At 39.8% G+C, this 72,089-nt stretch overlaps 2 protein-coding genes across 2 annotated transcripts; both read right to left on the bottom strand.

Moving 5' to 3' along the window:
* Positions 1 to 47,762: 47,762 nt before the first annotated feature.
* Positions 47,763 to 56,760, bottom strand: LOC118829574 (interferon-induced protein with tetratricopeptide repeats 1B-like). The gene is given in 3 exon segments (XM_036736539.1): positions 47,763 to 48,352; positions 48,355 to 49,124; positions 56,642 to 56,760. Coding segments are annotated over 3 exon segments (1,479 nt in total).
* LOC118828360 (1-acyl-sn-glycerol-3-phosphate acyltransferase beta-like) lies at positions 53,012 to 53,827 on the bottom strand. The gene has a single exon (XM_036734950.1). It carries the CDS (start codon positions 53,825 to 53,827, stop codon positions 53,012 to 53,014), a length of 816 nt encoding a protein of 271 aa, XP_036590845.1.
* Positions 56,761 to 72,089: the final 15,329 nt, after the last annotated feature.

Below are 72,089 nucleotides of genomic sequence, written 5' to 3'. Positions count from 1 at the left end.
GCACACCACCACCACCACCACCACCCAAGCTAAATTGTCATGGTCTTATATGGACAGCACATGTGGCTCCTTATAAGAAAAACAGATGAGTCCCCTTGTAGATAGTCACACAGAGAAATTGCATGCCCATCACATTCCCAAGCAACAAAAATTGTCTGGGAGAAACACATGATGACAAGGTTGGCAGCCAGCATACAAATTTCACACAGCTTTGATAACAAAGGCTAATGATGTGGCTTTCTGTCAATTACTGCAGAAATACCCAGATCCACAGGAATGTGGGAAGCCCTGTATAGCTCTAAGTCCTGATTTTAGAGGACATCTGGGTCTGTGCATCCCAAATGTTTTTTTTTTTCTTTTCTCTCCCTCAATTTGAGTCTTTCATTTATTACCAATTGGGGTTAACTGGAAGGAAATTCATTTGGGTCTGTTATGCCTTCTGGTAAACTACACAGGCAGTACAGCTCTCAAGCTAGGCCAGAGTCCTAATATGGAAAGTTAGTAGTTTGGGATTTTTCAGAACTCTATCTCTGAAAGCAAAATAACTGTGCATAGCTACCTGTCTCCAGCAAAGATGCAGATAACAGCAGGTTACAGAGAAATAGCACTGGCCTAGCATTGAGAAAGTCTTAGTTCTGGCTACAGTTCAATCACTAATCACCTGTGTGACCTTGCACAAACTACTTCTCTGGGCCTCACTTTTGTCCCTTTATTACCTTTAAAACAAGGTGGTTGGTCTACATCAGAGTTCTTAACTTGTGGTCCATGGACTTCCATATACATGTGTGTGTGTATGTACATATACATATGTGTGTATATATATATACACGCATATACATATATATAATCTGTTTCAATATAATTAATTTTCTTTGTAATTCTATATATTTTATTTTAGGCTTTAATAAATGTTGTTCTGAGAAGAGGCCAAAAGGCTTCACTAGACTGCTACCAAAGGCGTCTGTGACACCTAGAAAAGGTTATGAACCTCCGGACTAGAAGGTCTTTGAGACACCTTCCAGTTCTAGTGCTCTGGAACATTCTATAATAAGTATTTTAAAGACAACAAGCAACTACCCAACACTGATAATGTACTAGTCTTCAAACAGTCTCTGTTATACCTGGGGAGCAAGACTTGAGCAATAGCCTGAGTTCTATCAGGCTTTTAATGATGTTATTCCTCAGTAGTATGTGCTAGGGGAAGGAGATGCACAGTAGGTATGGTCTGACTCAAAGTAAAGGGTGTTCCAAAACGCTTAGTGCAGTTTTAAGGTATTAAAACTACAGTAAGACTCTTGGAACACCCTGTATTTATATATCTGTGCAATATGAATGATGTTATATTCATATTCCAAAGGGAAGAGCATTGTCAGAAGACTTTGTTTTAGATCCATAGAGACTAAAAAACTTATGGCAGCACTCTCTGTGGCAGTAAAAGAAACTGAAAACAAAATAGGTGCCCATAGATTGGAAGAAAAGCACACTAAGGCTGTGGAATATTGCCATGCCATAAGGGACGATGAGTAAGGAGAATTCAGAGAAGCACGGAAGAAGCACAGGAAGACTTTTGTGAACTGAAGTCGGAGGAAGTGAACAGAACCAGGAAGAGGATCTGTACAATGACTACAGTATTTAAATGGAAAGAAAAATAAAACAAAAATGCACTTTTGGGAATTATAATGATCAAGCATGACCCTGGGGAGAGATAGAGCTACCAATTTAATGATAATTTTTAAGATATTCAAATCATTTTGATGGGGGTACAGTCTCTGAGAACCCCCTTGAACTCTCCTTGAATCTTCCCACTAGATCTGGCCTTCACCTGAGGCCATAAGTCTTTCATTATCTAGGCCCAAATCTCTACCTAGGGTAGCCCTCTATTGTCCAGCTGCTTTCCACCCTTGATCTCATCAAAATGCCATTCTCTTGTTTCCTGGAGTCTTGACCTCTAGTCACCCCAGTCCCATCAAGGTCCTCCTTAGACTCCTCCTCAAGACCCTCCCTAAACCCCTCCTCTACTCACCCCAGAATACTCGACCACCCCTCAATCCCTCCCACAATCTTTCTGTATATAAGTCTCATCTTGCCTCCATGAAGGTGCTCAGATTCAATCTAGCTCAGCAGACTGAATCTGGCCTGCTTGTGAAAACAAGCATCACAAAGGGTGGGATTTCTTAAGACAAACCATTATGGTGAATCTTTAAACTTTCTTTTTCTTTGGCTGAGGAGGCTTGAGTCAAACTCATTCGGTAGGACTCGGTGCATCGGTATTTTGGGGTCTCAAGCACCCTCAACCCCAAACCTCATCAATTTGACTATCCACACAGACTCCTAGATGTACATATGCACATATAGATGTGTATATGTATGTATGTGGATGTGGGTGTGTGTGTGTATGTGGAAAGGGGAAGAGAGAGAGAGAGAGAGAGGGAGAGAGAGAGAGAATGACAGAGAGAGAGAGAAGGAGAGAGAGAGAGAATGAGAGAAAGAGAGAATGAGAGAGAGAAGGAGAGAGAGAATGAGAGAGAGAGGAGAGAGAGAATGAGAGAGAGAGGAGAGAGAGAGAGAGAGAGAGAGAGAGAGAGAGAGAGAGAATGAGAGAGAATAAGAGAGAGAAGGAGATAGAGAGAGAATGAGAGAGAGAGAGAATGAGAGAGAGAGAGAGGGAGGGAAGGAAGGAGGGAGGGAGAGGGAGATCCTCACAACAACCTTGCACAGTAGGTACTATACGTATTGCTATTCCCATTTTATAGATCAGGGAAGCAACTTGCCCATGGTCAACAACAGATGATTTGTGATCAGTAGAATCTTCAATAAATCTAGCAATCAGCAAGTATTTATTAAACAACTATTATGTCCCACACACGTGGGAAAAAGAAGACAAAAGTAAAGACAAATTTGAAACAGGCCTTGCCCTCAGGGAACTTACACTCTAGCTGGGAAGACAACATGTATACAAATCTAGAGTTCTACAAAATAAAAAACGAAATAGATACAAAGTGATTTCTGGGAGGAGGACGCTAACATCTAGGAGATTCGGAAATCTCATATAGAAGGGGGTGCTTAAGCTGATTCTTACAGGGTGTTAGAGATTCTTAGAGGCAAAGGTGAAGAAAGGATTCATTTCAGACGTGGAAGAGTCAGTGCAAAGATGTTAAGAAGGGAAATTAAATGTTATGCCTGAAGAACAATAAGAAAGCCAATTTGACTGAACCTTAGAGAGTAAGAAGAGCAGTAATGTATTATAGGCTGGAGTTTACATTTGAATCTAGAGGTGATAGGGAGCCATTGGGATTTGTGAATAAGAGAGTGAAATGGTAAGACTCGCACTTTAGGAAAATCACTTGAATAGCGATGTGGCCCATAGTAGGAGAAGGGAGATGCTTGAGGCAGGGAGACCAAATAAACTATTGCAAGAATCCAGGAGGAAAGCCATGAATCAGGTGGGTGGTTGTTTTGTACATGAGAGATGTTGTTGAGATAGAATCAATAAGATTTGAAAACTGAGAAGGGAGGGAAAGTGAAGAGTTGAGGGTGACATGGAGTTTGTGAACCACGGTGACTAGAAAGATGGTAGTATTGACAATAATGGGGAAGTTTGAAAGAAGATTGGAAGGGAAAAGAATTAGTTTAATTTTCTTTTGATATATTGAATTTGAGGAAACCTTCAGGACATTTAGAATGAAAAGTCCATTAGGAAGTAGGAAATATATCACTGGAGCTCAGGAAAGAGATCTAGGGATCTTTGGCAAATAGATGATAAGCCCATGGGAGCTAATGAGGTAATCAAGAGAAAAGAGAAAAGGACACAGCCCAGAGCCTTGAGGTACTCCCATAGTTCTGGGGAATGCTGCGTATTATCATCTAGCAAAGGGAACTACAGAATGATCAGGTGGGTAGGAAGGTGAAGAGAGAACAATGTCATGCAAACCCCAAGAAGAAAGGATAACTAGGAGATGCCAATGCCAAAAGCTTCAGAAAGGATTGGAAAGATGAGGAGTGAGAAAGGGCTATCAGATCTGACAACTAAGAAATCTTTAGTCGCTCAGAACAAAGCCGGTTCAGTTGAGAAATGAGGTCAGAAACCAGATTTCAAAAGGTTGAGAAATCAGTGAAAGGCTGGCAAGTGGAGGCAGTAAGCATAGACAGCTTTTTTTTTTCTGGGAGCTTGGCTGAAAAAAGAAGGAAAGATAGATTTTGAGAGGTATAGTGAACATGTGCTTTAAGGATAAGGGATACTTGGGCATATATGCAGGCAGTCAGGAACCAAGAGATAGGGAAAAACTGAGAGGTGATTGTGGGGACAGTCTTCTGGAGGAGATGGGATGAGATCAAGGGTACATGTAGAATGGGTGACTTTGGTGAAGAAGAGAAGCAACTTCGCATCAGTGACTGGAATAAGGGAACAGAGAATGGGGATGATTTCAAGGGATTGTGAGATACAGAAAGGGTGAGGTCCTTAACTAAGAGGGTTAGGGGAGGAGAGTATAGGAGACTTGAGGAAAAAAGAGAAATTTGCAGTAGCCTCGATGGGGAATAGGACAGAGGATCAATTAGGAAGGAGTAAAAGCATTGCTTTGCTGTAGCAAGGGACCAGTTGAGATTAGATAACACGGATTTGTAGTGGACCCAATATCAGCAGAGTCACATGATTTCCTCTATCCTCCTTCAGAGTAGAAGCTGAGGAGTCAGATAGAGAGATTCAGGTTTAGGGCTTAGCAAAATGGGAGCATCAATAGGACAAGGAAGAAAGACTCCTAGAAACATCAGTGTTATTAATGGCTTCTTTCAGTATTTTGAAATGTGGGCCTTTTCATTTGCTTTCTATATCCCAGAGAATAATTTTGAAAGGCTACAAGTCACACCCCAGATCACTGAGTTAATAATTCTTAGGGTAACAAATTGACATTCTTCCTCCCTCATTACTTTACAATACAAAAAAAAAAGATTAAATGGTTCAGACAAAGCACACCCGCACTCTCTTGAAACAATCCAGATCTCCTGTTTTCCAAACCAGACTAATGTCCTCGGATCACTCTTCTCATATAGGGAGAGGATAGTAGGAATCAGGGAAGGGAGGACAGGGAGATGTCGTATTATAAAATGACCCAGCACCGTTGTCTTCCTACCATCGCATCCCCTGAGGAATCCCCAGTGCTAACTCCTTATTGCTCTCCTCTCTAACTCATGTTTGGACACCAGGGGGAGCCATGGTGCAAGATTAGCTTTTACATCTTTAAAGAAAACTAATATCAATGCCAGTTTCTTTTAATATCATTACAATGACAGTGATAATGTAGCTTTGCATCAGTAAAGGACTGGCATGTGAAGACTACTCAGACCTTACTATTTTTCTGACACTAGACATGACACCTTTACACAAAGAAAAAATACGAGTTGGTGGGGGAAGAGTGGGCTGGATGAGGGGAGATCAGGCTACTGTGGTTGATATGGACTCATTACTACTTCATGGGAAGTCACAGCAGTAACCAAAGACAGCCCAGAAGATAAATGACTTCTCTTCAGACTGTCATTGACATAATCACTATCTCAGAAACTCTGACTGGAGCCTTTCCTGATTGAATGTTCCAGTTAAGATAAAACGAAGCCAGAAGGAATAAAAGTGTGTGTGTGGGTGTGTAGGTGTATGTGTGGGTGTGTAATGGAGGAACGGAGTGGGGGTAGTTGTTTCTGTCTCTCAAAAATAAAACCAGATATAAAGGAGAAAAAAAATCTCAAATAGGTAGCATAGTGTAATGGGGAGAGTCCTGGCCTTGAAGTCATGAAGATCTGGATTCAAATTCTGCTGGCTGAGTAACCTTGCACAAATCTCTTCACTTAACCTTTCAGAATCTCAGTTTCCTCGTCTGTTAAATGATGGGGATAGGCTTTAAGGTCCCTTCATGCTCTGAAACTGGTTCCATGATTCTAAACACAGTGACACCCCATGTGCTTTAAATATTGACAGAAACCCCAAGAAGCAGGCTGGGAGAGTTCCCAGGCAGCCCAAATAAACCTGGCTTCTCTCCTGCCTCCTGGCTTCCCAGGTTCCTTCAAGTCGCATCTAAAATCCCATTTTTCTGCAAGAAATCTTTCCTGGCCCGGCTTAATGCTAGTGCCTTCTTTCTGAGCATATCTCCAATTTGTCTTGTTTGTACATAATTGTTTGCAGGTTTTCTCTGCCGTTAGACTGTACACTCTCTGAGGGCAGGACTACTTTTGCTCTTCATTGTACTTACCACACTGCCTGGCACATTGTAAGTGCCTAATGAATGCTTGTTGACTGGTAAGCCTAGGACCCACAGCCCTTCCAAAATACACAGACAAGGAAAGCATGTGTGCCTTTGGAGAAAGGGAGGTGAGAAATGGCCTTTGTTTCATCCAAATGGTGATTTCTGATTGAATCCCAGCCACGAGTGTTTATGAAGTGCTGACCACGTGCCTAGCATTGTGTGGAGGGTGAAGAAACAGGAGACATAGTTTCTTTGATAATGACGACTGTCCATTTCTATAGCATTTTAGATGTACCAGGCACTTTCCTCACTGTAACCCCAGTTAGAAGGCAGAAGGCAGGCAAGATAACTATTACTTTGCCCACTTTACAGATGTGGAAGCTGAGGTTCAGAGAAATGAACTAACTTGCACACAATCCAGAAGGAAGAAGTTAGAGCCAGAACTCAAACCCAGGCCTCTGGACTCTAAATCTAGTACCCAAGTAATAACAAAAAAAAAAAAAAACAATCTTTCACATTTTTTTGAAGAGGGGAAGGCAGGGCAATTGGGGTCAAGTGACTTGCCCAAGGTCACACAGCTAGTAAGTGTGTCAAACATCTGAGGTCACATTTGAACTCAGGTCCTCCTGACTCCAAGGCCGCTGCTCTACAATCTCACATTTTTTTTCCACTTAATAGCATTTTATTTTTTCAAATTATAGGTAAAGATAGTTCTCACCATTCATTTTTATAAGATTTTGAGTTTCAAATTTTTCTCCCTCCCTCTCCCCAAGACAGCAAGCAATCTGATATAGGTTATACATGTACAATAATGTTAAACACATTTCCACATTAGTCATTTTGTGAAAGAAGAACCAGAACAAAAAGGAAAAACTACAAGAAAGAAAATAACAAAACAAAAAACAAACACAAAAAAGACATACTGTACTTTTCTCTGAGGTTTTGCTTGCAGATGTTTTATACTCATACTCTTCTGTGTTTGCATCTTGACTTTACCAGCCATCATAATAGCTCATTACAGTATTATTCTTTGTTTTCTTTTTGTGTACCTATTCTTCCAGATTACTTCTTTTTTTTCCTCTTAATGATTATTTTATTATTTAATATTTTAGTTTTCAACATTGATTTCCACAAAATTTTGAGTTACAAATTTTCTCCCCATTTCTACCCTCCCCCCCCCACTCCAAGATGGCATATATTCTGATTGCCCCATTCCCTAGTCAGTCCTCCCTTCTGTCACCCCACTCTCCCCCATCCCCTAGCCCCTTACTTTCTTGTAGGGCAAGATAGATTTCTATGCCCCATTCCCTATATATCTTATTTCTCAGTTACATGCAAAAACAACTTTTTTTTGTGCATCTGCTTTTAAAACTTTGAGTTCCAAATTCTCTCCCCTCTTCCCTTCCCACCCACCCTCCCTAAGAAGGCAAGTAATTCAACATAGGCCACACATGTATCGTTATGTAAAATACTTCCACAATAATCATGTTGTGAAAGAGTCACTACATCTCACTCCATCCTATCCTGGCTCCTTTATTCTGTTTTCTCCCTTGACCCTGTCCCTTTTCAAAAGTGTTTCCTTTTGATAACCTCCTCTCCCTATCTGCCCTCCTTTCTATCATCCACCCTCTTTTATCCCCTTCCCCCTACTTTCCTGAGGGGTAAGATACCGAATTGAGTGTGTATGTTATTCCCTCCTCAGGTCAAATCTGATGAAAGCAAGATTCACTCATTCCCCCTCACCTGCCCCCTCTTCCCTTCCAACAGAACTGCTTTTTCTTGCCATATTTATATGAGATAATTTACCCTATTCTATCTCTCCCTTTCTCCCTCTATCAATATATTCCTCTCTCACCCCTTAATTTTATATTTTTAGATATCATCCCTTCATATTCAACTCATCCTGTGCCCTCTGTCTATGTATATGTGTGTGTATGTATGTGTATATGTATATGTGTATGTAAATATATATATGTATATGCATGTGTGTATATATAGATATGTATGTGTGTGTGTGTATTCCCTTCAACTACCCTAATACTGAGAAAGGTCTCATGAATTACATACATCATCTTTCCATATAGGAATGTAAACAAAACAGTTCAACTTTAGTAAATCCCTTATGATTTCTCTTTCTTGTTTACCTTTTCATGCTTCTCTTGATTCTTGTGTTTGAAAGTCAAATTTTCTATTCAGCTCTGGTCTTTTCACTGAGAAAGCTCTATTTTATTGATAATCCGTATTTTACCTTGGAGCATGATACTCAGTTTTGCGGGGTTGGTGATTCTTGGTTTTAATCCTGGCTCTTTTGACTTCCGGAATATTATATTCCAAGCCCTTTGATCCCTTAATGTAGAAGCTACTAGATCTTGTATTATCCTGATTATGTTTCCACAATACTCAAATTGTTTCTTTCTGGCTGCTTGCAGTATTTTCTCCTTGACCTGGGAACTCTGGAATTTGGTGACAATATTCCTAGGAGTTTTCTTTTCGGATCTTTTTCAAGAGGTGATCGGTGGATTCTTCCAAATTCTATTTTGCCCTCTGGCTCTAGAATATCAGGGCAGCTTTCCTTGATAATTTCTTGAAAGATGATGTCTAGGCTCTTTTTTTGATCACGGCTTTCAGGTAGTCCAATGATTTTTTAATTATCTCTCCTGGATCTATTTTTCAGGTCAGTGGTTTTTCTAATGAGATATTTCACATTGTCTTCCACTTTTTCATTCCTTTGGTTCTGTTTTATAATATCTTGATTTCTCGTAAAGTCACTAGCTTCCACTTGCTCCAATCTAATTTTTAAGGTGGTATTTTCTTCAGTGGTCTTCTGGACCTCCTTTTCCATTTGGCTAATTCTGCCTTTCAAGGCATTCTTCTCCTCATTGGCTTTTTGGAGCTCTTTTGTCATTTGAGTTAGTCTATTTTTAAGGTGTTATTTTCCTCAGTACTTTTGGGGTCTCTTTTAGCAAAGTGTTGACTTGTTTTTCGTGGTTTTCTTGCCTCACTCTCATTTCTCTTCCCAATTTTTCCTCTACTTCTCTTACTTGCTTTTCCAAATCCTTCCATGGCCTGAGACCAATTCATATTTTTCTTGGAGGCTTTTGATGTAGGCTCTTTGACTTTGTTGACTTCTTCTGGCTGTATGTTTTGATCTTCTTTGTCACCACAAAAAGATTCTATAGTCTGAGTCTGAGTCTGAATCTCTGTCCTTTTTTGTTGCCTGGCCATGTTCCCAGCCAACTACTTGACCATTCAGCTTTTTGTCAGGATATTATGACTGCTTGTAGAGTAGAGAGTGCTTTGTCCCAAGCTTTAGGGGCTGTGTTGCTATTTTCAGAGCTACTTCTACTCCACTGTCACTGCAAGCTCTACCACAGCAATGCTCCTCCTCCCCCAAGAATCACCAAGCAGGACCTTGACGCAGATCCAAGCAGGGCAAAGCCCTGTACTCCCGCTCTGGTCCACTGCTTGATTCCTCCCACCATGTGAGCCAGGGACACAAAGCAGCTGACACTGGAGCTCTGGAAGCAGCAACGGGAGCTTCCTACTGCTGCTGCTGCTGCTGCCACCACCACCACTGCACCACCTCCACCACCCCCAGGTCTGGAGCCAGACTGCTCTCTAACCAAATATAGCAGTTTTCCCACTAGCCTGCTCCATGGTCTTTGGAGTTTGTGTGTTGAGAAGTCTGGTAACTGCCACAGCTCAATTATTCATGGCCCTAAGTCCTGTTCCGGCTGGCTAACTCTGGGTCTGGTCTGTCCTGGCGCAGTCCACACTGGGCAACACTCCACTCCCAACACCATGTGATATACCCTTCCCAGTGAACATCCAGGCTCTCCTGGCCTGGAGACCTGCTTCCCTCTGCTATTTTGTGAGTTCTGCAGCTCTAGAATTTGTTCAGAGCCATTTTTACAAGTGTTTGGAGGGATGTGGGGGAGAACTTAAGCAAGTCCTGCTTTCCAGCTGCCATCTTGGCTCTGCCCCCAAATCTTTCACATTTTTAAAGTACTTTATGGTTCACTCTGCTTTTTCCTTCTCTCAATTCTATAAGTAGTACAAAAAACATTATTGGGGCAGCTAGATGGAGCAGTGAATAGAGCACTGGTCCTGGAGTCAGGAGGACCTGAGTACAAATTTAGCCCCAAACACTTGACACACCTACTATCAGTGTGACCTTGGGCAAGTCACTTGACCTCAATTGCCCTGCCTACCCTCCTCCAACAAAAAAAAAATCATTCTCATTTTAAAGATCAGGAAATCAAAGCTCACAAAAGTTAAGGATCCAGTAAGATAATATTTGTGAAGTGCTTTGCAAAGCTTTAGTGCTATCCATGTGTCAGCTATTATTATTGCTGCTATTATTATTCATATAATCAGGGTGAGAACTCAAAACCAGAGCCCCTGACTCCCGGCCTAGTTACAGTTCCTTCCATTACACTATGATCTGGAAACCAACATTACCATCCTCCATCTTTCTGGGACTTTAAAGGTAAACAAAGCGCTTTCTCCACAGCAAATCCATGAGGTAGCAAGTAGGACTATTGTCCCAATCTCCATTTTACAAATGAGGAAACTGAGGGAATTGAGGACACTTTCTCAGAATTTTATAGCTATCAAGTGTCAGGGTCAGGATTGAAATTCTGAATCAAGTTATATCTCCTTTCCTATTGTACCATGTAACCATTTGTGATTACCCACAAACCATCTATGGATATATTGCTTTGTACTAATTGCATTTAAGGTCCCTTCCAACTCTATGTGAGAATCACAAAATTGTGCTGTGGGAGTTAAAGGGAGGAAAAAAACTGCATGAGAAGTGGAACAGTTTGGGAAGGCTTAAAGATTAAGCTGGAACCTGGAAGCATGGGTAAGAAGATTGCAGAGGAGGACATTAAAGGCAAGAAAAATCCTAAGAGCAAAGACAGGGAGGCAGGAAAGAAGGTGGCATATCCTTGAAACAACAAGGAAGTCAGACTGACTGTATAAACCTTTATCTGTGGATATTGGAAATAACTCTCAGATATGCTGTGGTGCTGATACACTAGTACTGTCAGTTTTTTTCATCAGCACATTATTCTTGCTCAGTTGTTTCAGTCATGTCCAACTCTTTGTGACACCATTTGGGGATTTCTTGGAAAAGATACTGGAGTGGCTTGCCATTTCCTTCTCCAGTTCTTTTTACAAATGAGGAAACTGTGGCAAACAGGGTTAAGTGATTTGCCCAGGGTCACACAGCTATTAAGCATCTGAGGTCGGATTTGAACTTGGGAAGCCGAGTCTTCCTGACTCCAGACCTGGCACACTATCCACTATACCACCTAGCTGTCTCAGAACATTGTAGCACAGAAAAAAATAAAATAAAATAAAATAAGAACAACCAGACCATGAAATTCACTGCCCAATCTTTGGACAAGTAACTTGATTTCTCTGGACCTTAGAGTCCTTACCTGTAAAATGGAAAGAAAAGTATAATTCTCTCTAACTCCTAGGGTTTTGTGAATACAAAAAAATGCTTTTAAAAAAGCAAAAAAGATAAGAGTGCTGAAAGACAGTTTTATTTTTAAATTCTTTCAAATAAATTTATGTATCATTTGCATATATTTGTATATTAATCAGAAACCCCAATTCAGGTTATATTATACAAAATTCATGAGTCTAACTTTCTAGAAGAGATAACACCCTAAAGGAGAAGATTATCATGTTTACCCTGTTCCCCTTATCCAGAGACAATTTGAGGGACCCAATAAAGTGACAGACCGAGGAGACACGAACAGGAAGAAAAACCACTGATTTGGAATCAGAGGACCTGGATTCAAATCCTAGGTCTGGTGCTAATTACCCAAGTGATCTTGGGAACATTATAGAGCCTCAGAATGGGATTACACCTCCAGGACTTCTTTTATGCTTGAACAATAATGTCTTCTTAAGCAACTCGGACAAGTGGTCATCCAGTTTTGTTCTGAGGAATTCAAGAAAGAGGAAACCCAATATCTCCCAAGGCAATCTGTTCCATAAGGCAATAGCTATTGTTAGGAAGTATTTTTTTTCTTTTTATCAAGCCTAAATTCCTCTGTGTACAATTTCCTCCTTCTCATCCTAATTCTACCCTCTAGGTCCAAGCAGAACTAAGTCTTATCCCTTTTCCACAATAACCCTTCAGATCTAGAAGCTGAGTTGCCACTATATCCCCATACATTTTCTCTGACCCAGTCTAAACATCTTTAGGTCCTTCTATTTACTCTCACTTGACATGATCTTGAGACCTTTCACTTTCCTGGTCACTCTCCACTGGACATTCTCACTTCATCAAGTATGCTAGAATTGAAAAGTTTATTCCAGATGTGGTCTGAATAGAGCTGAGTATAGAGGGGTTATTGCTTTGCTATTCCCTGACACTACACCCTGCTTAATGTAGCCTAGGATCAAATGAGCTTGGGGTAGGTGGGGTTGGGCTTCTCTATCACACTGTGGACTCAGATTAAGCTTGTAGCTCACTAAAACCCAGGCTTTTCTCTCCACTCAGTTTTCCTTCTATGGATGGGATGATCCTCTGGAGATTTGAGGATTTGGGGAATACCTGGATTACGACATTGCCTCCATCTTTATTTGATTCAAATGATTCATTATCTTCATCTTGGGTCTCCCCAGGATTCTGGTGGCTGGTTAACTCATATGACTCAATGTAAGCATAACAGACATGAAAAGATAAATTACTCCCCAGCGGTGCTTCAGTGTTCCATGTTTCCCCATATGCCAGGTCCTCTAATTGAACCCCTAGCTGTGACATATTATATTTATTTTATTCATCTGTTCACTCATTTGTTTATTCATTTGTTCATTCATCCATCTACTTGTTTATTCATTTGTTTATTCATTCATTTATTTGTTCATTTATTCATTTGTTCCTTCATTATTAAATTCAGCTATACTAAGCTTGAAACTAGTACACTATGTACAGCCTCTTGGGATTGGTACTCAGCAAAAAGGAACAGAGCCTCACACATGGTTTATGCAAATAACATACAGCAGTTTGAGATTAAAATTCTGCTCTGTTAATGAGTTTGAGATGAAATTTCATAAATTCATATATATGTGGGTATATATATGCATATATATTCATATATATATATATGTCCATACAAAAGAAAAAAAACTAAGATTCAACAACAACTAGGCAAGGAACTGTTATTAAGGTTGTACAGCTCAGCCACCTGTTGTTGTTGTTCATCATTCCTTTCTAAAGAGGACCAAAGACATCACGGTTAATGGATAATGTCTTGACTTGTGCATGAATTGCATTTAAGTAAGGCAAAGTTGCAAAAAGTCATCAACCTCACTCTCCCAGAGTTATCAAAGTCCAGTGGCAAGATAAAAGTCAGCACAACTGGCAATGGCCCAGGATGAAGTGGATGACTTCGACGTCTTTGATGCTGCACCAGGCTTTATGTGCTTCACAGTTCCTGCCTTAGTCACCTTCATGGACATCAGAACAAATTGTTCTTATCTGCCCATTCTCCTTCATGAAGTCTTCACATGCTTGGGGCAAACATCCCCCTAATTCACTGACAGGTTTGAGGCCCATTAGTTACCCTCAACCTGATTTAGCCTACCTGACAGGGAGATTTACTGGGGTGTGGCCACCAAGCATGTCACAGCTTCCTGGAGCCTCTAATCCAGCTCTTACTTGACCAAGTATCCTCTCTACAATATTGCCCAAAATATTCATGACCATCTGTATTCTACTTAAAGAGTTCTAATGAGGCAGAACCATCTACCACTCAGCTTCCTTTCATGGGTGGTCTTCCTCCCATTAGAACATAATCTTCTTGAGGATAGGGACTCTTTTTTTTCTTGTATTTGTATTTTCAGCACTTAGCACAATGCTTGGCACTTTGTTGTTGTTTTTCATTCATGTCCGACTCTTCACAACCCCATGGGCCATAGCACACCAGGCCCATCCATCCTCCACTATTTCTCAAAGTTCGTTCAAGTTCATGTTCATCATTTGCACGATACTATTTATCCATCTCATCCTCTGCTGCCCCCTTTTGATTTTGCCTTCAATCTTTCCCAACATCAGGGTCTTTTCCAATGAGTCTTGTCTTCTCATTAAGTGACAAAGTTTTTAAGTTTTAGCTTCAGTATTTGACGTTCCAGTGAATAGTCTGAATTAATTTCTTTAAGTATTGACTGATTTGAACTCCTTGCTGTCCAAGAGACTCTCGAATGTCTTCTCCACCACCACAATTCAAATGTTTTGATTCTGTAGCATTCAGCTTTTCTTAGAGTCCAACTCTCATATCCATATATTGCTACTGGAAAAACCAGAGCTTTGACTATATGGATCTTTGTTGGCAAGGTGATGTCTCTACTTTTTAGCATGCTGTCCAGATTTTCCAAGCTTTCCCTTGGTAACTACTTAATAAATACTTTTTGAATGAATACCTCCCAAAGCTGCCAATTGTACTTTGGGTATATTTTTGGTATATATTTTTGGTATAAAATTGTTAGGAAAGTATTTTGAGAAGGAATGAAGAGGGAAAGGGCTTATAAAAAGAGGGAGAAGAGAAAATGAGAGGAAATGGAAGAAAATGGGGAAAGGGGAAGGAAAAAACAAGTGAAAAAAAGGACAAACTGAAGAAAAAAGGAAAGTGGGGGAAAGAAGGTAGGTGGAAGAGGAATAAGATGGAGGAAAGACGATGGAAAAGAGAGGAAAGAGAAAAAAGGAAGGAGGGAGAGAGATAGAAGAAGAGGAAAGAAAGAAAGAGAGGAAATTAGAAAAGAATGGATGGTACACAATCTAGACTGAGTTCTAACTGGAAAAGGGAGAGGCAGACCTCCACTTTGAGATATATTTCTGGCTTTGTACTTTCTTCCATTACATGCACCTAGAGCTATCTTTATTTAGATGCATTGAAAAATGGGGGTACCCATTGCCATTCTCAAATATTATAGACTGTGAGAGCAATGCTGATCGGAACAAAGGTTCTCTGAAATGGAAGCTGGTTGTAGTGGCCTGACCAATTCAATTCAACAAGCCTTTATTAAATGCTAGTTGATATGCCAGGTTGGGGCAGCCAGGTGATGCAGTGGATGGAGTGCTGGGTCTGGAGAAGTACCTGAGTTTAAATCCAGTCTCAGACACTTACTAGCTGTTTGACCCTGGGCAAGTCACTTTGTTTACCTCAGTTTCCTCAACTGTAAAATGGGGACCCTGGAGAAGTAAATGGAAAACCACTTAAGTATCTTTGCCAAGAAAACCCCATAAAATGGGTCAGACATGACTAGATGACTTAACAACAAAATATGCCAGGCACCCCCCTAGTCATGGGGAAAAATATAAATAAAAAGAAACAGTCCTTATCTTCAAGGTTACATTCTCCTGGAGAAAACAACATGCACATAGACAAATAAATAACAACACACTTAAAGTAAATAGAGAGTATTTTTATGGGGAGAAAATGCAAGGAACTGCATTATCAGGAAAGGGCTTTTGTAAAAGCTAGATAACATGGGTCAGAAAGGCTGAGGATGAGAAGGATGAACTGACACGATGTATTTGAGCTTCCTTGGAGATCATTATGCCAACCTCCTCGTTTTACATATGTGAAAGCAAAGATCACAAAGAGGGACTCCATGTCCAAGGTGACAGTTTAAAATTCCTTCAGCCTTTCCATTGGAGGAATATGGTTATGGAAAGACCTCCATACAGAAAGTGAAGGGAGAAGTCATTTGTCAGGAGACAGCTCTTTCTTCATCACAGTCTGATCAATATTGAATAATCAACTGTTTATCACCACCCAGTTATTTTGCAATCATGAGATGATGCAGTGCTAACAGTGCTTGGGTCCTGCCTCATTCTAGTTCTATTAGCTGAGCAACCTTGAATTCATGCTCAATTTCTTCTGTGTAATAATAGTTATCAAAGGGTGGTGTGATATAATGGATAGAGGACTGACCTTAGAGGCAGGAAGACCAAGGGTTCAAGTCCCTTCTCAGACACATACTAACTACATGACTTCGGTCAAGTCACTTACATTCTCAATGTGCCGGGTGATTCTTTTAAGAATATGTGATTCAAAGTAAACATCTGTCTACATTTTGATAGAGGGAGAACTTTGCTAGGAATTCTCCCCAATGAGGAAATCACAGATATAATAAAAATAATAATTTCATTTTAAAAGACCTTTCTGTAGTACCTGAAAAGTTTTCAAAGTTTTACATACATTCTCTCACTTGCTAGTCACAGTAACTCCTTGAAATCAGTGTAAGTAATATTATCCCAACAAAGATTAGAATGTTTTTCTCCTTTCTTTTTAAAGAAGACATATGAGAATGACCATAATCAAAGAATTACAGAATTTCAGAAGTGAAAGAGACATCAGGAACTCATCAAGCTTAACCCTTTCATATTATAGAAAAGGAAATTGAACTGGAACGAAGATTAGTTGACATGATGCAGAAGTATTATGGAAGTCCTAAATGTTCCTGTAACATCGTCTTAAACAACATGGCCAACCAAGACTGGAATCAGTGTTACCTGGCTATTTATATATATACATATATATATGTACACATATATATATGCTGGGAAGGTATTTTGACAATTTTATTTTTTTATTAACAAAAAAACCCTATTTTTTCTCTAGTTTCCCCTCTCCCTACTGAAAAAAATAAAAAGACAAACAAAACCCTTATGACAAATATATAGTCAAATAAAACAAACTTCTGCACTGGTCATTTTAAATAACTGTCTCACTCTGCACTTCTGCCAGGAGGCGGATACTTCATCATGGGTCCTCAGAAATCACAGTTGGCTATCATATCGATCATAGCTCTTTCATCTTCCAAGGTTGCTTGTCTTTCCAATATTGTTGTTACAGTGTAAATTGGTCTATTGGTTCTGCTCACCTTAATCTGCATCAATCCATGCAAGTGGGAACACATTTTGGCCAGCTAGTTTACTCCATGGGGCAGCTAGGCGGCGCAGTAGAAAGAGTACCAGGCCTGAAGTCAGGGAGACTCATCTTTGTGAGTCCAAATCTGGCCTCAAATACTTACTAGCTGTGTGATTTTAGTCAAGTCACTTAACCCTGTTTGCCTCAGTTTCCTCATCTGTCAAAGGAGCTGGAGAAGGAAATGGCAAAGCACTCCAGTATCTCTGCCAAGAAAACCCCAAATAGGGTCACAAAGAGTCAGAAATGACTGAAATAATTGAACAACAAGTTTGTAGCATCCTTCATTTGTGAATATAAAAAGTTACTATAGCTTGCTCATAGAAAAAAAGACATGTTCAAGACATTCAAAATATACTCTTTATACATAGTATAGTATGTTATGTTGTATCGTATCATTGCATGACATAACAAGATATGACATATGATATGATGTGTAATGTGGTAATATAATACAATATATGGTCAATAATATAACATATAATTTAGTATGTTATACATCATATATAATATACTATAATCATTTATTATATTTATAATCATATATATACATATAGATTTCCTTGAGAATAGTGATTGATTCATCCTTTGGGTCACATCCCCAGCGTCTGCCTAGCCCTATCTAGCACATAGTAGATATGTCATAATTGTTAGGTTGATTGATTGATTCACCTCAATTACTCAACCTTGATTACTTTAGGGTCAATCTGGACTACTCTTAATTTCCCAAACACACTCCATGCTAACCTGCCACAGCACCATTTTTTCTTACTTTTTCCTATGACTAGAATTTCCTAGCATTCCTCTTTCATTTCTGCCTGAGATTCTACCTATACTTACAACTCAAATGCTATGTCTTACAAAAAGCCTTTTCTATTTCCTCTATCTGGAAGCAAATTTCTCCCTACCCAAATTTGATAGCATTTTATGTTTTTGTTACATGCTATTCAAATTCTAATATGCATCATATCTAGATATGGACGTGTTTTAGACCTACCATGCATCTATCTCTTCATTGCTTTTTTGGCTCACTTGAGATTTTGATTTTTTGGGAATTGGGATATACCCTGATTCATAGATTTATAAGATTACCAGGAGGATGCTAATATTAAAAAGAAAGAAGGTTGGAATTCAGAAAATGAATTGCACTATTTCCCAAATGCCAGTCAGCTACCAACTCATTATCCATCTTCGGTATCTGTCCAAGGTCATATGACTAACTTAAGGGACTGTCCATCCAACTGCGTTATTATAGCCTGAGAAATGGGCATTTTTCTTCCATTTATTTTTTTCCTGTATGAATTATTAACCTGATCTCTTTTTAGTGGCTATGAACCCATTGAGAAGGCCATCAATAATAAGTGAACTACTAGATATTTACAATATAGTAATATGTGCAACAAACAGCTGTTGGAGACAGGACCTTTACAAAAGAATTTATTACAGAAAGGCAAGTTGAACAAAGGGTCTCTCCGGATTTCAGGTACATAGTGATATCTGCTTGACCCTCAGCCAGAAGATCTACTTTATTTGAGAATAAGCATTTACATGGCACCTACTATGCTCCAGGCACTATGTTAAGCACTTTTACAAACATTATTTCATTTGACCCTCACAGTAATCCTATGACATAGGTACTATTATTATCCCCATTTTGCAGTTGAAGAAACTGAGGAAAACAGAGATTAAGTGACTTGTCTCACCTCACCAAAGTCAGCTGGAAGGCAGCTCACTGCTCTCACCTTTCCAAAGTTCACATGCAGGCAGTCTTCTGCTCTGTCTGGATCAATATTTTGGCAGCCACCATCTGCTTCTTCTTTCTCCTCACCAGCCGCTCCTGCCAAATCTGCACGAAGGCCATTCTCCAAGTCTCCAAGACCATTCTCCACTTCTGTTTCAAAACTCCATATACAATATAATCTCAAGACATAATTGGGGGAGGTGTAGATGGCCAGAGCAAGGGCTGGAGTTGATAAGCCTGTCTTTAGAGGATTGTGCTGAAAGGGTGAATGTCTTTTCCCCCTGAACTGTGAATGATATTTGTATGTTTGATTAAACTGAGATTGTTAACACCTTGAAGTTGCTTTCCTTGGTAAAGCAGATCAAAGGCAGCTTTCTGGGTGCTGGTTGTTGGTGGATCTTACACCCCCACAGCAGCTGCTAGCAAGATTGTTGATACACTCTCCTACACTAATATCTATGAAGGATGAAAAGATGAAAGGAATAGAAGACCTCCGCAGTATTGGGCATCTTCTCTATGGAAAATTCATAGGAGGACACGGACAAGAATAATCTGAGAAGGCAATGATGGATTGAGATATGAACTGCTTGGAGAAGCACCCGATTTAGTGATGCCACAAATCCTTCAATTCATGGAAGGATATTTTCAAGTCTTATTCTGCTTACTAGTGTGTGGGACACTAAGTCCTTACTGAAATAAGAATCAGAGGTCTCTCAAGGTCAGACAGAGGCTTTATTGGGAAGTCTCACGCAAGAGTTGGGCATCACCTACCCCAGGATGGACTGGTATAGGGAAGCCCCCTTACAAAAAGCAGGCAGGCATTTATATATCAGAAAAACCCCCAATAAAAACAATTCAGAGAAAAATCCCAATAAAAACAATTCAGAGAAAGACCTTTTCCTTAATGCCTGGACCTCCATCTCTATTGGTGGAGACGAATGTCCTCACATTCTAGGAACAAGGAAGGACCCTCATACCCAACCTGAATACATATTTCAGTTAGTTTCCAGTTGCAAAGTTTGTAATTGTGTGTGCATGCAGGATGTGGGTGTATCTGACTATATGGCTTTTCTCTTCAGACAGCCTTCATGTGTGTGCAGGTTTAAGCGGGGCGGGGGGGCAGCTTCAAATCTTTATTATTTAGGGTAACAAGGTTTAAGCTCTATAGAAACCAAAGTATTAGGTGTCTTTCCCCTTAAATGAGAAACTTTCAGCCATTCCACTCACTAGACTTTAGGCTTATACTTAAGGGAAGGGACCACCTCTTTCTCTCTATGCATCTCTCTAGTGTCTAGCACAGTGTATTATATACAATAGCAACTTGTTGAATGTTAAAGAAATCCACCAATCAATTCGTCAACAAGCATTTCTTAAGCACCTACTGTGAGTGAGTCACTATTCTAGGAACTAGGAATACAAATACAAAGAACAAAACAATCTTTGACCACCAGGAGCTTATGTGAATGAACAAAATAATTATGACTTCCTCTTCCCAAAACCATCTCTCTCTATCAAACACAAATTGTGTACCAATGATGTTCTCAAAACTACACATGGCACTGCATGGGACATCAAGTGGCAGATAGTACTTCACCCCAATTGACTTATACAACTTAGTTAAGAATACTGATAGGACTTGGGAACTAAATGGATATGGAGGGTGGCAGTGGAAGGGCAGTGAGAGAAATGGAAGAGTGAAAAATGACCCAGAGGTATTGAACATGGATGACTAGAAGAATGGTGAGACCATCAAAAGACAGAAACTTGTGAAAGATTAAACAATAACACTAGAGCTAAATAGAATGAATGAGAATGAATGAATTAATGAAGTATTTATTAAACACTTACTATATGTGAAGCATTATACTAAGTTCCAGGGACAAAAATAGAAAAGTAAGACTGTCCCTGCTCTCAAGGAGTTTATATTTTAATAGGAGAGACAACCTATGTGGAAGGTTTCAGCTGTAAGTCAGATGGAAGGTCCTATGGTCCTTAGGGTGTAGTCGCAAAGCAGATGTTGATGCCTCTTCTTTTATGTCATTTCCATTGAGTCCTATCAGTTTCTGATGTTGAACCAGCTGACAGTGTGGAGACCTTTGGTGGCAAGAACGTTCGTTTCTGGGTCTTCAGTAGCTACAGCTGCAGCACCTGCAGGAGCAGTTGCCAAGCTACATTTCCACTGGAGTTGCTTCCCAGGATGATAGTTTCCGGCACTGGACTGTAAACATTACTATATTTCAAGGTTTTTGGATCTAGAGTCATACACAATGAAATGTTTAATGTACCCATTTAGCACTTCATACAATAGAGTTGGAGGAATACATTCCAATATAGGATAATTAGCAAGTCCCAGGATGCTCTGGCCATTTGGACCAGCAGTCAAATTATAGAGCTAAAGGGACCAAGGGTGGGAAGTTTTTTCTGAAGCAGAGCTGTGTCCAAGCCAGGAATCCTGGAATGATCTGAGATGAGACTGTTGATGGCTAAGATCCAGGCTTCAGGAATGCCTCCCTCTGAGCAATGCAGTAGCAACAACACAGACTTCCTGATGATAATGTTGAGGTCCATTAGAATAGAAGGACTTCTTAGTGTAAGGGCTAAACAGCCATTTGAAAGCTCCCTATCAGGAATCAGAAACATCTTTAAAGAATGTCTAACCCTTCTCCATCTTCACAACATCTGGCTAAGTGCTGAGTACAGAGAATCATAAACATTTGAACTGGAAGGGATCTATGAATATCACTGTGTTGAACCACAGAAGTTAGTGAAAGAGGGCTTAGCCCAAAGAGAATAACTGAGAAAAATATACTCTATTCTACTCTTTGCAGAGGTAGGGGACTATTAGCACAGAATACTGCATATACAATCAGACACAATCATGTTTATTGCTTTTGCTGAATTTCTTTGTCTAATTTTAATCTTGGTTACAAGGGATAGATCCCTGAGCAGTAGAAGGGAAGGGATAGATTCAGAATTTTCCTGGTTTGACTCATGAGATTATTTAAGATATCAATAAAAATAAGATTTAAAATATTATCAAAAATGACAAAGACAGGAACAGTCAATGCTGGAGAGCACAATAGAAAAATCGGTACACATTTCGGAAGAGCTATGAGTTGGTACAACTATCTTGGGAAGCACTTTGGAGAGACACAAATCAAGTCAGTAAAATGTGCATATCCTTTTCCCAGAGATTCCTCTGCTAAGTTTATATCCCAAAGAGGTCATTAATGACAAGAACTCCACATGCACCAAAATATTTATAGCAGCACTTTTCATCACAGTAAAGAATTGGAAGCAAATTGGATGTCCATTGACTGAGGAATGGTCACACACATTTAAGTACCTGAATATAACGGAATATTGCTATTCTATAAGAACAATGCATATGATGAGTACAGAGAAGCATGGAGAGACTTACATGAACTAATGAAAAGTAGAATAAGGAGAGGGAGAAAAATTATATACAAAATAACTACAATATACATGTGGAAAGAACAACCACAAAACAACTGAAACTCAGTGTTTCAGAAGTATGAAAAAAACAAGTTTGGCTCCAAAGAAAAGATATAAGAAGTTACCTCCCCCCCATTCCTTTTCAGAGGTGGGAAATGGGGTCCATACAGGTGGAACATTGTAGAAAACATCATGTATTAATTAGTTTTGCTGGAAGATATACAGAGGGAAATCTAGGCAATGTACAAACAAGAAAATGTTATTAAAAATATTCATTTGTACCAGTCTACAGTAAATCACCAACAAGGATATCTCAGTTGTCTCCCTTACTTTAGGCTGGAGAGACCTGATTATCCCTACCTTACAGGTGAAACAACTGAGGCCCAAAGAGGTGAAGGGATTTGCTCAAAGTCACATGGGTAGAAGGAGAACTCTAAGAACTAACACCCAGTACTGGGCTCTTTTCACCACCCATGCCGCCTCTTAAAAAAGCAAAAGAGGCAACTTGTCAGTTTTTGCCAACATTGCAAATATTGCTTCTTTTGTATCACCTGCCCCATGCTTTCCTGAATCCATTTCTCTAGAATTTGGGGGGTTTTTTAAACCATCTTCAATGAAACTTCTGATTTGGGGAGAACAAATATACAGTCATCACCAGTATCCTTCAGACTAGAAGAAAATGTCATAAATGTTCTCATCTTATCCCATAGAAACTACCCTTTTGACTTCAGGGAGTTTCCTTCACCTTTCTCCTTTAGATGATGTACTTTCACCAGGACCAAAGCACCTGGTGTTTAGAACAGGAACTCCCCACTTGTCACTCCATTTCTAGCTATCTAATTTTGTGCTTCATCCCATTAATCTCTATCACTTAAAATCAGAGTTTCCCAGTCCCATGACTGGCTTCTTTGAATATCTCTAGAAATACTGAAATTGGAAACTACAGAATCCAGAAGCTGCTCTCCAAGCAACATAATGCCTGGACTCTCAGTTCCACTCCCACTTGGAACTCATAGGTTTGTTATACCCAACCCATTATTCAGTTCCCACCACTCACATCTTTTTGTCATTTAATTTGACTTGTTTTTTAATTTAATTTTATTTTATTAATTAATTATTTTTTTTGTTTACAACACTCAGTTCCACAAATTGTTGAGTTCCAAATTTTCTTCCCCTCCCTCTCCTCCCCCCCCCCAATGGTATGTAATCTGATATAGGTTCTACATATACCTTCACATTACACTTCTTGTCCAATAATCAAACAGTAAAGAATTATAACCAATGAAATGAACCATGAGAAAGATGTAACAAAACCAAAAATAAAATAAAGCAAAAAAGACAGCAAATAGTTTGCTTCAATCTGCATTCAGACTCTATAATTCTTTCTCTGGATGTGGATAGCCTTTTCCATCATGAGTCTTTTGGAGCTGTCTTAGAAGAGCTAGGTCTATCAAAGTTAGTCATCACAGAAGTAAGGTGTCTGTGGTTATGTACAATGTTCTCCTGGTTCTGCTCCCTTCACTCATCATCAAATCCTATAAGATTCTCCAGGTTCTTATGAAGTCCATCGGCTCCTCATTTCTTATAGCGCAATAGTATTCCATTACATTCATACACCACAATTTGTTTAGCCATTCCCCAATTGATAGGCATCCCCTTGATTTCCAATTCTTTGCCATCACAAAAAGGGCTGCTATAAATATTTGTATGCATATGGGTTCCTTTCCCCCTTGTATGATCTCTTTGAGATACAGTCCTAGAAGTGGTATTTCTGGGTCAAAGGGAATGTACATTTTTATAGCCCTTTGGGCATAGTTCCAAATTGCTCTCCAGAACTGTTGGACCAGTTTGCAACTGCAGATTTGTTTTTTTTTTCTTGTTTTTTTTACCTCTCCCCGTATAACTAAAGTGTTCCCTCTCTCCTCTTGACCTAGAGAAGTTAAGAATGAATCACCCAACCTCTGGGCCACAAGATACTAAAAATCTATTCTGCCACACAAGGAATAGTTTCAAGGGGAACTTCCAATACCCTAGAAGCTAGATTTTTCTTCAAGAGCTATTAAGCCATTAGCATAACATATGTGGAAATAGCAGGTGTAATTTTTGTGCTGGGAGAAGGGGGTGGGTCACTCCAGAGCAACAAAATGAATCTGAAAAAAAATTGATCCATTTATGAGGTGCTAATCCAATGTGGAAGCAAATTCTAGGTAGACAGGATAAATGACAACGCCACAGGCCTTCCTCAGGACACCCCCAACAAGTACTCTCCAAGAAGTGAGGAGCTTTGGTTGTCTGAATCTGCCTTACTCTAATCAGAGTTACCTAACTGCAATTGTCTGTTGGCTCTTGCATCAACTACCCAAGCTCTGAGACCATTTCTGGTCAAGCATATATGGTATAAGGCGACCCTTGTCCAAGGAGGCCTAGTATCAATCTTCATTCTCAAGAAGAAAAATCTTAGAGGGAGTGATCACTGTAATCACATGTTTGAAGGATTGTCATACAGACAAAGAATGTGACTTGTGCTGTTTGGCCCCAAAGAGCAGAGGTTAAGAGCAATGAGTGAAAGTTATAAGGAGACAGTATGAAGACTTCCTCAGTAGGAGGAAGCCTCGGAGGAAGACTCTTCTACCAATTAGAGGGATTCACAAGTAAAATGGGCTAATTTGGGAGGTAATGAGTTGTCTCTCCTTGTATGTCTTCAAACAGAGAAGCTGGATGTACTCTATAGCATAGATGTCTCAGAACACTGAGGATTCAACACCGAGTTGAAGTTCCATGGGTAGGACAGAATATCTTATACTATAATCATTAGAATAGGTATTGGGACTCCAGAGGGTGAGGCTGAACAAGACCATAACTATGTGAACAGTGAGAGTTTGAGGGATTTTGCTTTTGGTTTTGTTGAGCAACACATGAAAAGCATGCCATGTTAGAGGAGGAGACAGCAGGCAATCCAGATGGGTGCTTTGAATGGTGATTAAGAGCAGGGTTTCAAGGAGGCTGCTGGGAACAACCATGCTACTCCCTCCTAGTGAAATCCCTGGCTGAGAAGTGACTGAATTGCTTTTCTCTAAGAACCTAAGGAAACCAGTGAAGTTCTTAAATATTTCTCCTTACCACCCCTCCCTTTGCCTTTGTTTCCACTTAAAAAGAGCAGGCATTTACTTCAAAGTTTAAGTCTTTTTATAACTCTTAACTTAGCTCTTTCTTGAAAACATCTTACCTTTGACATAAAACTTTGATAATAACTTCTTTGTGATACACGTCTGTATATTAATTGCATGCAGGGAAAGCAATAGAGAATGTCAACCAGAATAAATAGAATTGAAAATCAGTCAGTAGATTAGACCTCTCTGTCCATATAGCCAGCATTTCATCTTTTCTGGGGGGGATGTGAGCATGATGGAGAATCTTAAGATTTTGATTATTAATAATTTCATAAGTTCCTAGATAGCATGGAGAGATGGCCCATTTAAACCAGGACTGATAAAATGGGTGGGGTAGATGTCTGGACCTATGGGATATCACACCCCATGGGACCACACAATGGGAAGAAGAAAGTATGGTCTGGAAAGGATCCGTCTTTCCCATCTATCCTTTGGGAAGGGAGAGTAAGAAAGAATGAATGCCTTAGATTTTTGATTTCTCTTACACAGCCGGACTTTGCCCACAGCGACACCTGCTGGTTCTATCACTTTTATGGGATATTTGTGCTTCAGTAGATGATAAATGATATCCCTTTTAGTCTGAGATACTGAGATTTTTTGCTACTAATGCCCTAGGCTTGTTAACCAGGTTGCCTGCCTAGACACTGACAACAGATTTTTTTTAAACCAATTTTACTGACATCATGTTTCACATCGAGTGCATTTCCTGCATCTCTCCCTCTCTTAGAGAGCCATCCATTATAACAAAGAATAAAAAGAAGGGGGAAAAATTTCAGCAAAAATAACTAATCTATGGAAAAGTTTGAAATGACATGCTATGTTCCACATCCCTAGTTCCTCATCTAATTGTAATTTCACAGCATTTGATAATAAATTATACATAAGTTCTGCCTAGGTTTTTAACCTTCTTTTCTTTATTTTCCTTCCTTTCTTTCCTTCCTTCTTTTTTCTTCCTTAAATTCTCCTTTCTTCACCTCTTCTTTTCTTTTTCCTTTATTTTTTCTTTCCTTTTTTTTCTTTTGCTTCCTTCCCTCCTGTCTTAAAGTTTTATGATGTTTGAAATTCCTTTAGCAGGGAAAGGATACATGTAGAGATGATATTCCTTCTCCTGGGAAACAGAGTGCAATGACTGATATTCACATTAAAAGACAAATAGCTCCTTTCCTGAGAGATGGTTTTGATAGATGAAGAACACAGAGTGCCTAGAATGGACAAGAAATTGGATGCCCCACCTCCATCGCTTAAAAGTTTATCTTTACCTACTTCCATTATACCCAGGACCACTCCTGCTGTGTATTGTTGATAGGTGAGGCCTAAATTTCAACCAAAAGGTGAATGGATGCTCATGACTTAGTTTACTGAGTCTCTCAGAGAAGTTTGTGTAATATAGACTCTGGACCTTAGGAACTCTGTCACACACACACACACACACACACACACACACACACACACACACACACACACTGCTTTCTTGGTTGTCATCATAAAGGCTGGTGAAGGTTATAGGAGCAGTAGTGGGAGGGCTTTTGATTAATGTTAATTCTAGAACACTGCTTTTTTAGTTCCTTGGAGGCATAAGAGCAGGCCAGGTAATGGTAGGATTTTGCAGAAGGCCCAAGTTGTGAGGAAAGGGTTCATATTAACCACCCTAGTTTTAAACACTCACCTACCCACCCACTTATTTCAGCGTCACCATCTCTGCCAGCAGAGCAAAATTTTTTGTAGTTTCCAAAGATTCAGAAGCACAAAAATCTTGCAATGGCTTCACAAAGTCAGCCTTTTTCTCCTTTGAGATTTTGCTGCCTTTATGATGGACTACCCTGTAATTGGGGCATAACAGACACCTCCCACCTGAAGGGCCTCAGCTTTCTGGGAAGGCTTCTTAGGGATACAGCCCCAAGAACACAGGGAGGTCACAAAGACCTAGCCTAGGGAGAAAAAAGAACTGATGGGAAAGTGGAGAGGTACAACTCTTCTGGAGGCTTATAGTTCAGACTTAGCATTTCCCCAATTTCCATTTTTTCTGTAGGTATCAAAAATACACATTAAAAATAGCTCATATTTGCCTAGAACTTTAGGATTTCCCCAAAATGCTTTGCTTGGGAAAGCTTTGTGAGGTTTTTTAGTCCTAGTAATATTATTTTCAAATTACATTTGGGTAAAGTAAGAATCAGCAAGGTGAGGAATTACTTACCCAAGGTCACAGAGGCTGTAAATGCTAGAGCCAGCACTCAAACCACCACACTTGGCCAAAATTGATTTATACACACACACACACACACACACACAAACACACACATGACTTTACATGTATGTATCCCTTTTATATTTCATATTATTATTTGGGCCTGTTTTTCTGCCCCGTTGGGATCTTGATTCTGCCATCCCAGCTTTATGCCACCTACAATTTTCATAAGCATAGGCAATTTTCGTATGCCTTCATCTAAAGCTCTAATAAAAATACTGAACAGAAGAAGACCCTGGGTGTTGTTCTAAAGTTCCCTTTGGATTGACGTTGATAGTTGCTCCTTTTGGGGTCTAGTAATTCAATCATCTGACCACCTATTCCATCATTTTACCTATTAAGATTGTCTCATCTTCCACATCTCTCCATCTTACCTATGAGGAATCATAAGAGAATTTTTTTGAAATATGCAGCCAAAATCTAGGCCCACTATGTCTACAGCATCCTCCTGATCTAACAGTCTAGTAATGTTGTCAAAGGAAAAAAAATTGATGCTCTTAAAAAAAAAACAACTTAAAAGTATTCTAAGTGGCCCACTGAGCCACTTAGAATAGGATACAAGTTCTACCTCTGTGTCTTTGCTCACAATGTTCCTACTATACTACCCTTTGTCTGCACCCACTAAAATCTTAACTATCATTTAAGAGTCATTTAAAATGTTATTTCCTCCATGAAACTTCCTGTGACCTCTCAGTTAGGAGCAATCTTTTTTTCCTCCAACCTCGTGCGTTTTGCTCTAGTAATTCTCCACCCCCATCCCCCAGTCTATTTTGTTTTATAATAATTCAAATACATATATGAGCAAAGATGAGTTTTGTATATCCTCTGGGATCTAGCACAGGGCTCAGCACTTAGTAGGTGTTATTTGAAGTGGATTGAATAGAAATTCTTCTCCTTCCCATCTCCTTCCCTTCTTTCCAGTGAAAAGATCATAGATTTAGTGCTGGAAAAGACCTCAGAAGCTCTCTTGTCTAATCTCCTCACTTTGCAGGTCAGGAACTGAGCTTCAAAGAATGACTCGTCCGAAGTCACTCAGCTAGTAAACAACAGACAGAGTCAGGATTCCAACCCCCCAAAGCCTCTGAATCCACACCCAGCACCTTGGCTGGTATACTAGTGTTGGCCGCTTGAAGGCCAGATTGACAGAATCATTTTAGGGCAAACACTTAAAAGACTAAAAACAGTATCCATCAGCCACTCCCAATGGAACTTTCAGAGTCGTTCAGGACACTCCAACGCTGCCACACTTGTTTACAAAGAGACATAAACCACAATCTGGGGCAGCAGGGGCCATCACCTTCATATTGGAAAATTCTCAAGGAAATGAGTTCTGTGGGGTCTGCTTTCCTGTGTATTCCCAATGGCTGGCTAAAACCAGGGAGGCAGTTAGAGATTTAAGCCAGAGGAAGTGTGCTTCCTTAATTCACCCATGTCATTATGCCCTCTTTCTCCCAATAGAAGACTAATGTAATGTAATCCAGACCCTCTCAGGCTTTGAGTTGACCACTTGAGCATTTGAAAGGATTAGCTCTTTAAGACAAATAGCCAATCTATATCCTGAGTGTCCTTGAGTGGATCCATGGGGAGAGAAAAAGGTCTTGAAAGCTGGGTGGATAAAGGTGGGGGGGAGGTCTTGATGTATTATTCATGACCAGGACATAAGTGCAGTATTATTACTATTATTCTAGAGACTGCTTAGAGGTACCCTGGTCTAAGAAAGAGGAGCAGGGGAAAGCCTAGCACTTCTTTGGCGGAAGAAGACAACTGGCATGAAGTCATTCATCAGTGCTACATCCCTGTAACTAATCAATCTTCACCTCTCCAAGCATTGGAGAGAGTCAAATATTTACCACGTTTCATAAACGTGAAAACTAAATTAGAAAACAGAATCGCTTGGCACCAGGTTTGGATTCAGACAACCTGGGTTCAAATACTAGCTGTATTACTTACTAGCTGTATGACTTTGACCTAGTGGTCCCTTAACTTTCCTGAGCCTCAGTTTCCACATTTGTAAAATGAAGGATGTTGTATTTGATGGGCTCTAAGCTCCCTTACAGACATAAACCCATGATCCTATGAACTCGGTGATCTAGAGTCCACAGTTGGATATCAGTCTTTTTTCTTCTTCTTCCAAATAAAGTCTTCTCTTCCCCCCTCCCATCATTCATTTACATAACTTAAACCATTCTTATAGAATACCCTTAATAGGTCAGAGGAGCAAGGGACTCATAGCCATACTAGTGCCTGGGTAGAGACATCCCCCTGCCAAAATGAATAGTTGAATATTATTACCAGCACCACTGCAAAGGAATAATATGATGTGCTTTGAGCATATCATGCCCTCTGTTTATTTACCGACTCAGTACAAAAGAGCCATACACACTATGTTATTCTTCCTCATCTTGAAAAGTGTCCCATCAGGACGTAATGGGGGTTGACACGGTATGTGCTCATAGGCCCACTTTTCAGTATCTCATCTTTTGTCAACCCGCTCCTCATCAAATGGTTCCCAAGTAAGAACTAGGGATTCAAACATTTTTGATCTAGGGATTCAGATATTGCAGAAAATAGTGGCCAGGTTTCTCTCCATAAATACCAGTGTAATTTTCTTACCTGTGCAAGGTCGCCATCTAGTGGTTAAAGTGCTAACTTCAGACTACGCAACTGTGTAGGAAACCCTCTACCTGTACCTGTCTACTTTGGCCATTCTTTTAATTCAGTTTGGCATCCATTTGAGAAATGCTTATTATGTTTAAGGTGATGTACTAAACATATATTAAAAGCATGCAGATATGGATATCACATGGTCCTTGCCCTCAAAGAGCTGAAAAATGAAATTGTAGGGGGAAAGACACATATAATTCAATTTCACAAGCATTTAAGCACCTACTATGTGCAAAGAAGGGGCAGCAAGGTGATGCAGCAGATACAGTGCCAAATCTGGAGTCAGGAAGACTCACCTTCCTGAGTTCCAGTCTAACCTCAGATATTTACTAGCTGTGTGACCCTGGGCCAGTCACTTAACTCTGTTTGCCTCAGTTTCCTCATCTGTAAAATGAGCTGGAGAAGGAAATGAAAAACCACTCCAGCATCTCTGCCAATAAAACCCCAAATAGGGTCACAAAGAGTCAGACATGATTGAAACAACTGAAGAATAACTGAACGATGTGTGAAGCAATTGTGCTAGGTAGGGAGAGGGTGAGCAACCAATGAAGGAAAAGACTGAAAAGAGTTCTATGAGAAATATGAGGAAGGATAGACCACAGTTAATGAGGAGGACAAAGGACTGACAGGGAAATTTTCATGGAGGAACTGTGCTGTATTGTCCTCTATCCGCACTCCTCCATGAGAGGTATGGCTAGGCCTTGGTTGCACAAGGGCCTGGGATTCAGGGTACTTATTATACACTTTCCAGTTCCATAACAGCACTTAATAAATTCTTGTTGCCTTGTTAACTTTAATTTATGTTCTCCTAATAATTAGTGATTTGGAGCACTTTTTCCCATGGTTGTTGGATTTCTTCCCTTAAGAATTGCTTGTTAATATCCTTTGACTGCTTTAACCATTAAAAGTAGAGAATAGCTCTAACCTTTGCAATTTGATTCAGTTCCTTACAGATCTTGGAAATAAAATTTTATCAAAGAGACTCACTACAAAGGTTTTTTTTTTCCCCTGTTGCCCCACTGTTTCCCTCCTAATCTTAGCACGATTGGCTTTGTTTTATGCTAAAATTTTCAATTTTACACAATCAACGTGTCCATTCCATCTTCTGTGATCCCCTCCATCACCTGCTTGATCATGGATTCTTCTTCTAGTCATAGCTCTGAAAGTAATTTCTTTCTTACTACTCTAATTTGTTTAAGATAATGCCCTTTTATATCTAAGTCACATATACATTTGGGGCTTATCCTAGTATATAGTACGAGGTGTTGTTATAAACCCAGTTTTGGTGGGCTGCTTTACAGTCTTTGTGAACTAGTCCTTCCCCCAATAGCTAGGGTCTTTGAGTTTATGAAACATGACTTTACCAGGTTCCTTTGCTTCTGTTTGTTATATATGTTATCTATTCCACTGATAGAAATCCAGCACATGGCTCATGGTCTCTTTCTACCCCAGTTACTTGTGATATAAGGAATTGATCAGAGAATCTCCAAGATCAACTTGATGAGCTTATAAAGCAGTGACCCTTCTGAGAGGAAGACTCATGATTGAGTTTTTCTGTAACCTTGGTGTCTCCTGAAGGAGGGGTTTCACTAATAGAAGATGAAGTGTTTGCTCACCACTGTTGTGGGACAGACTATTTTTGGAAAAGTCATCCCATTTGTACCAGGCTATGAGAGGGCCTCTAACTTTCCCCATTTGGATTCTTTTTTTCTTTGTTTATTCATTTATTGTTGATGTGATATATCATAGCACGTTTCCTTTTTAAAAAATTAATCTTTCTCCCATAACCCACCCCACCATTGAGCAAATTTTGAAAAAGAACAAAAGCAAAAAATTAAGCCCTCAATGCATAGCTGCAGAGTCTGGAAAACAAATAGCCCCATTGACCATGTCTAAAAATATATGTCTCTTATTGAATTTTAATTTTGTCACCTCTCTCGGAGGAGGTGAACAATAAGTTTCGTCTTCATTATCTTGGCTTATCACTGTGTTGATTAGAGTTGTAAAGTTTTTCAAAGTGTTTTTTTTTAATCTATGATGTTGTTTGTTGTTGTTTGGGGACTTTTTGTGACCCTATTTGGGTTTTTCTTGGCAAAGATTTTGGAGTAGTTTGCCATTTCCATCTCCAGCTCATTTGACAGATGAGGAACTGAGGCAAGCAGGATTAAGTGACTTGCCCAGGGTTACACAACTAGCAAATGTCTGAGGCCAGATATAAACTCAGGAAAGTGAGTATTTGTGACTCCAGGCCCAGCACTCTGTCCACTGCACCACCTAGCTGCCTTGTTATCACTGCATAATTCGTTCTTGTTCTACTCATTTCCCTCTGCATCAGGGCCTGGAAGTCTTTCCAGTTTTCTCTGAAACCGTCCATTTCATCATGAATAATAGTATTCCAGTGCACTCTTATACCACAATCTGGTTAGCCATTCCAATAGGAAGAACCTCTCTTAGTATGAAAAGAGCTGTTATAAATATTTCTGTACATATTGATGCTTTTGGTCTTTCTTTGAATTTCTTTGGGATATAGGCATAGTGGTGGTGTAACAGGGCCCCCATTTTTATTTTGAAGAGACACTGAGAATATAGTAGAGCTAAAAGAGGATCTGAGTGAGGCGGTGGAGGCGTGATCCAGAGATTTCCCATTAAGCATTAATGGCTGCTTTGGGGCTGCCCTAATGGTCCAAGAAAATAGTTCTTGGCATCAGCCTTATTGTGTGGCCAAAGCTCCAAAGATGGCACTTCCTCATTGAAAAGATGGAGGCACTAATAACAATGAGGAAGTACTGTGAGTCCTAGGAGAGAGAGTTCTTGAGCTCAACCTTTCGAATGGCAGTGACATAACCTCCTAGCCCAAGACATGGCAGCTGTGGAAGCAGAAATCATGCGGTCTTGGTCTTCGAGGAGAACTCTGGAACTGATAGTGCACATGGCCTCCTAAAGACAAAACATTCACAAGGTAGTAAAGCTGAAAATTGGGGAGTAGAGGACAAGGACTTTGCAGTCTGATATTATTGCAAGTTATTCATCTATGTAAGAGCCCTGAGCATGTTTCTTTCCTAGAGTGATTATATGGATGCCTATGGGGTAAAGGAGAGACTCACAGGAATATTAGAAGATGACCCAGCCAGCAACACTGTTTCTTTCCTTTCCAAGGGGATCCCAACCACATGGTGGAGCTATGTGTCTAGAGAACTTTAGGATCCTGTGGAAAGTGGAGTTTATTGGAGGAGGAGGAAAATGGCATTGATTGCCCATGGTCATTATTTATTCATTCAGTCAACAAATATTTATGAAGTTTTTACTACGTACAAGACACTGCTTAGGCTCTGGGAATGCATAGACAAATGTAAAACAAGAAATCTATTTCCTACTATAGGAAGATGACCTGTACATAAATAAATCAATACAAAATCAATTAAAAAAATTAGGAAAAGAGCTAACAATTGTGAGATCAGGAAAGGCCTGGTATAAGAAATGACAGTTGTGAGGAGTCCAAAACATAGCTAGAGACCCTAAGAGGTGGAGGTAAAGAGCAAGGGCATTTCAAGAATAGGACACAGCCTGTATGAAGGCAGAGAGGAGGAAATTATAAGCAGACTAAGTTGACTGGAACACAGAGTATGAAGGTGTAACAGCAATCTTGCTAGCAGCTGTTGTGGCTGTGTAAGACCAACAACAACCAGCGCACAGAAAGCTGCTCACACAGATTTTTTGATCGGCTTTACTAAGGAAAGTAACTTCAAGGGGTTAACAATCTCAGTTTAATCAAACATACATATATCATTCACTTAATTCAGAGGGAAAAAGATCAGCCCCCTGAACTTCAAGGCAAATACAAGCAAATTACAAACAGAGACAATATAAACAGACCAAATCACAATTCAGTTACCAGAAAAGAACCAATGGGTCTGGGTTAGCAAAGCCAGGGGCGGGGGGAGGGGAGGGGTAGAGAGTGCAGTAACAACGGATTGCCCAGAATCTCAACACTCTTTCCATGAGTGAGCCCCAAATGTCAAACACCAAAGTCAGATCTTATATAACCATCTCAGGGCTCTGGGGTACTTAATTACCTCAGTGTGGAGAAGCACTCAAACAAAGAACAGCGAAAAATCCCATTTTGCTGGCCATTACAGTTGAAAGGCAAGGCTCATCAAAGGTACTTAATTACCTCAGCATTCCAAAGGAGAAGACAACAAAAAGTCCCGCCCTGATTGCCGTTACATTGCCTTAGGGCTGAGAAACACTCCAAGACAAAAGATCCCATTTTACCTGCCCCATTCAAACAAAGGCCAGAATCATTAAAGGCACTTAAGAGAAGAACTGCAAAAAGTCCCACCTTCATTACTGATACAGAAGGAGACAGTGAGATCAGTCTGGAAAGATAATCCATAGCTGGATTGTGAGGAGCTTTAAATGCCAGACATGGGACTTTGTCAGGCAGTATACTCAATGAAATGGGGAGCCATTGAAGTTTTTTGAGCAAGGGAGTGAAATGGTCATGATTGTACTTTATAAATATCAATTTGGCAGCTCTGTGGAGGATAGAGAGAAAAAGGGAGAGATTATAGGAAGGGAAACCAATTAAGCTATTACAATAGTCCAAGCAAGAGGTGATTATAGCATGAACTAAAGCTTTATACAGGTTCAGGACATTAGGAGAGAAGTTGAACTAATGGTAAAAATTTTCATTTTTATATCATTTTCAGCTTCATAAATTGCTTTCTTCAGAATGATTCTGTGAGGTAGGGAGTATAAACATGCTCCTCATTTTATAAATGAAGAAATCGAGGCTTACATAAATAGAATGACTTGGCTAAGGTTACACATGGTTATTAAGTGTGAGAGTCTGGATCTGAACAGAGGCATCCTGACTCCAGAACACTTACCACTAACCACAATGTCACCTTGTCTCCAGAGCTTATCAAGGCTGTGCTGAGTGCTGGGCAGAGATGGGAAGAGGGTTGAGGGAAGGGTGGTACCATCATTACCCTTCCTTCAGAAATGAAACTTGGCAACACCAGCTCAGAAACATTACACTTTCTAATTCACCTGATTTACACAGAACAAGGAACATTCTGATTTGTGTATTATGTTCCATGGTTGTATAACCTTTCTATTAAAGCTGTGTTAGACAAATTTCCTCATTTGTCAGCTCTTCTAATTTCAGTTATCATGCCGTGGAATAAAGAATACTGGAGTCAACATCCTGGATCTGACACTTTTCTCTGTGTCTGTGTGCTAAATTATTTCATCTCGAAAGACTTTGGTTCCCTCATCTATAAGACTGGATTAATAATATTGGTAATGCCAACATTATAGAAACATTGTAAAGAAAAATACTTAGTAAAAAGCTATTAGATAATGATTCCTCCTTTCAGATAGATGTCTGAGTAACTACAGTAAGTACTCAAGATGGGTTCTAGGTCAAAGGGAGAATCAATCTATGAAGAGTTGAAAACTTGTATAATTTTTGTTGTTCAGATGAGGAAATTGAGGCAAACAGGGTTAAGTGACTTGCCTAGGATCACACAACTAGTAAGTATCTGAGGCTAGATTTGAATCAGGAAGATGAGTCTTCCTGACTTCAGAAATCAGGCCCTAGAGGATTTTCAGCATGCTCTACCTTTTACTAACTCACATGGAATCTCTGAATCAGAGCATGTACAGGGATTCTATGATTGTTTCTTGTCCACTGACTCCATGACTTTTGAATGACCACTGAACCACAACTGGAGTGTGAAAATTAATCAATAAAACTACTAATCAGCCAAAGCAATTTTTCTCTCTTCTCTGCTGGGATCAAAGGAAGACATGGACGAAAGCTCTCTGGCCCGCCCCGTCTAGGCAAACGTGGCTTGTGAATTCATGGTGCTGCCATTCTTTGCCTCTTTGCTTCTGTTCTTACCTATTTTTTAGGTAAAGGAGTATTATTTGTAATATTTGAAATGTCAGAGGACCGCAGGGTTCCCTAAACTGGAATCCATGCCAGAGTTTTCTGACAGCCAAGTCTAGTATCCCATCCAACTATGAATGGACAGAGACCAACAAGGGAGGGATTCACCCAGTGACTATGTTCCATCTACAAGTGAACTAGAGGGACAAATGCTTGGTAGTAACCACTTAAAATTGAAGCATACTTTCCCCTAGGACCATGATGGTAGAGAGGAAAATATGCCCCTTCTGGTTGAGAAAATTGCCTTATAACTTCTGTTCTTATTATATTTTCTCAGTAAATATTCCTTTGAAAAGCTAATTGATGTTAATAGGTTCTGTGACACAGGAGTGCCAATTATTAGAGAACACAACAGAACAGGGACTCAGACTGGTAGTATTCGAGATACCCCCCCAATTCCTCAGGCTTACCCTTAGGACCCTGAGGGGGAAGCAAAGCCAATCCAGTTGCCCTCCAAAGGACCCAGATTGTCAGTGGAATGGGAGTTGAGATAAGTAGCCCTGGTTTCCAAATAAAGGCAAAAAATGATTGATTGACTAGTTCCTGATTAAATGCCCTCAGCTCACCATTTCTTTACCCCAGATTTCCTAAAGTTTTGTGTAATCTTCTTTTCTGGGTTCTATCTACTAGAATGGAAAAAATGCTTCATGAAATCCTCCAATATTTTGATATTTCAGGCATCCTTATGGAATATAAAAGTCCAAGGTCACCATTTTAGGCCACCACATTAACATCAAATGATAAAGGACATGCTGCCCTTGAGACACCTGTTAGGAAAGTGAAAGGATGAGGTTACTTGCACTCCTCAATTTCTATTCTGCTTTTCTCCCACAAAGGAAACCTTTGTTAAGCCGCTTCGTCACCTGTGGAAGCTGAATATTCTGCAGCATTGGACTTGCCACCATTTATAGTACTGACACTGATTAGCTGGACCCACAGGTGAGAAAGGTATTTAACCATTTTTTGTTAAGGTACTATCCCCTGTTCTATATTTAATCATTCAGTTCGGGCTCAATTCAGTCATGGTGAGCCTTGCCTCTAAATAAATGCCTTTTTATCATACTCATTGGCTCTTTAACAAAATTATCTCAGTGACTATTCTAATTATAATATACTAGATTATAGCTCACAAGTCTAGTGTTTCCCCAAAAGGGGGAAAGCAACATATACAATTTAATCAGGCATAGGATTAGTAATTTATGAATTTATGTCTATATACGTAAGAATGGCTAAACATAAAAAAACCTTTGGAAGCAAGGATTAACAGAATTAACAAGGTTCAGCAACAACTTATAATTTTGATTGCAATGATCTGGGAAAATAACATTTAAGCCTAATCAGAATAGAAAGTATCTTCTCAAGACCAAATCAGGCATTGAGCATTTCACTTTGACTTGTCACTGTCTAATCAAATGGCCAAGCATTGGCCAGGCTTCTTATCAATGACCACTCTCTTTGAGACAAAAGCTTCTCCTACCACTAGCCAGTTCCTGCTGCATAATATGCATTAATCATTAAGCATGCGCTTTTAAATATCAATCCTTTGGTACTTTCTGGTGTTAATGATCTGGTCCTGAATTGTTATTATAAATTCCTCTATTTCCACAAACAAATTCATTACCCAGTTATTCACTTGATGCTTCTTTATCAATATAGAGTTGGCTGGGGGTTAGAGATGATATGGCAGAGTGATAGGAAGCAGTGTGATGGGTTGCTTTCCTTAAACTCTTCCAGACAGATTTAAAAATACAATGAGAGTGAATGCTGAAGGGGAAATCCAGAAAAAGTCACAGTGAGTCCTTCGTCCAGTTAAGGTCAGCAGATAGTCAGAGAGGTTTGCAGATAATGGAAACAGGTTAAGCCAGGAATACCCTTCAAGGCACTCTAATGCCCAGGGAGAAGTTATGCACCAGGGCAAAAGGAGGTCTCAGACCCAGAGCAGGACCCCTCCAGACCCATACTGGGGCACTGCAATGAAGGCAAGCACAAACTTTGTTACCCATTACCTTGTTCTCGGTAGATCCAGGGCAGACTGAAAAAAGAACCTGTGGAGGAGAGGAACATTCTGGATTGGGAGGCCCTGGGCTATGTATAGAGAAAGGAAGAAGATCAAAAGCCAGTGGCAGCAGCAGCACTGTGGCTCAGAACTCAGGCACAGAGTAGGGTCTCATTTTCAGCATCTAGCTCAACCTACAAAAGAATACTCAGGGCAAGGATCCCAGACCAAAGGGGAACCTACAATGCTGCCACTCTAAGCTGCCAGAGTTTTACAGCTGGCTTATGGGGGTAGAGTCCAGCAGAAATCTACTCTCCCACAAACCCAAATCCAGGTCAAGAATTTGCAAAGATGAGAAGGAGGAGGAAGAATAGGAGGAGGAAGAGGAGTATAAGGAGGAGGAGGAGGAGGAGGAGGAGGAAGAGGAAGGAGATGGCCAATCCACCTTTGACTTTGCTTTGGCTCTGACCACTGTGGGAGCACTGAAACAGTCCAGATTCCTAGTACGTCTCTGAGATCCTAGAATAGTGCACCAATCAATATTCCAAGAAAGAAACAGTAGGATCAGCCCAGACCTTCCCTCGAGAAGTGTGACACAGCACAGTCTTAACATGAAGTCCAAAGTCAGGAAGCAATGGGAAAAAATGGGCAAACAAATTTTAAAAACTCTACTATAATAAGCTATTACGGTGGCTCAGAGCCAGAAGGCATCACAACCTGACTCATTGCCTAATTAGCTTATTAACAAAAGGTGTGCAAGCCTTCCTACAAGCAAGCAAGTGGTCCCTCTTTAATAGGCTCCACATGAGGCCTATTAATGGGCAGGGAAGATTTTACACCCCCCTCCATTAACATTACAGAGGGGTAACTGACACTTGAATCTCACTCATCTGAACTGGTCAAAAGAAAAAATACACACACACACACACATACACACACACACACACACACACACAGAGTTGGATACATTTCACTCAAAAGGGAAATAGGAGAGAAAGAAGAGAAGACGATGAGGGTAATCGGAGCAAGAGTAGATTGAGGGAGAGTTTAGTCCTAAGCAAAACAAATTCCAAGGATATACAAATATTTGTAGCTCTTTTTGAGGTGGCAAACAGTGAGAATCTGTGAGCATGCCTATAAATTCAGGAATGAATGAATAAGTTAGATGTATACAGACATAGATAACATACATACATACATACATACATGTTGGAATATTGTTATGCTGAACTCTTATCAGCACGACCAACCAGAATTCTGGAGGACTAATGATGAACTATGTTACTCCTGTCGTAATGCAGAGGTCAGAACACCGAATGCAAAATGTGACAAATATTTTTAGGACCTGACCAACATGGAAATTCATTTCTATTGACTATATATGTTCGTAATGGACTTTGTTCTTCTTGAATTCTCAGCTAAAGGGGAAATTAATAATTATCTGTTAAAGGGGTAGAAGGGCGAGAAGGTAGTGGTCAAACAAATTTTTTTGAAAAACAAAACTTGAAATTTCTGATCAACACAATGACTAATCATAATTCCTTAGGGACTGATGATAACATATGTTACTCAGCTCCTAAGAAAGAAGTAATGGACTCAAAGGGTAGACTGAGACATATTTTTTAGACATGGCCAATGCAAAAATTTGTTTTGCTTGACTATATATTTGTAATAAGGGTTTTATTTTTCTTGCTTTCTCAATGGGATGGGGGAACAGGGAAGGGAAGTGGGAGAAAGAAAAAGTTCATCTTTGTTTGAAAATAACCTGAAATTTAATTTAAAAATAAAAATAAGAGTTAGCTGAAATTCAGGCCCCATGGAGGACCTTATGATTTCATTCTTGGCTCATAGCTATTTCAAAGGATCTATTTGGAGGTAAACAGGTTTCTATTACATTTGAGAAATTCAATGACATATATCTGTTACTAGCCCTTGCTATTACTCAGTGAAAGGAGGTCTACTTACTCCAAAATCTTCCTACAAGTTTTTGACGTATTTATCAAGAAATCAAAGAATGTCTTTTAGTCCTCTTCCTCTTTTTGGTAAAGAAATGTTAGCTGTTTTATAGCTGCCTTAAGGTAATGTTTTGTTAATGTTTTTGTTAATATCGTATGGGATTTTAAGACACTTTATAAGTATGTTGTGGTTCATTTCAGTGTTCCAAAACCATACATTAAGAATGTTATTATATAGGTGTTAATTGGTTCTAAAAATGTTCTTTCCATTTGGCTTTGATTTTAAGTGCCAATAAGTTTCTTAACATAATCGGTATCAATCTCCATAATACGTCTGGCCTAGAGGAGACTAAGATACTTGTAGGTATCACCTTCACAACGCATAGAATAGTATCTGCTACTTAACAGACATGTAAATTCTTGTAGATTGATGGAGTGATGAATCTATTGGTTCTGCTACTTAACAGACATGTAAATTCTTCTAGATTGATGGAGTGATGAGTCTATTGGTTCATTGGGACTTCTGGTTTCAAGCTTGAAGCCTTCAGTGTCTGTCTTTCTTTGGTGTGTGTAAAATCTGAACAATATTTTGACATCATTGGAAAAAGATTCTATGTGACAAAGGAATTATTGAACATAGTATATTGTGGAGCCATATAGCTTGATGGAATCCATTTGTATAAAATGATTAATAAGACACTTTTATTTGATTCTCTCTTTTATTTGAAAGCCACATTTAGTTCTATTGAAGAGAGATAATAATAGATTTAAGGTTAGGGAGAACCATGATGGACTTAAACTGTCTCTTGAAAATCTCACATTTTAATACAACTGTTTTTGATATCATGTTGGCAGTATAGTTAAAGAAAGATTTTTTTGTGAACATCAAACAATAACATCTTCATTATGCAAGAGTTCATTTTATATGTTTTAATTAAATGAATAAGTCATAGTTATAAAACTGAATCAAAGACTTAGTAATAAATAACAAGGGCTTTATAAATATCATAGTAACTTTTAGGCAGCTTGTTCAGTAATTAGTGAATCAATAAAAAGTTGCTCTTTATACTCCCTGGGACATTTTAACTCACACTTCTTATTCCTTGTTTTCTTCTGTTTATGAATTTTTCTTTTTAGTGATACCATCCATGAATACCATCTACACAATATGCAAAGGGTCTGTATTTGCAAGAATTACCAGTAAATCTTAGGCACCACATCTCTCCTGTCAGATTGGCTAACATGACAAAACAGGAAAATGATAAATGCTGGAGAGGATGTGGGAAAATTGGAACATTGTTACATTGCTGGTGGAGTTGTGAACTGATCCAGCCATTCTGGAGAGCAATTTGGAACTACGCCCAAAGGCTATAAAAATGTGTATACCCTTTGACTCAGCAATACCCCTTCTAGGGCAGTATCCCAAAGAGATCACACAAGTGGGAAATGGACCAGTATGTACAAAAATATTTATAGCAGCTCTTTTTATGGTGGCAAAGAACTGGAAATCAAGGGGATGCCCATCAATTGGGGAATGGCTAAACAAGTTGTGGTATATGAACATAATGGAATACTATTGTGCTATAAGAAATGAGGAGCAGATGGATTTCATAAGAACCTGGAAAGACTTATGTGATCTGATGCTGAGTGAGGGGAGCAGAACCAGGAGAATATTGTACACAACCACAGATACATTGATTCTGTGATGACTAACTCTGATAGACTTGGCTCTTCTCATCAATTCAAGGTTCAAAGACAGCTCCAAAAGACTCATGATGGAAAAAGCTATCCACAGTCAGAGAAAGAATTACAGTCTGAATGCAGATTGACGCAAACTATTTGCTCTCTTTTATTTTCCTTCTTTTTTAGTTTTGTTTCTTCTTTCTCATGTTTCATTCCATTGGTTAAAATTTTTCCTTACAACTGGACTATTATGTAAATAAGTTCAATGCAAAGGTATATGTAGATCCTATATCGAATTACATGCCATCTTGGGGGTAGGGGGAAGGACAGGGATGGAGAGAAAATTTGGAACTCAAAAACTTGTGGAACTGAGTGTTGTAAAATAAAAAATAAAAAATAAATTAAAAAAAAAAGAATTACCAGTAAAAAAAAGTATGCAATGCCTCCTGATTTAAAAAAAAAAGGAGGATCAGATTTGTGATTAAAAAGAAATTGAGGAAGTGCTTTGTTAGTAATTTATGCATCACTGTAAAGTATTTGAACCAGTAGTTATGGTTCTTATCTGGACTTTACACTTTCCACTTTTGCAGAGGAAAAGGCAGCTAACCTCTTTTGCAGAGAAGCTAGAAATTTCAATCACCTCCATTAATGTAATTGTCTGGTCATTCATTCATTATATAAATGGTATGAAAGCTTTCTGTTTCTCATTTAAGTCAAGCTGAATCTTCATTGTGTGGGACTTCTTGTGACCATAGATAGACAGAAATTTTCCCAATTCATTTTTTTTTCTTTAGGCTCTGTGTGCATGCGTGTGTGTGTGTGTGTGTGTGTGTGTGTGTGTGTATCTGTCTGTCTGTCTCTGTCTCTCCCTGTCTGTCTGTATGTTTCTGTCTGTCCATCTGTCTCTGTCTCTCTCTTTCTCTGTCTCTCTCCCCCTCCCTCCCTCCCCCTCTTTCTCTCTCTGCTCATTTTATTGCTTCTTGAAACTCTGTAGTAAATATTTTGATGATGTTGAATGATGTAGTTTTGTTCTTTGAACTAGTTTGATGCCTTGTGTTACCTTAATATTTTAACATTTGCTTCTAGTTGCTGATGGAGGTAAACTAGAATTTTGGGCATGCATTTCACCTAAATTCCTTTCTACATATATTTTTTTGTTATTGCTTTTAATTTAATTTAATATCCCATTTAAGTTTTCTATTGCTTGGACCAGCTAGACATTGAAGCAATCTTCCAGGACCTTTCTGTAGATCTTCAATAGCTTTCTTGGATCCCTTCTGCCATATTTATGTTTGATGTCTGTCCTTAAGGGGTTTTCTTTGATAGTTCTACTTTGCTTCCTATGATTCGTACTATGACAATGGTTAGCAGACATATTGCTGTGTGAAAGTCTTGAAATGTATTTACACTTTTAAAAAATGCTGTGGAGAATACATTCGTTGATGACAGTTATAGCAGATGCTAGTTTTGCTAAATTACTCTACTTTGGAATAATTGGTCTGCTAATTGGATTCATATCAACAAACTCAAAAGAACTTTTTAAAAGTCCAGAAAAAGCATTCCTATCTTCATTTCAGATACTTCCATGCTTCTTTTGTCATCTATCTTACTACTAATTATAATTTCTGGAACTTGCATTAAGGAAATATTTTCAATGGCCTCAGGGGTCGTAGTTTAGAAGCTCACGAATTTCATCTCTTGTTTTGTTTAAACTTGGCTCAGAGTTGAAGTCATTTCTTATGATTGTCCTTCCCTGTTCAGCAATACATCATTACCAAATATATTTCAACGCATAATCATCACCACCACATAATCACTGCACCCTGGTTCTTTTTCAGTCCAAAAATTGGATTATAATCTTTCGTCGAATAATAGCCGCATGGTATAATTTTGATTGTCACTCCACTTAAAAGGCAAACAGAGCAGCAATGTATTCGCCAGTGGCATATGGATATGCAGTTATCTCTTGCTCATTGGTGATCCATGAGCCTAGAATTCTCAGTGAGTGCACACTGTCAGTATATTTCCCAAAGCCGACTGGTGTGGTTTGTTTAGAGCGCTGCAGTACTAACAGTATTGTCACTCAACCCAGGGAAGAGCCAGAGGTGCAAGGGGAGCCAGCCGCAGGCAAAGTTGCCATGAGTAAGTCACATGATATGGTAAGACTTGTATCTTCCTACACTAGCTAAACTGTACAGTTCATCTGCCAATGATACAGTTTAATAATAAATGATTTTAAGTAATCCTGGCACAATTTTTAAAATTTCACGTAATAGTCACACCCCAATTTTTGCAAAAAAATTTGTCACCAAATCTGCAATGATTATGCAGTGATATACAGTATGTGACTTGAAGCTGAGAATACTATTGACCAAAAGCATTACGAAGATCTTGCCTGCAACTGATCAGATGTGTTTTCAATTTTGTTATAAAGAATTGCTGGCACATAAAGAATTCTTGTCTTTGGTTCATTTCACATGCATTCATGGTTTGCCTGTTTTAATGGTCAGCACCTAACCTTCCTATTGCTTTTTTTTTTCCTTTGTACCTGTAACATTAGGTACTGCTGTGGATCACGAGGGTCTGTTCTTCCTCATTTTCTCTTCTTTTGGTTAATAGAAAAAGAGTTCAGCCACCAGGACCTTCACTCATATGACATGACACTCAGAGAGCTTTAAGGAAAATGTAAGTAAGCCTAGAGTTTGAGTTTTAGGGTTCTGTTTGAGAGAATTATAAAATCATTCATAAAACTAAACTGCGACTCAATAACCCCTGGGCAGGGGAGGTGGGGTATCTCTTAACATCTCATGCTTGAATCATAAAATTTTGTGTGGATGGTTTGTGAAATACAAAACCTTTCAGGACCATCCCTCTATGAAAAGTCTGATCCCAAATAATGACATTCCTATAGACAAAAAGAATGAATTAATTTTTTAAAAGAGACAACTAAGCCCACAAACTATGGTAGACAAAAGAAATGGGACATAGCTGTCTTTTTTCAGCTTTGCCTACACATACAGAAGGATGGAAGGGGGAGGACAAAAAAAGAAACTCCTCAGTTGACAGGCTTTACAAAGACAGAAGATTTCACTACTAATCAGGTCTTTCCTCCAACTGGTATGTTGCAATCCTAGCTGACTACTTTGGATGCTGATGCTGGCCACCAGGAGTCCATTTGTTTTCCACTCCCAATAAATAGTATCTGCCTGGTGTCCCACTCACTGTAGCCAAGGTCACATTGTATCCCAGCCCTCCTCTGTCTCAGTATCCCTAACTTCTTGCTACCTCAAGATATCATCCTCTCTCAGTACAAATCCTGTGAAGTCATGATAGACATCCCCATCCCTTCCAAGGAAGGTATTTCATTGGTCTTTGGAAATTTGTAAGAGGTGTTATAATAGAGTTAACTCTCATTGCTGGGGTAGTGGTATAGGAAGGGGTCTGTTTAGAAATGACTAATGTGAAAAAGAAAAGGAGTCGATTAAACTAAATTGAAATTAAAACCATGTCAAACTTTCAGCCTTCAGAATCGGAATCATTGTTTTAGAACCAGAAGGGAACCTGGAGGTCACAAAGTCCAAGCCACAGAGATGAAGTGACTTGACCAAGTTTTCCATGCAGAGCCAAAATTTGAACTTAGCTCTCCTGACTCTGAAAATAGCGCCCTCTTTTTCCACTGTTTCCTAATGAGTTTACAAGTCCGTTAGCCTCTGGAGTTTGATGGGTTTATGTGGCAATGAGCTTTTGCCCACAGAGAATGTGAACATGCACATTGGTACCTTTTTCAGAGGACAAAAGCCAACTCATTGACTGTGGCTGCTCCAGGATAAACTGGTTGGTTTGAAACCACCCTGTGGAGTCCTCTAGGCAGGAGATGGACTTTAGTGACTGAGGCTGTCTCCAAATAATTTTTCTAGCTCAGACTACTGGGAGAATGGATTCTTGTTGGAAGAGCCAACCCCTTGTACTAGCCCACAACAGGAGTATTCATCTGGGCTTCTTTTCCCTGTTTCCTTTTTTCCTTTTTCCTGATAGAAATCCTGAAAATCCAGTCGGTGAGGAAGGTGTGGTTGGAGGTGGAATTTTAGAAAAAGCTTGATGGGGCTAAGGCATCATTAATGGCTGCCCAGGAGCAGAAGCACATGGAAGGTGCACATGTTTGCCCAAGAGGCCTGTGAGTTCCTGACTATCTTTCACCTCTTTGTTCTATTTTGAGTACTGGTCAGGGACCTGAGACCTGAAAGTGTGAGGGAAGACATTCCTAGTACAAGTGAGTGCTTAAACATTTACATAACATACATATAGCCCTGTCCATATACATATGCACATTTACAGCAAATAGAAAATGTGTGAGAACTACCAATTTTTGTCCTAAGAAAGAAACTCACATTTTAACTAGTTAATTTAATGTTTTCAGATAGCCCCAAAACAGTGCCTCCTGTACTCTCTCATGCTTTTACTGTGGCTGTGGCAGTAGTAGCCAAAAGGAAGCACATAAGACAAAGAATCACGTTTTTGTCTTTTGCTTAATGAGTTTCTTTAGTCACTGACCTAATCCTCTCCATTCTTACTTATATTGGTTTATCTTAAATACTGGGCATGTGTTCCTAGAATCATAATCAATGTCATTCCAACATGGTAGAAGGTAGGGTATCGACTACCCTGGCACAGTCTAGAAGACCCTAGAGTCACCCACATGATATGATTAGTCTTTGAAGTTGAAATTGTGAGCAGGGCACTAAATACATACCTAACACTTATCTGTCTACTGTGTATGGGTGTATGAGGGAGAGACAGACAGAAAGACTAAATGAGAGAGATGGAGTGAGAGAAAATGGGGGAGGGGGGGAGAGAGAGAGAGAAAAAGAGAGAGAGAGAGAGAGAGAGAGAGAGAGAGACAGAGACAGAGAGACAGAGACAGAGAGAGAGACAGATAGAATCACATGGGAAATGCATGACCATATTTTGTGATAGGTGGTGCAGTGGATAGAGCAGTGCCTGGAGTCAGGAGGACCTGATTTCAAATCCATCCTCAGACACTTACTAGCTATGTGACCCTGGGCAAGTAACTTAATCCTATTTGCTTCTATCTCTTCATCTGTAAAATGAGCTGGGGAAGGAAATGGCAAACCTCTCCAGTATCTTTGCCAAGAAAACCCCAGATTGGGTCACAAAGAGTCAGACACGACTGAAATGACTGAACAAGAACAGCAATATTTTCCCAGAAGTTTTAGAATGGTGAATCGCATTTAACTTGTTACTTTTTTCTTAATCCACAGTAAATGACTGGATGTTGGGGCTGATTAAATATTCATTCCTATTTATTTGTATACTTTTGTAAATTTTTTCAATCAAACTTAATAAGCATCAAAAATGCAAATGTTTAAGTATCCGTAGCAGATGTGGAATAAAATCTTATATAAAGCCATAACATTTAATATAGTAGAAATAGAGAATTAATAGATGACAAATGAATATGAAATGTGCTTCCCTTGTGTCCTTCTCCAAGACTACCTGAGGTTTCACTACATTTGGCTTTATTTTCTTCTTTTGTGTATAGCAGATGTTGTGGTCTGGCTGATCCTATTTTGTGTCAAAAACTTTTAAAAGCAATACTGTAAGAAATAAGTACTGATTGATGATTGAGGCAGATTTCCCAGACAAACTTGGTGCACTCAGCTATATGTCACAGAGTGTTCATGGATTCTTCATTCCCAGGATCTCATCTGAGCTTCACAATTCTGTGATTTCTTACGTTCCTCACGGACAAAATCCAGGAGAAGCAAATACTCCATGTCGCCCCTATTTTGACGAAGTTGCTTTTTAGCTAGTTTCTCCACAGCATTTAGAAGAAAAGTCCTTACATATGTCTCTTTTTTTACACGTAATCCTTCCAAGTAGTGAGTAAGGGCATTATCCTTAGACTTCCTGTGAAATTCCTGAAAGCGGCCATAATAATAGTGGATCTCTTGCTTTCTCACATCCTCAAGCTGCTCCATCCGTAATACGCTCTGAAAGTTTTCTTCTGCATTTGTATAGTCACCATCTTCTGCATACATCTTGGCCAAATTTATATAAGCCAACACAAACCTAGGCTTGTACTCGATTGCCTTCTTAAAGTGATGCAAGGCTAATTTAATTTGTCTGTCAAAGAGTACTCTCATTTCAGGCTTGTTTTTTATCTGAAGCATTTGATCCTTATAGCAAAGTCCCACCTGGTGATGTAGGACAGCAGATGTTGGTATTTCCTGCAAAGCAAGTTTTAAGAAATGAAGAGCTTTTTCCAGGGAGCCTTTTTTTGGTAAAATTTGGCTGCATAGCGAAAGACATAGGGCTGTGACGACCTGGCTCTTAAAGCCTCTTCGATGTACCTTTCTCCCTCCTCTGGATATTGGTCCTGAAGTTTCAGGGCAAGAAGAGCCTTAATATAAGCATCTTCTGGATTGAGTATGGCTGCCCGTCTTAGGGGTTCCAGAGAAATGCTACGAGGATCTCCTCGGAAAAATTCATCCAGACGGTACACCACAATCGCAAATCCAGTGTTAAATTCAGGGTTGTCTGGCTGTGATTGCAGGGCTTTTTGGAAACAGACTCTGGCCCTTTCATAATACCTCCCCCCAAACTTGAGCAGGGCCCACCCTTCCTCACAGTCAATTTCCGGAAGCTCCACTCTATAGCGGGAGGGACTTGAAAGGTTCTGGCAACTTGCCTCCACCTTGTCCAGGTAAGTCTGAGCTTCTGGGAGTCTGCCCATGTGATAATAGATCCAAGCATAGTTTCCCCAGGCCACAAGGCTTTGTATTTCTGCTTGTTCAGCATGGTCCCGTTGGATTAATTCTTCAGCCTTTCTCAAGCTTTCCAAGGCTTCCTCATTTTCTCTTTTCAGGTGCTTTACATAGGCCAATGTGCTATGTATTCCCACATTGAATTTTGTGCCCAGGAATTTAATCTCCTGCAAAATTCTGTCCTCTAAATCAGGTAAGTCAAGGTCTCCTCTTGGTAAATCCCATGTAAAGTGACATCGCAATTGGATCAGGGCATCCCTGATGGGATTTCCCTCAGACATCTCACTGTGGATACAAAGAGCATTCCATTAGTAGGTGAGAATAGCAAAAATGATCACCCTAAACCCTATAATATCCATTATACTTTCTTTCAGTTCCCTTCAGGCCCTATATTCCTGGGCTATAACTGAATAATAGTGGTTACTCTCTCACTGCTATCTCTTCTTTTAGGGACAGGAGTTCTTAACTATTTTTATGTCATGATCTGCTCTGTCAGTCTAGTGAAGCCTATGACCTGTTCTCATAGTAATAATTTTATATGCATAAGACAAAATATAGAGGATTACAAAGGAAACCAGTTATATTGATATGTAGTTATTAAAATATTTTTTAAAACAATTCATGAAAGCCAAGTTAAGAACCTTTGTTCTAGAGGATCAGTACAGATGTGTTGCTGGAATATGTCCCTGTCACTCAGGGCTCTATGTAGAGGAGAGAAGGAAGCAGGAGTTCCAGGAACTTCCCTTTCTCACCTGCAGGAGCTGATATCTCACCCTCTGTATGTGAACCACCATGGGAGGTGTTTAAAATTAAAATGACAAGGCATTATGAACTCCTTTCTTGTACCAGAGAGGGAAGGAGGGAATAAGCATTTAAAGGGCGCCTACTATGTGCCAGGTACCATGCTAAGCGCTTTACAAATATTTCATTTGATCCCTAAAACACTGTGAAGTAGATGCCATTATTATCCCCATTATACAATTTGAAAAACTGAGACAAACAGGGTTAAGCCACTTAGCCATGGTCACACAGCTAGCATCTGAGGCCAGATTTGAACTCAAGTCTTCCTGATTCCCTGCCAAGCATTTTACCTACTACCTAGCTGCTTCTGGAAAACTCGCCCAGATGAAGAAGGCATGAAGAGCATCCTTTTCGTCAATCACTATTGCCCTTTGAATGATCCTCTGTTTGGTTATTAATAGCCAGTTATTAGTAGCTAGTTATTAATAGGGGTTTTTTTCCTCTTTTTATTTCTTCATTCACAGCCTGGTCCTGGTGAAGGATGCTAACAATGAGACATTCTCCTCCATCTTGGGTGAAATCTCACCCAACTGGGAGAGCTTATTTCTGATTAAAGGGTAAACAATCAGGAAGGTGATGCCATGATTTGCAAGTGAATTGGATTTAAGTGAGGGAGGGCTATGCAAAGTCACCAACCTTACTCTCTCCTCTAGAGCCATCTAGGCCCAGTGGGAAGGTATAGATCAAGATGACTGGAGATGGCCCTGAATGCAGTGGGAAACTTTGGCCTTTTTAAGCTAAGACACCTGTGACAGCACCACAATGAATCCCTTACTTGGCAGATACATGGCTGTGGGGGTTGGGGTGGGATGGGGTTCCTCAGGAAGGAAAAGCTTTGCTTGCTTCTACATAATCACAATCTCCCCATGTCAGGGTCCTAAGAGGCTAAAGCCTGCATGAGCTCATCCTGACTGAGATGAATGAAAAGCCTGAGAAACAGAGTTTCTGGGTAATTAATAATCAATTTATTAATTAGGCGAGTACATAATCAATAAATTGAGGTCAGTGGTTCTCTCAGAAACCAAAGACCCCTGAAGGGAAGCTGCTGAATGTTAAAATACTTTGGAAAAAGGGGTGTCCCTGAGGTTGAAAATGAATCCTGATTGGTTAACAATTAATGAGAGAATGAATATTATAATGAGAGGTGAGCTTTCTTTAATGAGAGGCTGGGGGGGGGGGGGGGAGGATAACTTGACTTTGATCATGTTGGCATGCTTGGACAAAGAGACTCATCTTCACCCAGACCATTCCCTCATGAGGCAATCTAGATGAGGATCCATCCCCACCCAGACCACTTAACCAAGACCTTTCAGCTCTGACATTTTATGAACTCTTTTTATAATATAATGTATAAGTTCTTATAATGTATTATACCATCTAAAATATAGGGTTATCTAGAGCAGGGAAGAATAATGAATAAATTAATGAATTATATTTCTGCTTCTGTTCCCCGAGCTAATTGTTTAAGTTATGGCTTCTCAAGCAGCTACTCAAAAAGTACTTTCTGAACTTATACTAAGGAACAATCAGTGTGTTATGGGATACAAATGGCATATACGACGATGGTCCTGGCCCACGGGGGATTTTTACCCTTTTTTTGAGCTTTTCAAATAATGGCTTTATGAAAAACAAAAATTGTGCAATTTGGATCAAAGATACATTTTTTACAAAAGCAGACCTGACCAGCAAAGGCACTTTTCCAATAGAAGCCCAGCAGGCAGCCATGGACCTCATTTGCTGTTTTCCCAGAGCTGCAGAGACCCTAAGATCCCCTTTCACCCTCCCCCACCTCAACTCCTCTGGCTTTGCCCTCCCCCCTCAGTAAAAGTGCTACTAGATTTAAACTCTAGGTTATTTAGAGCAAGATGCTCCAACTTTCTCTCCCCGTGATGATCAGGTCGCTCCCATCCTTCTTTTCTTTGTAAACACTGATAAAAAGAGGAGGGATGTTGAGCTCTAGAGGACCTCTGGGAAACAAGAGCAGAAAAGACCCAGAGTGCCAGCTCTGCCCTCCTCCCTCAGCCTGAAAGACTACCTCCAAAGATTGCCTGGAAATCCTAGATTCAAGGGAACATTTGGCAGGAGGGCATCTCCCCGAACATGCTCCTCAGGACCCATGTGGGTGGTCTGGTGGGGAAGCCACCACTGTAGCCCTAGCAAAGGGCAAAGGTCTGGACTTTGTTCCCTCTGGGGCACCAAGCTAGACTTAGCACAAGGGAAGTCAGTGCACTATGACTGGCTGACTAAAGTTAGCTTGGGAAGAATGCTGAGCTATCCACTGAATCCCACCCCCACCCCCAATAACCCCACTAGCTATGGGGAACTTTTCCTTTTCCTTGTCCTAGTCCTCAGGAAGCCAACTTCTCTACCAGGCCTGCTACTTCTAAGGACCTTGTGTCTCCAACAACTAGGCTGATGGTTTGAGGGCAGGCTCAGCTCTCCTGGGTAATGGAGGACAGGGAATCCATTGCTCAGTCCATTATCTCCCTTTTCTCCTTGACCACAATCTAAGAAGGAACACGGTCTCTTTAGACACAAGGAGAGCATTCTGAACTCTGTGTGCCCTGGCCTGTTGCTCTAAGGATACTAACATAAAATAGATCTCTCTTCACCACCATCCACCCAAGTTCCAAGAATAATTGGGCAAGGAATTCAGAGACATGGCTGTGCCACCTCTAATTTCAGGTCTCTGGGAATTCAAGCATCACCAAAGGGGGTCTTTGCCAGCAACATAGGCTGTCTGTCCATCTGGGGGTGTTTTGTAGCTCCCCAGAGTGCCAGGACTCAAGCACTAAGATAAAAGGCTCAGAGAACACGGAAGTAGAAGGTTGGGCATTTTCATACTCGCTGTGCAGCCTGGAAAAGTTTGTTTCTAATACCTGAGCTGGACACCAGTGGGCAGAGTAAGGATGATAGGGGTATGATGTTGACTTCAGTGCCAAAGAGTCAGACCACATAGCCCCTAAAAGTCAGGGAACTTCACCCCATTCTCCCCAAAAGCCATTCATTCACCTGGACAAGACCTCAAACTCCAGAATATGGTAATCTGGTTCTCCTAGCAAAGGTCACTCACAGCATGAGACTTAACTGCTCAGGTTGTGGGATAAAAGAGAGGGTGTCTCAGGGCCCAGTCATAGGGAGGATTAATGGGGAGGAAGGCATTAGTGTAGAAACCACAACCATGGCTGACAAAGGAAGGAATGCCCAAGGGAAGATGGTAAGAAGAGAGCCTCTGGAGAGGGTGACCCAGAATGAAAGCACAGGGGAGGCACCAGGGAGGTGGAAATTGTGACATCTGGCAACAGAAAGGGGAGGTCCCTCTGTTCATCCTCTGTCACCCTGGGCAGAAGGGCAGGGGATGGTGCCTAGGGCTACTGCACAGGCTGCATGTTTGGACCATTGGTCCCATTTTCACTCAGCTTGTCAGATAGTCTGAAAAATGTCTCTTTCATGACAGAATGGCAGGTCTCTAGCAACTTTGGGATGTCAGTCACTGTCAGGCCTTCTGTCTTGATTGGATCCAGCACTTCTATTTTGATCTTCCCTGATGTGAAGATTTTCTTCCCTGGATGGTAAAAGGAAGAGAATGACAAATATACCACAGGAACGATTGGCACCTGGGCCTGGACAGCCAGATAAAAGGCACCCTTCTTGAATGGCAAAAGGTCATAACTTTCATTGCGCGTTCCCTCAGGATAAATCCACACTTTCAGATTCTCCCTAACCAAGGTGTTTCCCACCTCCTCCATCGTTGACTTGGCTGTGCTTGTCTGCTTTCTGTTGATGAAGATGACACCCCCAAGGTACATGATTAGGCCCACAGGGCCTGTGTAAAGCAGCTCCCGCTTGGCAATCTGAATGCAGTTTCTTGGGAGGATCTCCATCAGACCCATCATATCCAGGATGCTCTGATGGTTGGAGATGATGACACACGGCCTGTCATCATGCAGTTTCTCTTCACCGTGTGTCTCAAACCGAAGCCCATAAAAGTACTTGAAAGTTTGGACAAATCTCTTGATGATACTCATGTTGCGCACGGTGCGGCCCCCATGGCACAGGACGCAGACCACGCTGGCCACCGCGGCGCCCACCAAGCATAACACGCAGTAGGAGCCGATCTTGAAATAGAATTTGGCAGTTCGGCTCAGCAGCGGCAGCGCCCAAATCCACGGCTCCAGACCGACCATACTGGCTTGGGCTCCCGGCCGGCCCGACCTGCAGGAGCGCTCTTGGAAATGCGCGCGCGCCTGGCGCGCCGGGGAGCCAGGCGTGCCGGCCTGGGGGCGTTGGCGGGGTCCTCCCCCTCCTCCCCACTCTCAAGGGGGAGCGCCCGGCGCGCTACGGTCTGGGCCGGGGATGTCCTGGATCTTCTGCCCACCACTCCCGACGCCGGACCGACTCTGCCCGCCATGGGTGCTGCCGCGCGGTTCCCCGGATCTTTACTCTTGATTCCTGCCATTAATAAATGAAAGGACCCTTGCATTTCATGTTCCAAAGCCAGGCTGAGCAAATATGCTGGTATTAAGCAGTCTTTCAGATCGATGGGACCTAAACACTGGCCTAAAAGTTAATCCTCATTGCTAATCAACCTACTTGGGCTAACTGAGCATATTCATTCAATAATGCAGCATCCTGAACCTTTACCTTCCCTAGCATTGAAATGCAGCTCTCCCAGAGACACAGAGGAAAGTGCATCATCCTGGGATAGGGATCAGGACCTGACAATAAAAATCAGGATGTGGGCTGACTAACCACTGGAAAACTAGCCTCCCTGGCTGGGTGAGCAGCCAACTTCAATCAGCTCCTCTGGTTTATGGTGTTTCCTTCTCAGGTCGGCTCAGTAGGCACAATTCCTATGCCATCAGCCTTACAAACACAAAATATTTTCACGTTCCATGAACTCTAGTTAAAGCCAAAGGCAGCCTGGTATACTGGTAAAGTAAGTGAACTTGGAATCAGAAGACGGGGCTTTGAATCCCAGCGTTGCTAGATGATGGCTCTTTGACTATGAATAAGTCATTTAACCAATGATATCCGGAGGGTAATGTCCTGATTTGTGTGTGAATAGGATTTAAGTGAGGCAGAGCTGCACAAGAGTCATCAGCCTCACTGTCTCCTCCAGAGTCATCGAAGTCCAGTGGCAAGACAAAGCTAAAAGGATCCTCGATGGCCCAAGGTGCAGTGAGGGTCCTAGGCCTTTCTAAATTAAGATCTTTCTGATGTCTCAGTTTGTCTGAGGCAAAGCCCATTTAATGACTAAGGGCTAGATAAAAATTGGGACAAAAGATGGCCTAATTTACCAGCACACAAATATCAGTCTGGGAGGGAGAGAGCCTCAATGTTTCTGACCAGATTCTAAACCATCAAAATCTAAACAATGAGCCACGGAGGCTTGGGCTGGGGGCTACTATTGGCCACTGGATGGAAGCCTGAGTGATTTGGTTTTAAAGGTGTACTCAAGTAGCACCCTGTGAAACATTATGGGTTTTTTTAAAGCTTTCTGGATGAACCACAGCAATGAGGTCTACATTTAACCTCCGTTATCTCATCTCTTTTAGCTAGCTAAAACATCATATTGTAATGAAACCACAAGAAAAGAAGTGTTCTAAGTGTTCTGTAAGTAAAACTACACAAAATAAGCTTCCATTTTTTTTCAGGTAAAACAAATGACCTTAAGAACAAATATTTTCAAAGCAAAGCAATGCGTATGAATTTAGTCAATTGTTCTTGAAGCTCCAAACACTGTGACATAGACATATCCTAAACAGAGCCTTAATTTTTCCTATTTCTGGATTTTCTTTTATTAATAAACTAATAAAACTGTCAAATTGGAAGGTACTTTGGAAATCAGAAATGTTAGCTAAGTGCAGAGCCCAGACAGGATAGTCTCCTTAGGGAATATGTTGGGATGATGATAATTATAAGACACTTTAGCCTAATATGAAGTTGCAGCTTCAAAACTGATTTGTGGGTTTTTTCCTTCCCTGTCAAGATATCTGACTCTGTTTGTCACCATCACTAAGTGAGGCCCCACTAGGGTACAACATGTACTTGTTGATTAATGAGTAGGAGATCCTCTATGAATGAAGACAAAAGAAAATGATCCAGATTCTAAGAAGGAGAAAGACACAGAGAGACACAAAGATCAACAGACAGATAGACATACACTGAGAGGAAGGAAGGAAGGAAGGGAGGAAGGGAGGGAGAAAGAGAGGAAGGGAGGGAGGGAGGAAGAGAAATAAAGAAACAAAGAAAGAAAGAAGCAGAGGCAGAGGTAAAGAGAGAGGGAGAAACAGTGAAAAAGAAAATTAGGTATAGAGATACCGACAGTGAAAGATAAGGAGAGAAAGCTAGAAAGACTAAATGCAAGACTGAATGATAGGAGGGGAAAGATAACTTCAATAGAGACAGAAACAGAGATCTAGAGGGAAAGAAAAACAGAGAGAAATAATCACCAGAGACAGATATTCAAACAGAGACAAAAGGCAATATAGAGAGTCAATGTAGTAAAGTCTGTATCTTCAATTTTCCCTCTTTCTTCTTCTCTCTAGGTCTTTCTCCTTGGTCTCCAAGCATAAACAGGTCGCTACTATATTGTAAACAAAATTGGACAAAACTTTGCCTGACCCTATTGACCCTTAAAATTTACCACCTGAAGCCAAAATGAATCTCCTCCAATCTGGCCACAACTCAGTAGTGGGTCATTTATAGAATATGAAAAGTCCTTAAGAACAGTACAGGGTCATTGATGGAGGTAAAGAAACTAATTTGCTACACCTACAGATATGGCAAAAAGGAAAGGGACAAATATGTTCTGTTGCCCAATTGGAAGAAGCCATTATAAAATATTCATTATGGAATCTCCAGGAATGCTGATGCAGAGGCACTGACTCCATCAGAAATTTAGGCTGCCTCAACATATGAGCTCAACAAAGAGCACTGATTACAAATTTTGAATGTAATCAATAGCTTAAGGGAGAGAAGCAGAAAAAGACCCTTACCTCATGGCTCTGTGTGTGCCTGTCTGTGGTCCTGAAGAACTGTGGCCCGGCATGATTTATGCTGCAATTAATAAACTGGTGCCTTGTGGCTTGTCAAGGAAAGTCGGTGCAGTAAACATGAATGTGTGTGCAAGATAAGAAGACATGTTAATGGATAAGATGTGTTTGGGGTGAGGAGGAAGGAGTGAAAACACACCAGGAAAAAAGAAAACAAAATATGAAACAGAATTACATCTAAGCTAGAGTCCTATTTGGGGGAAAGGACCCTTTAGGCAGTACATAAATGACAGTAGTTATGAAAGAGGCCTGGTTAAAAGCAAAATCTCTCACATGGGGCAGATGATTTCAAAGACATTTAGGAAAAGGAGTTTTACCTTTTACCTAAAGAAGTTTCACTTTCTAGTGAGAGTCAATGTGGCCTAAAGAATCAAGAACTGGAACTTGGGGGAGATGGGATCTTGACTCAATTCGATTTCTGCCACACTATGAAGTCCTTGCAAAGTCAGTGAGTTCCAAGTACCCAGTGGTGATCCAGTCCACATTCCTCATTTAAAATGGAAAGAAAGAGTACTAGATATTCCTCTTTTGCAAAGTGGCAGGAAGAAAGAGCAATGGTTTGCAAGGTGTGTTTGCCTCATTTTTATGTGATCTACTGCCTGTGTTACCTTGAATAAGTCACCCCCATTCACCGAACCTCAGCTTCCTCATCTGCAAAATGAGGTTATTGGATTAGATGCTTTTTAAGGTACCTCCTAGCTCTTGTATTATCATCCTTGTTCATGGCAAGAATAAAGATTTTCTTTGGGAGGGAAGGGAGACAGAGGGGGAGAAAATTTAAAATTTATAAAAGTGAATGATGAAAACTAAAAATAAATAAATTAACTAATAAATAAATGAAGAATAGAGACTTTCTGAACTTAAGCTAAAAATGTAAAATGAGGGAAGAAGAAACAAAATTGACGCACGCACTAAAACTAAAAGATTTTTTTGCATTAAAAAAATAAAAATACTTTATTTGTGTTTTTATAACTGTTCTCTTTTCTCATTAATTTTCTTCCACAATGTTTCACAGTATTCAAGTATTCTTCCAGTATTCTTCCAGACTTGGAAGAAAATAATAACTTATATTCAGAACAATGTGGGACATTTGAAAAGTTATTTTCTTACACTTTCTAGAACAACTGCCATACTCCATATGGTATTCTTATTTTCTGACCAAATTGTTTCCCTGACAGCAATAGAATGCTCAGTTGTACTAGTGGGTCGTCTTGACCCACATGATTGCTTGTGTGGTTTATTACCAAGCTATCCCTTCCTTGACCAGCCAAAGACCCTACTTCTATATGCCCCCAAAAGAATACACATATCCATTTCATTTAAAAGCTCCAAAATATGGAGAACAGAAGTTTCCCTAAAAAACATGAGAAAGTTGGGGTGGAAAAACAGTTTGAAGCAGAAGACAGATAGCTGGGGGACCTCAGGTCATATGATACCTTTAAACCTCAGTTCTCTCATCTTGAGAGGGGGAGGGGAGATTTAAATGATTTCTAACATTTCAGAATTACTAACTTGTATTTGGGTCTGTACATGTGGAGTTTCATGAGAGTGAAACCTTGCAACAAAAATGGCTCAAGCTGCTGGGGAAGTGGGACTAGAACAATGCTAATTAGTCAGATTGAGAGGTAGATATTTTTAATTAAATAAATTTGTTTCGATGAACATAAATCCATTTCCTCTCCCTCATATCACACTGCAACCATGGAAGAGGGGGAGAAAAAAGGAAAAACAAAACTTTGCAACAAATATGACATCAAACAAAACAAACACCTCCATTGGGACTTCCAAAAATATATATTCTTCATTTTTCATCCTGTATCCATTATCTCTGTATCTGGAGGTGGGAAACATTCTTCACTATCAGTTGTCTAGAATCATGGTTGGTCATTGGGTTGATAAGAGCACTTAGGTCTTTGGAACTCAGAAAGATGAGTCTTCTGACTTTAGGCCTGGAACTCTCTCCACCATACCACTTAGCTGCAAAGCCAGTTACTAACTTGAATCAAAATTATGTGAACCTGATCCTAGCTCCACACTTCCTTACTGTAGCAAGGAGAAAACTCTTCATCCTTCGTGTACCTGTTAGGAGTTTGTTTGACTCACTATAAATTCACTAACACCACCAGCATTTTTCAAACATTTGACTGTGGCAGTAACCTGCTCATCCATCCAAGTGAGAGTTGAGAGAGTGAATCCAGAGATTGCTACTTCTCTCCCTCAGGGTTCTTAGAGGTAACCCTGAGAAGTTGAGGAATATCTGATATTGCTATGTCTCATGACCTCCATATCCACATATTCCCCCAAAATCACTTGACAATTAATATCACCCTATTACTGATTTACAAATTAGTATGAATTCCATTTTATAAAGGAATGTTTACTAAGAAGATGTAGCAAAAAAGTAAAAACACCTCCCACTCTACACACATACTGTGAAGTCCAAAAATTGTCCAATCTGCAAGAAAAACCACTGAAGCAGAGCTCCAAGCCAATGGCACTTTATTAAAAAGTCCATGGCCCCTCTACTGAAGACCTCAGATCTCCCTCATGATCTGAGATGCCCCCTTCCTTCAGGGCCTTAGTTTTGTAGTGCTTGATAACCAGATGATGGAGAAGAAGCACAGTAAAATACAGAGCTTCACTGGCTGACAGATCTCAACCTTTGTCCTCCAGGAGGGTCCACAGAAAATACAGAATCCTATTGGTTGACAAACAAACTGAAGAGCAGAACTTGACAGACCTATTTTGACCTTTCAGGAGGTCCTACCAAGCAGATGAGCAAACCCATGGGCTGAATTGATAAACAGAAGGCAAAACATCTACATGGACCAATGGGCTGGTAGAAGGCAGGTGACAGGCTGCATATAGAGTCACTTAGTGACCAAATGCTCATGGCCATCTCCCCATGTATAAGGAGGGATGGAGGAGCAATAAAAATAGCTGGGGGATGTTCCATGTCCTTGAGCCACCTCTGCAACTTTAGGCTTGGTCACCATGACAAGACAAAAATGGGGGTGGAAGTTCAGTAGTTAGCTTCCTATGATTAAGCAAGTGAATTTACAATCTGCAGTTCACAACTCTGGGGCCTAATGTTCACAATTTATAATCGTTATCCCTACAGAATTACATCAAACTGATTACTACTGATTGGTATAAAATGGGGATCCAATTAGTTTTTTATTGTTATACCTTTTAGGGAATGGCCCCAAACTTAAAGTATTGGTTACAAAACATCCTCCTCACCAATGTAGGGTGTGTATGTGATTTAGTGCTATTCCACTGGCAAGGATTACCTTATTTCCAAGGTAGAGTGTCTTAGCTTGCATTCTTTGTTGGGCTGGGTCAAGCCAGACACTCCTCAGATCTGGCTGCTTTCTGGATTTTATTATCACTGCTACTACAAATCCTGTTGTGGAATCTAGTTGCCGGAACTGAGGAATTTTAACCTTTTAACCTTTCATGCCTGGTGTATTCTGTCTCTAACACTCATTCTAAGCTAAGATCAGGAAAGAATAAACACGCAGGGGCAAAATAAATAGCACCGGATTTGGGGACAGTCACCACTTCCATTTGCTAATTCTTTTCCCATTTGACACACAGTGGGAAGGGAGAGAGATGTAGGTTGAATCCACCACTTCCATTTACTAATTACTAGCATAACATACTAAAAAGAATGGAATTCTTGGGACCAGGAATCCTGGGTCAAAATCCTGCCTCCAGCTCTGTCTAGTTTGGTGACTCTGGCAAAGTCACTTAACCTCTCTGAGTTATTGTTTCCTTATCTATTAAATGAGACTGATAATACTAGCAATAACTACCTCATAGGGTTGTGAGAAGAGAGATTTATTAACCTCAAAGCCTTATTTATATAAATGTGGATTGTATGACTTCAGACGACTCATTTAATCTCTGTGTCTCAATTTCTTCATCTGGAAAACAGCTCTAAGACTTCTACTTCCTACCTCATAGAGCTCTTCGGAGGATATGTGGGATAGTGCTTTTTGATCATTAATTACAACATCATTAAGAGATGTTGTCTCGGTCACTGTTGTCATCACCATCGTCCCAGAACCCTCAGCAGTACTGAGAATGGAATGACCTTCACAGCAAGCTCAGATCTTCATACCATAGTTTGGTTGCTGACAAGATATTTTTACAATGCGTATAACTTTCAAAAGCAAAAATGTATTTAAAGTAAGACTCAGAAGACCTGGGTTTTAGCCCCAGCTCCACAACTAATTAGCTCCATAATCTTGGATAAATCTTTAAAAAAATGTCTAGGCCTCATTTTTCCTCTTTTTGAAATGAGGGAACTGAAGGAAATAATCTCTAACATCACTTCCAGTTCTAATATACGATGACACTATGCCAAAGTGTGCCCGAGGATGCCCTGGGCAGCCCCAGGTTATGCCCACAGCTCTATGGACACATTCTCCACTCCATTGAAAAGATGAAGTGAATGAGGGCCCAGGTTTCCTAACAACACTCAACAGAACTGTCTCCAGAGCTTATCAGGACCACACTGAGTGCTGGGTGGGGGGCAGAGGTGTGCTTCATTTGCCAGGAACGAAATTTAGAAATTACCGTTTTGAAACATCAACTATCTTCATTCACCTGATGACACATTTTGGATAAAGGAAATGATCCGTTAGATAGTACTTACATACACACACATACCACACTTCTTAATTAACCCTAACCTTAACCCTCCAACTCTTACTCTAACCCTAAATTATGACATTTGTTAAAGCTGTGTTACACATCCCTTTTATATGTCAGCTCTTTGCTACAAAAGAGTCGTGATCATTGTCATCATCATCATCATCATCAGAAAGGCAGCATGGAACGGTATTCCATTGTGGATAGAATTAGGAAATCCTAGGTGAAAGACCTGCCTATAACACCTTGTCTATGAGACACTGCGTAAATCACTTCACCTGCCATTACCCCGTATAAGTAGAACTATAAGTTTTGGAGAAAACTCTGACCTGTCTTGTAGAGGGGTTTCTTTATATTGATTTCCTTATATCAATAAAATTACAGATATATTCCAAAAACAGTAGCAGCAACAACAATAACTGACTCTTGTATAGAATTTTACGGTGTGCAAAGCCCTTGGGTTTGCATTATATCATTTGATAATGGCTTTAAAATATTAGAGATTCATCAAGGTATGGTAGAAGATTTAGGTTTTTTATTTTTTATTTTATTTTTCTCAATTGTGTGGAAACAAAATTTTAACATTCATTTTAAAGAATTTTTATTTTAATATTTTGTTTTTCTCCAGTTACATGTAAAGATGGTTTTAACATTCATTTTTTAATATTTTATTTTTTCTCCCCAATTACATGTGCAAACAATTTTTAACATTTGTTGTTGCTTTTTTAAGTTTTGAGTTACAAATTCTAGCAATCTGACATAGATTACACATGTGCAATCATGTAGAAAATTTCCAAATTAGTCATTTTGTACAAGAAGACTCAACCAGAAACAAAGAAAGAAATAAAGTGAAAAATAGTATGCCTCAATCTGTACTCAGATAAAATCACTCTGTTCTCTGGAGGTGGATAGCATTTTTCATTAAGAATCCATTGATGTTGCCTTAAATTATTGTATTGCTGGGAATAGCTAAGTCTCCATCATAATATTACATAATTACTGTGCATAATGTTCTCCTGGTTCTGCTCACTTCACTATATATAAGCTTATGTAAATCTTTCCAAGTTTTTCTGAAATCGTCCTTCTTGCCATTTCTTATAGCACAATAATATTCCATTACAATCTCATATCACAACTTGGTCAGCCATTTCCAATTAATGGGCATCCCCTCAATTGCCATTTCTTAGCCACCGCAAAAAGAGCTGCTATAGATATTTTTGTACAAATAGTTTCTTCTCTCTCTCTCTCCATATATACATATATATATGTATATATATATATACATATATATATATATCTTCTTTTCTCTCTCTCTCTCTGATACATACCTAGCAGTGGTGTTGCTAGATTAATTTTATAGCCCTTTGGGCATGCTTCCAAATTGCTCTCCTGAATGGTTGGTTCAGTTCGCAACTCTACCAACAATGCATTAGTGTCCCAATTTTTCCACCTCCCCTTCAACATTTGTCATTTTCTTTTTCTGCCATATTAGTCCATCTGTTAGGTATGAAGTGATATCTCGGAGTTGTTTTAATTTTCATTTCTCTAATCAATAGGGATTTATTGTACTCTTTCATATGATTATAAATAGCTTTGATTTCTTCTTCTGAAAACTCCCTGTTCATATCCTTTGACAATTTATCTATTGGGAAATGACTTATATCCTTCCAAATTTGGCTTAGTTCTCTATGTATTTGAGAAATGAGACTTTTATCAGAGAAGCTTGCTGTAAAAAATGTTTTCCCAGTTTCCTGCTTTCCTTCTAATCTCAACTACATTGTTTTCTTTGTGTAAAACTTTTTTTAATTTGATGGAATCAAAATTATATCTTTTAGATCCTGCAATGTTTCTCTCTCTTGCTTAGTGATAAATTCTTTCCTATCCATAAATCTGACTGGTAAGAAGAATCAGTTTTGGAAGACCTTTTGATTCTCTAATCCTCTAACCTGGATTTGAGTTCCAGCTCCACAATCACTGTGTTTCTGGGTGCAAAGTCACTTCACCTATTGGAAGTCTTGGTTTCCTCATCTGTAAAATTGAATTATTAATATCATAATATTAATCTCACAGGAGTGTTGTCAAGGAAGCACTTTGTAAACCATAAAATGGTGAATGCAAGCTATTATGTGTTCCTAAGATCAGGTACCCTCCTGATATATTTGTGAAAATCAGCAGAACACCTGAATTTTTCTAATCATCTCATCTTAGGTATTCCCTGTGGCTACATAACTATCAACAAAAAAGGGGGAGAATGACACTTTGGTGTCATTTAGGTCCCTAGGGACCTAAAAAAAGGCACGACTAACCTATTGTACTATAGGGCAGTAGTCTCTAAATACTTTTATTCATGCATCACATAAGTTTGCCTGTCGAATATTCTTCCACCTATGATTTTCTCAGCAAGAATTATTCTACTTTTCCCCTTTTTCCCCACTATTGTCTAAACTATTGCAAAAGTCCCTCATTTGATCTCCTGGCCCCAAGTCTCTCCCTGTCTCCATTCCATCTTCTATGCAGATGCTAAAGCAATATTCTTAAATCACAAGTTGGACCATGTCCTCTTTTTTTCTTTTTTTTCAATCTTTCTGCTTATTTTCCCATAAGGTTTTCTTTATGGCATTTTTTCAGAATCACAGAAATTTAGTTAAAAGAGACCTCAGTGGTCATCTAGTCCAACCGATGCCCAGAAGAAATCCCCAGTACAACATACTCAAAAAGTGCTCATATACTTTCTGCTTTAAGACCTTTAATCAGAGGAAGGAAGGAAGGAAGGAAGGAAAGAAAGAAAGAAGGGAGGGAGGGAGGAAGAATTTATTAAGTGCCTACTATGTGTCAGACACCGTGCTAAGTACTTTACAAATATTATCTTATTTGATCTTCACAACAACCCTGGGAAGTAGGTGCTATTATCTCCATGTCATATTTGAGGAAACGGAAGCAAACAAGTTAGTGATTTGACCAGGGTCACATAGTTATTAAGTGTTGGCAGATGAATTTGAACTCAGATACTCCTGATTCAATGCCTAGAGCTCTATCCACTCTACCACCTAGCTGCCTAGTGGGAGGCCCATTACCTACTTAGGCACCATATCCCATGCTTGTATAACTATTATTAAAAAGATTGTCCTTCCATCAAGCTTGAATTTGCCTCTTTTCAACTTTCATACATTACTCCTGCTTTTATCCTCTGGTGGACTCATTAGTTTTTTGTCATGTTCTTTTACTTTGTTGAATTTTTTTGTTATTTTGGGGGTAATCAAGTGGAACCAAATTGACACATGACCTCATCCTCAACCATCTCCCCTTGAAGTCCACAGTTTATGAAAATTTTTGAAAATTGGAACATTTGACCTCTTTAATACTAGGATTTATATCTCAAATCAAGTTTAGGGATTATCTAATCTAAACTCTTCATTTTACAGATGAAGACATGGATGGTCATTGAAATAAGTAGAATGTATTAAATACATGTAGTAAGTAGAAGGGACTGAACTTGACACTGGGGCTTTTTCCTCCAAGCTGGAAATCAAGTACATGTTGAAAAGCCACTTTATCCCACATATCTTCTGTTTATCTCTCCATGTGTGTCTTCTGAAGAATATCTAGAACCACACATCTCCCTCCCAAGAAGTTCAAGTTCCAATTCTATCCTTTACACAAGAATTCATTGTACCATCACACTTGGCCTTTCTTCTGCCCATCAGAAGTCCACTTTGGCAGATTCTGCTGCATGCAAAACTCCTCAGGCTAGGTTGGAAATCTAGTTGCACATCAATTCTTTCTGGGGCATAAACTGATCATCGAAGTAAGTCAGAATCATAGAATTTTTTTTAAGTTGGAACGGACCTCTGGGGCTGTATCCGAAAGAATGTATCAGACAAGTGATTGTTCCACCTCAGAAAACCTCCAGAGAGAGGGAGCCCATGATTAGAGATAGCTCATTCTGCTTTTGAGCTCTTCTAATTGTTAGGAAGTTAAGTTTTTTTTTCTTTTTCAGACAACAAACCTAATGTCTCTTCTACATGACAGCCTTTCAAAAACTTGAAGACACCTGTTGATTTGGAGAGTGGCTCATTTACTTTAGAAATTTTAGGGAAAAGATTGTTGAGTCCTCAAGGATCAAACCTTTGCTGATAAGGTCAGAAAATCAAAACAATAAAGTGGCATGGGATGGGACAACTCTTACCCAGCATTTATATTATTAAAACACTGATCTTACAACTATTTCAAAGAACAGACTTCTGCCATGAACAACTGGTTTACAATCCTGTTTCAGAACTAGGTTATTTTCTTTCCATCTTCATTATTCCATGTTTTTGCTCCCAATGGCTGTGGGAGCTTCAAGTGAAGAGATCACTTTCTTAAAGCAAACAAGGTATGAACTGACAATGTGCCATCCCTCGGCAACCACTCCCCTCACACACTCTACTACCAGTCTCATATATCTCCACCTACTTTAGCTTTTAAAAAAAATCCCCAAATTCAGCTGGCCTAAAAAACTTCAACTAATTGCAAACATTTCATTATTTCCTCAGGCAAAGTAGCTAATAGGATAGAAATCAGGAAATGAAAACTAGTAGGGAATGAAGCATTTGATTTTTTTTTAATTTCAAAAACTGGGATGCTTAACAAATTTTTTCATATCTCTAATAGAAGGATAATTTTGATCATCAGTTTGCACACTATGTTGGTTGCTATTGAGTTATTTTGTTGGGTCAAGCTAAAAAATATTGGTGTAGTTTTCAAAGCAAATTGCATTTGCTATAGAAATGCTTTTAAAAAGCTTTATTGATACCTTTTTTGTTTGATTTATTTTTTAATTTTTTGAGCAACAAGTATTTCTAATTGCTTTCTCATTCCCACTGAGCAATCTCCTCCACTAAGCAATCCCCCCCCCCAAGCCCAAATCCTTCAATGTATAGTTGTATTGCCTCAAGGGAGGAAAAGAAATGCCATGGTAGAGTATTTACTCTCACCAATCTCCACGATAGTTATCAGGCTAGAATGACTGTATACCTATCTGCCCCCTCCCATGTTGGTAGTGCAAGGGTCTGAGCCTGGTGCAGAAAGAAAGCTAAATCCTGGTCATTGTTAAAGAAGAACGTAGCCCTTTGCTTATACTTTCCAGGTGGGCTCCTACCCACCAAACACTGTTATTCAAAAGACCATCAAAAATAGCACATAATGAGTAAACTTACTTATTCAAACAAATGGAAAAAAGAATTTAGAGATGCTATACAGATTAAAATATATGAATAAACATACAAGAATGAACAAACTCTTTACCTGAGAGTGAAATAAGATCTTAGGCTCAAACCCTAGAGAAAACCCAATTTCACCCAAGGGGGTGGGGTGTATTTTGCCCTCTAAACAAACTGTGGTATTTGAATACAATGAAATATTGTTGTGCCTTAAGAAATAATGAAATACTTGGATGTAGGGAGTTAGTGCCAACCCTGGGGCTACTTGGACCCTAGCTCTTGGCCTGTTTCCTGGGTAATACCAGATAGGCTTAGTAGGAGTTGGAACGGTAGGCCCCCAGAGGAAAGACTTCCACCCCTAGTAGCCCACCTCCTGCTCTGGTAGCCATCCTTTCTCATGCAGGCAGAGTCCATTTACCAAGGACTCACAAGCCCAGTAGGAGGAACCCAGCTGGCCATTACCAAATGCTCTTGAACCAGTGCCTAACAAAAACATGCTTTAATTAATGGGAACTTCTTGGATACTTTACAAGGGCATCCTGCCCCGTGCCTCACATAGCTCATACAGTTCTGATACCAGTTTGTATCCTGCCTGAGCCTTCCCATGCCTCTTTAGATACTGTAGAACAGCACTCCCCTTCTGTTCCCAGCCTTCCCAGATACTGTAGAACAGCACTCCCCTTCTGTTCCCATACTCCTACGGAAACTACCTTACCACAGCCCTAATTTTTCCCATACGCTTGTAGGCAACATAGTTTACAATAATCCAGATTCTTCCCACCAGATATCACTACTTACATCTAATCTAAGTGCAACAATACATTACTGAAGCACATCCCTTTTTTCCCATGCTCTCATCCCCTTGAACACCTGCTTCTGCTTATGTAGTGCAAAAACCTATAAAAATGGATAATGGCTTCCAATAAATCGGAGTTGTATCCACCTTTGACTCCCACCTCATCATTGCGTACTGAGATAGGGATACTTGCTGGTCAAGGACCCCTAACACTTGGACCCATGAAGGAAGAGGTTATCTACCCTCAGAGAAACAGAGGACAAACAAGTATAGTCCAGTCTTACATAGACGCATATGAATGTATATGTCTGTATATGACCATGATTATAGATATCTAAGTATATGTATGTATGTGTGCATAAGGGTATGTATGTATATGTTTGTGTGTATATGTGTATGTATATGTATATATGTATGTATGGGCATATATGTGTGTACATATAGACATATATGTGTGTGTATCTATGCTTGATTATAGCCTTCTTTGGGGGGAAGGAGAGAGGAAGAGCAAAGTAAAAAGTACACAGCAGGGAACAAAAGAAAATTTACAAGAAAGTAAAGAAAAGATAGTTCAGAACCAAATGTATAGCATTTATTATATAGGCTTTCTTGAAAAGGAAATTTATTGCTGCATATTTTGAATGCTCTCTCACATTCTGCTTTGCACATGGCAATGCTGTTGTTCTTATTTTGTATTTAAATTTTAGTATTTAAGTTTATAATATATTTCTTATGGTATATTTAAGTTTTAGTATTTAAGTTTAAAATAAATCAACAAAAAAGAAAAAAAAGAAATGATGAAATGGACAAATTCAGAGAAAAGGAGAAAGACTGGCATGACCTTATTCAGAATGAAAGAACCAGGGTCACGAGAACAATTTATACAATGATAACCACATTACAGATGAATAATTTTTTTTAATTTAAATTTATTTATTTAACATATTTAGTTTTCAGCATTGATTTTCACAAGAGTTGGAATTACAAATTTTCTCCCCATTTCTACCCTCCCCCCCACTCCAAGATGGCATATATTCTGGTTGCCCTGTTCCCCAGTCAGCCCTCCCCTCTATCACCCCCCTCCCCTCTCATCCCCTTTTCCCTTCCTTTCTTGTAGGGAAAGATAAATTTCTACGCCCCATTGCCTGTGTATCTTATTTTTTAGTTGCATGCAAAAACTTTTTTTTTGTTTTTGAACAACAGATGAATAATTTTTAAAACTTTGAAAGACTTTTAAAATTCTGAACAACACCATGACAAAAAAAAGAATGAAGATGAAAGATGATGCTCACCTCCTGACAAAGATGTGATAAACTTAAAATGTAGAAAGCAATGGAAATTTTGGACATGGCTAATGTAGTCATTTGTTTTACCAACTGTACTTTCTTAACAAGTGCAACAGAAGCAGTGATGTTAGCATCAAGCATGGTAGCTCCACTGTCAATGACAGTCAAAAGAGTTTGTTATAAAAGTCTTCACAGACCATTTCCATTTTTCTTCTGTTTGTTGTTTCACTTCTAGATTCAAATGTCCTTGGGATGATTTATTTAATTGAGTTTCTTGCCAAGTTTTCTTTAACCTTTTATTTTCCTTCCAGTGCTTTCTTCCTGATTTATGAATCAATGCTCTTTATGATCTCCCACTACCTCTCTCCATAAGTTTTTACAAACAAAGTTTATATATTCTAAGCTGGTGGTATTCTTGCTTGCCACATTTCTTCAGTTGGCAAATACATCCAATGTTTGCTGAGCAAGATCATTTTTAAAAGCTTTTCCAAGGGGGTGGGAGGGAGAGGGGGATGGGGCCAAGACAGCAGCAGGAAAGCAGGGACTCCCCCAAATTCCTCCAAACACCTGTAAAAAATGGCTCTAAACAAATTCTAGAGCTATAGAACCCATGAAATAACAGAGGGAAGCAGGTCTCCAGCCCAAGATGACCTGGATGGTCGCTGGGAAGGGTCTATCACACTGTGCTGAGAGCGAAGCGCAGCCCAGCATGGGCCACACCAGGACAGACCAGGCACTGAGGAGATTGACTTGGGTAAGCCATAGGGCTCTGAATCACTGAGCTGTGGCAGCTACCAGACTTCCCAACCTACAAACACCAAAGGCAACTTAGCAGGTCAGTGGGAAAACTGCTGGAATGGGGTGAGAGGAGTGGGCGGTTGGGCCCAGGCCCAGGGGCAGAGGAGGTGGTGCAGTGCAGCGGCTGCTGCAGCAGCAGGGAGCTCCAGCGGCTGCTTCCACAGCAACAGCTGTGGTTGCTTCCAGCCCCAGGCTGTTTGGGAGGAATCCAACGGCAGATCAGAGCAGGAGTGCAGGGAGAACTTTGCTGGTGCAGAGGCAGCCCTGCTTGGATCTGGGTGGCAACCCTGATTGGTGGTTCTTGGGGGAGGAGGAGCACTGGGGTGGCAGAGACACCAGTATAGAAGTAGCTCTGGAAACAGCAGTGCAATGCCCCAAAGCTTGGGACAAAGCACTCGCCATTCTGAAGCCAGTCACACCCTGGCAAAAACCTCAAGGGTCAAGTAGTTGGCTGGGAACATGGCCAGGCAGCTAAAAAGGATGCAGACTCAAACTCAGACTCAGACTCTAGAATCTTTTTTTGATGACAAAGAAGATCAAAACATACAGACAGAAGAAATCAGCAAAGTCAAAGTACCCACATCAAAAGCCTCCAAGAAAAATATGAATTGGTCTCATGGCCATGGAAGAGCTCAAAAAGGATTTGCAAAGGCAAGTTAGAGAAGTAAAGGAAAAATTGGGAAAAGAAATGAGAGTGATGCAAGGAAAGCATGAAAAACAAGTCAATGACTTGCTAAAGGAGACCTAAAAAATACTGAAGAAAATAACACCTTAAAAAATAGACTAACATAAATGGCAAAAGAGCTCCAAAAAGACAATGAGGAGAAGAATACCTTAAAAGGCAGAATTAGCCAAATGGAAAAGGAGGTCCAAAAGACCACTGAAGAAAATACTACCTTAATAATTAGACTGGAGCAAGTAGAAGCTAGTGACTTTATGAGAAATGAAGATGTTATAAAACAGAACCAAAAGAATGAAAAAATGGAAGACAATGTGAAATATCTCATTGGAAAAACCACTGAACTGTTCAATAGATCCAGGAGAGGTAACTTAAACTTTATTGGACTACCTGAAAGCCATGATCAATAAAAGAGCCTAGATATCATCTTTCAAGAAATTATCAAGGAAAGCTGCCCTGATATTCTAGAACCAGAGGGTAAAATAGAAATTGAAAGAATCCGCCAATCACCTCTTGAAAAAGATCCCAAAAAGAAAACTCCTAGAAATATTTTAGCCAAATTCCAGAGCTCCCAGGTCAAGGAGAAAATATTCCAAGCAGCCAGAAAGAAACAAGTTGAGTATTGTGGAAACATAATCAGTATAATACAAGATCTAGCAGCTTCTATATTAAGGGATTGAAGGGCTTGGAATATAATATTCCAGAGGTCAAAGGAGCTAGGATTAAAACCAAGAATCACCTACCCAGCAAAAATGAGTATAACACTCAAGGACAAAATATGGATTTTCAATAAAAGAGGACTTCCAAGCATTCTCGAAAAAGAAAAGATCAGAGCTAAAGAGAAAAATTGACTTTCAAACACAAGAATCAAGAGAAGCATGAAAAGGTAAAAAAGAAAGAGAAATCATAAGGGACTTACTAAAGCTGAACTGTTTTGGTTACATTCCTACATGGAAAGATGATATTTGTAACTCATGAAACTTTTCTAAGTGTAAGGGTAGTTGAAGGGAATATACTTACATACGTACTTACATATATATATATATATATATATATATATATATATATATATATATATATATATATATATATATGTAGAGAGAGAGAGAGAGAGAGTGAGAGAGAGAGAGAGAGAGAGACAAAGGGCACAGTGTGAATTGAATATGAAGGGATGATACCTAAAAATAAATAAATAAATGCAATTAAGGGGTGAGAGAGAAATATATTGGGAGAAGGAGAAAAGAGAGGTAGAATGGTGTAAATTATCTTGTATAAAAGTGGCAAGAAAAAGCAGCTCTGTTGGAAGGGAAGAGGGGGTAGGTGAAAAGGAATGAATGAATCTTGCTCTCATCAGACTTGACTTAAGGAGAGAATAACATACACATTCAATAGGATATCTTACCCTACAGGAAAATAGGAGGGAAGGGGATAAGAGAGAGGGGATGATAGAAGGGATGGCAGAGCAGGGAAGGAGGTAATCAAAAGCAAACACTTTTGAAAAGGGTCAGGGTCAAGGGGATAAAATTGAATGAAGAGGGACAGGATAGGATGGAGGAAAATATAGTTAGTCTTTCACAACATGACTGTTTGGAAGGGTTTTGTATAATGATACATGTGTGGCCTATATTGAATTGCTTGCTTTCGCAAGGAGGTTGGGTAGGGAGGGAAAAAGGGAGAAAATTTGGAACCCAAAGTTCTAAAAGTGGATGCTCAAAAAAAAGATGTTTTTGCATGCAACTGGGAAATAAGATATACAGGCAATGGGGTATAGAAATCTATCTTGCCCTACAAGAAAGTAAGGGGAAAGGGGATGGGGGCAGTGGGGTGACAGAAGGGAGGGCTGACTGGGGAACAGAGCAATAAGAATATATGCCATCTTGGGGTGGGGGAGGGTAGAAATAGGGAGAAAATTTGTAACCCAAAATCTTGTGGAAATCAGTGTTGAAAAGTAAAAATATTAAATAAAAAAAAT

Source organism: Trichosurus vulpecula, chromosome 8, assembly GCF_011100635.1.
Source record: "Trichosurus vulpecula isolate mTriVul1 chromosome 8, mTriVul1.pri, whole genome shotgun sequence".
NCBI lineage: Eukaryota > Metazoa > Chordata > Mammalia > Diprotodontia > Phalangeridae > Trichosurus > Trichosurus vulpecula.
The sequence above is the reverse complement of the archived record's forward strand: the minus strand, read 5'-3'. Positions and strand labels throughout refer to the sequence as shown.

Excerpts from the sequence above, each read along its gene's own strand:
- LOC118828360 (XM_036734950.1), bottom strand. The coding sequence starts at position 53,827 with ATGGTCGGTCTGGAGCCGTGGATTTGGGCGCTGCCGCTGCTGAGCCGA.